The 72089-nt window shown below is 35.5% G+C and overlaps 4 protein-coding genes and 3 long non-coding RNA genes across 9 annotated transcripts in view; 4 read left to right on the forward strand and 3 right to left on the reverse strand.

Annotated features, from left to right (window-relative positions):
- Positions 1-19993: 19993 nt before the first annotated feature.
- On the reverse strand, positions 19994-21190 carry LOC113325349. Its single transcript, XM_026573545.1, has 2 exons — positions 20735-21190; positions 19994-20527 (listed from the first exon to the last, which is right to left on the reverse strand). The coding sequence occupies exons 1-2, from the start codon at positions 21188-21190 to the stop codon at positions 19994-19996; spliced, it is 990 nt and encodes a 329-aa protein (XP_026429330.1).
- A 2555-nt stretch (positions 21191-23745) lies between these two features.
- On the reverse strand, positions 23746-26153 carry LOC113325350 (cytochrome P450 71B9-like). The gene is made up of 3 exons (XM_026573546.1): positions 26135-26153; positions 24452-25401; positions 23746-24357 (listed from the first exon to the last, which is right to left on the reverse strand). The coding sequence occupies exons 1-3, from the start codon at positions 26151-26153 to the stop codon at positions 23746-23748; spliced, it is 1581 nt and encodes a 526-aa protein (XP_026429331.1).
- Positions 26154-49704: 23551 nt separating this feature from the next.
- Positions 49705-51364, forward strand: LOC113321481. Its single transcript, XR_003346683.1, has 3 exons — positions 49705-50197; positions 50426-50495; positions 51263-51364. It is a non-coding gene; the product is annotated as an uncharacterized LOC113321481 (long non-coding RNA).
- A 140-nt stretch (positions 51365-51504) lies between these two features.
- Positions 51505-52450, forward strand: LOC113325351. Its single transcript, XM_026573547.1, has 5 exons — positions 51505-51563; positions 51660-51701; positions 51783-52015; positions 52127-52336; positions 52427-52450. The coding sequence occupies exons 1-5, from the start codon at positions 51521-51523 to the stop codon at positions 52448-52450; spliced, it is 552 nt and encodes a 183-aa protein (XP_026429332.1). The 5' UTR covers positions 51505-51520.
- A 5917-nt stretch (positions 52451-58367) lies between these two features.
- Positions 58368-61583, reverse strand: LOC113320277. 2 transcript variants are annotated; one of them, XR_003346010.1, is made up of 10 exons: positions 61192-61583; positions 60530-60719; positions 60335-60433; positions 60148-60246; positions 60009-60058; positions 59530-59933; positions 59297-59390; positions 59041-59185; positions 58814-58879; positions 58368-58721 (listed from the first exon to the last, which is right to left on the reverse strand). It is a non-coding gene; the product is annotated as an uncharacterized LOC113320277 (long non-coding RNA). The 2 variants fall into 2 exon arrangements; XR_003346009.1 differs by having other exon boundaries at positions 60530-60907.
- Positions 61584-68772: 7189 nt separating this feature from the next.
- On the forward strand, positions 68773-71566 carry LOC113320691. 2 transcript variants are annotated; one of them, XR_003346243.1, is made up of 3 exons: positions 68773-70175; positions 70799-70852; positions 71378-71566. It is a non-coding gene; the product is annotated as an uncharacterized LOC113320691 (long non-coding RNA). The 2 variants fall into 2 exon arrangements; XR_003346242.1 differs by lacking the exon at positions 71378-71566 and having other exon boundaries at positions 68774-70175; positions 70799-71185.
- Positions 71567-71642: 76 nt separating this feature from the next.
- Positions 71643-72089, forward strand: part of LOC113320690 — a 1295-nt gene continuing 848 nt past the window's right edge. Inside the window, exons 1-2 of the mRNA XM_026568578.1 lie at positions 71643-71796; positions 71905-72089. The exon at positions 71905-72089 is cut by the window's right edge and continues 848 nt beyond it. Coding sequence (XP_026424363.1) covers positions 71973-72089 — 117 coding nt within the window. The 5' untranslated portion in view covers positions 71643-71796; positions 71905-71972. The remainder of the gene's footprint in view (positions 71797-71904) is intronic.

Here is a 72089-nt window from a genome sequence, read left to right on the forward strand (position 1 = left end):
AGGATAGGGGGAGGTCATCTTCATCGTTTTAAAAACTGAAATTGGCTGGCAGAGTTGGGGATTGATTTCGAAGGTGTTTTAGTGAGATTCAATCGCCAGAATTGATTGGGCTGGACGTGATTCAACTAAACAAGCCTGGTATAGTCAATTGTTTGGATCGAATTGGGCTAGAAACCGAGTTGGAGCTAAACAGGGAAAGTGTTTTTACACGGACCCTATTGAGATTATTTTTAGAAGTTCTAGAGAGACTAAAGACCTAAAACTCTTTCCAAAGATACATATCTATGTAAGGAAGAGTTTGAGACAATCGGGAAAGCTCAGAAACGCGTGGAACAATTTAGAGAAAATATTATTGCCGTAACTTCCAAGGAAGGAAAGAAGAGATTTCGATGAGTTTTTGGGGAGATTAAATCGCTCTGTTGACTATATATAAGTTGCTGGGAGTTCAAGGGAGAAGGTCGAGACTTTGGGGGACCGAGCTGAGGGCTTGGTGAAGCTGCAGAGGTGAAAATCAAGAGTTGCAGAGAAGACGTTTCTGCTGCTGAAGAACAACGTCGTAGAACACTTCGCAACTTAGCAAGAAACCGTTGCCTAATCTTTCAAATCCAATACCTTTGTAACAGCTTTGCAACAACTATTCCTGTTAGAATTTATTTGTAAGGGCAGCTTCCGTAACAGTGGATTCTGTAACAATTATATCTGTTACAGATTCACTTCTTCAATAAAAACACCTATTTGAGCCATGATTAAATATTTTGAGCGTGTTTTTGACATGAGGAGCTAAACCCCAACACTGGGATGATGGAGGAAGCCCTATTTCACAATCACTTGGTAACTATAATTGATTCTTTATGACTTTTGCACTTGTTTTAATCGATTTATGATTTTTCTTGATTAGTTGTGATTTTCTTTGATGTCGCATGCTGGGTTTTAGGAACTTTTGATGTGTCATGCTTGTGATTTACATCTAATGCTTTATAAAATCTACTTTTGGCAAAGAAAAGAGTCAACAAAAGAGCTAGAATTGTTATGAGTCATCATATGAACCAATTGAATGTGATTAGTGGTGAAATCCTAAGTCTCAGTACCTCTCGATATTCGTGACAACCTTGTGAATATATTTTTAGTATTTTTATTATTAATTCTTAAATCAAACCTTTACACAATCCGAGTTGAACGAACTTTACTACCACTTTCAAAACTACATCAATTTTTGGCGCCGCCGACGCGGATTTGTTTTAGGCTTTAGGTTTTAGATTTATTTTTATTTTTGTTCTTTTTTACTCCTTTGGTATTTTTTGATTCTTTTCAGATTTCGAGCGAAGCTACAAGGAAAGAAAAAAGTACTATAAAAGGAAAGCATCGCCAAAGAAGGAAAGAAGAGAGGAATCCGAAAGGAGTGAAGAAGAATATTTTGTATATAGTTATTTTGTTTTATTTTTAGAAATTGTAAATAGGGTTTTAGTTTTTGTAATTTTTTTTTATTTTTGGACACTTTTTGGACTTTATTTTTGGACTGGACATTATTTTTTAAAACCCTACGGAAGGGTTAAGATTAAATATAAACTGTTTGCAGGGAAGGACGAAAGTTACGATGCTGTCTTGGCCCCTCGGGTTCGTACACTGACATCGGAGTCGGTGGCCTGAGTCGACTTCAACGGTTCATCGCCCGTCTGGTACGGGAGGTAAGACTCTATCCACCCACGAATCCCCTGTCAGTGGGTTTTATTTTTTGTAACAACTCACACCCCTGCAATAGAATGTCGAACTGGTATTACAAGAGCCAATACAACGAATATCCGATTAAGTTTCAAAATGGACGTTACTACTTTGACCATAATGTGAATAGTGGTTGGGAACATCAGCCTTTTCAAGGTTATGACTCATACCTTGATGAGCCCAATTACTATCCACACACGCACCGGTCATACGAGCAAAATTCTTATATTTCTCCTTTAGAAGAGTCCCTCAGGAAATTAGAGGAGTCGACACGTAAGTTAGCTGAGATGAATAACTTAGTTTATGACGAAAGAGAACTTTCTATAGAGGAATCCTTCAAGTTGATAGCTGAGACGAACGAAAGAATTGCTCGAAATAATCTTAATTTCCAATACAGTGATTCCAATAGTACCCTTGAAGATGAGGATAGTTATTTGCATAATCAAGATGACGAGGATAAAATTGGTAACACTACTTGTTTAGATGAGGTTCAACCATTTTCATGTTATTATGATGATTATGATGTAGATAGTGTTGATGAAGAATTTGAAATATGTAGGCATAATGATCAGGAATTTGTTACTCCAAATGAACTTTATGATGATAGTGTTATTTCTGGTTCAGATCCCGATAATTTTAATGATTATTCACCTATTCAAAAGGACGAGGATTTGATTAGAGATACCACTTCTTTAGATGATGTAGTATTTCCTTTTGATTACGAAGTCGATAATGGTTTAGAGAAACGAGTTTATTCTGAGAATACCGTTTTAGAGTCTAGTGATTTAGAAACAATGGTCTTAGACGAAGAAAATGAACTCGTACAGCTATTAAATATGAGTGAGGATGCGTCACTTGAGTATAACCTAGAAGAAGAAATTGACTATTTTCAGGATTCCAACGATCTAGAAATTAAAGAAATTGTAGCTAGTCTATCTAGAGATACCCAAATCTCTAAGTTTGGGGGTGATTATCATTCTCCATGTGCCTTAACTCTTAGAAAGGTCCCTCACTTCGGACTTGACATATGTGCCTCAACCATTTTGCAAGATTATCTTCATACACGTTTTCCTGAACCTAGTGATGTCCATAAGGAAGTTCAGTTGTTAGAAACCCATCCTCTGGTTGATGAGGTTAGACCAGGCTATGATACCAAGATCGACTTTGTTTTCCCACCAAATATTTTTCAACCAATTGTGGGAACGTATAAATTTCCGGTGTGTCAATTATTTAGTTTTGAGACTAAACCTAATTACTTTAAGAGATTAGGGTTGATACATTTGCTTAAGATTGACCACCAGTTTCATCGTGGTCGATTGTGTGAGTCAAAACTGATTGATTTTATGGATCCTCAATTATTCAGGTTATTATTATGTGCTTTTAAATTTTTACTTGAGTTTCTTCAGACTCTAATACCTGAACCGGATCTTAGCTTTGAGGAATTCCAACCCACGAAAATATTTTATTTGGACCCTGTTATAGAACCTGAACCACAGCTAGATGTAGTTGTCTTAAACAGGAAACTAGACAAGGGTGTGCTTTATTTGTTTATTTTCTTGACAGGTTGCAGATTCCTTTTATTTGTGATAGCTCTATTTGGTTTGATGACCCACAAAAATTTCGGCTATTAATTTATGATTCTATGAGGTGACTAATCCTTTCTTAGTCTGGCTGAAGACTTTAAACTTAGCACTTCTTGGGAGGTAACCCAACATTCATGCGACACGGTAATATCTTTCCTTATCTCTTTTGCTTCAAATGGTAACAGTTTCTTCTTGTTCATGCTTTTAATTTCATCTTTAGAACATTGAGGACAATGTTAGATTTAAGTTTGGGGGTATGGGAGAGACTTTTTAGTTGCAGTATGAATAAATAAATTCCAGAGCTTAGAAATTTATGCCTATTGAGGATTGCACTAACTAACCTAAGTGGATGGAAGCATTTTGATCGTAGGAGTTGAGGAACCAATCTGATTAGATGGCAACATCTAAAGAGTCTATTCATAAAATCACAGAGCTCAGGTGTTAGAAATAACATGGTAGTTTCGCCATATCTCGTTGAGTCCTTTTCACTTCTGTTTTTATTTTTCTTTTTAAATATGTTTCTAAGTGATTTGGTGGGGCTCACGATTCAAGTTGTTACCAATGTTAGGGTGAATTAGAGTGATTGAGTTACCATGAAAAAAGAAAAAGAAAAAAAGAGACCAGACCAATTAGACCAAACGGATCAAAAAAAAATGAAAAAAGAAATGAAAAAAAGAAAGAAAGAAAGATGGAAAAAAATTCAGTGAATAAAGTCGACCACTGGTTCCCTTGTATATGCCAGATGTGTCGAATTAGAATTAGAATTATCGATCACTGGTTCCCTTGTATATGCCAGTGTGTTGATATTAGTCAGACTAGTATCTCAATCCATTAGGATAGGTTCATTTTGGCGGAGGCCTTCAGACAGATATGGGAAACGCCGTTCACTTAGTAAACATCAAAACCATCTATGTTTTTCTCTATATCCATCTTCTTGATCTATCCATGTGATTAGTTTTGACTCCAGATATTGATGTCCATAGTGCGACTATCTCAGTAGAGCTCTGTCACTTTATATGAATTTTAGTATGCTTGAGTGCAAACTCGTGTACAACAATTTGAATTTTGCATCAGGGTACTTCCTCCTGTAGTCAATAAGTATGCCAACCAAGGAGATTCTTTAGTGCCTTCCAAAGTTCTGTGTGGATAGCTAAGGTCTGGAGTACAGGTTTTGTGGGTATATCTCTTGTAAGCCCTCCCGTAACTCGGCCACTAGGGCCACCTAGGAGTTTAAAGGATTATTGCATACGCTAAATGCAATCGACGATGCCTGCGTCAGTGAGTTAGGATTTTTATTTTATTTAATTTACTCGAGGACGAGCAAATAATAAGTTTGGGGGTATTTGATAGACACATTTTTGTGTCTAATTTGTCTCGATTCTATATATTGATAGTGCTCATTTTTGTACTTATTTTGGTGTTTTATGTGTGTAGGTATTTTTGGCCAATAAACATTTTTGGAAAAAGCGGCTCGAAAAGTTGCGTGGGGCACCCCCGGAGGACACTTGCTATTCGGACCCCTCAAATGGATAAGGGGTGACTAATTACTAAGGGGCATCCATTTCCAGGAAACTGCTAAAGGGAGACCAGCACAGGATAGGGGGAGGTCATCTTCATCGTTTTAAAAACTGAAATTGGCGGGAAATTTTGTGCATGCAACTGGCAGAGTTGGGGATTGATTTCGAAGGTGTTTTAGTGAGATCCAATCGTCAGAATTGATTGGGCTGGACGTGATTCAACTAAACAAGCCTGGTATAGTCGTTTGTTTGGATCGAATTAGGATAGAAACCGAGTTGGAGCTAAACAAGGAAAGTGTTTTTACACGGACCCTATTGAGATTATTTTTAGAAGTTCTAGAGAGACTAAAGACCTAAAACTCTTTCCAAAGATACATATCTATGTAAGGAAGAGTTTGAGATAATCGGGAAAGCTCAGAAACGCGTGGAACAATTTAGAGAAAAGATTATTGTCGTAACTTCCAAGGAAGGAAAGAAGAGATTTTGATGAGTTTTTGGGGAGATTAAATCGCTTTGTTGGCTATATATAAGTTGCTGGGAGTTCAAGGGAGAAGGTCGAGACTTTGGGGGACCGAGTTGAGGGCTTGGTGACGCTGCAAAGGTGAAAATCAAGAGTTGCAGAGAAGACGTTTCTGCTGCTGAAGAACAACGTCGTAGAACACTTCGCAACTTACCAAGAAACCGTTACCTAATCTTTCAAATTCGATACCTTTGTAACAACTTTGCAACAACTATTCATGTTAGAATCTATTTGTAAGGTCAGCTTCCATAACAGTGGATTCTGTAACAATTATATCTGTTACAGATTCACTTCTTCAATAAAAACACCTATTTGAGCCTTGATTAAATATTTTGAGCGTGTTTTTGACATGAGGAGCTAAATCCCAACACTGGTATGATGGAGTAAGCCCTATTTTACAATCACTTGGTAACTATAATTGATTCTTTATGACTTTTGCACTTGTTTTAATCGATTTATGATTTTTCTTGATTAGTTGTGATTTTGTTTGATGTCGCATGCTGAGTTTTAGGAACTTTTGATGCGTCATGCTTGTGATTTACATCTAATGCTTTATAAAATCTACTTTTGGCAAAGAAAAGAGTCAACAAAAGAGCTAAAATTGTTATGAGTCATCATATGAACCAATTGAATGTGATTAATGGTGGAATCCTAAGTCTCAGTACCTCTCGATATTCGTGAAAACCTTGTGAATATATTTTTAGTATTTTTATTCTTAGTTCTTAAATCAAACCTTTACACAATCCGAGTTGAATGAACTTTACTACCACTTTCAACACTACATCAATCATCTTTATACGTTAGCTAACAAAATAATAACATAAACATAAAGTTATGTTAATCATTAACCTGCTCTAGCTAATATACCAAGAGGAACTTACTTAAAGATCTCTGAATGAATCCTTATAATAAAATGTCAATCAGCCAACATGGTATTGCTCAGGTGTTCTTAAGCTTTCTCAGTTTCGACAACCAAAGAAGCAATGACCTTTCCTAATATTGTTAGAATCTACAATAATTTATCAGCAAAGTACCAAGATAAAAAATCTAAATTGTAAGAATCTTAACCAAAACAGAAAACAACACTTCAATTATGTGTAGAACACGGTTAAATACCTGCTATTGGATCTGACGTGAATCGAACACGTAACCTTTTGATGTAGGGTCAGATGCGGCACCATTGCGCCTCAGAACCGTGATTTAAAAGACTTGTCTTAGTATGGGATAGAAGATAGATTTCCCTCCTGTGCTGGTCTTTTCAAATAATGGTAACTGAGAGAAGGGGAAATCAATCGACCATATATACTTTGTGCAGCAGTATTTGTACTGCAGCTCTATTCTTGTATTTGATTCATGAGATTATGTCCATGATTCTTTCTACCATCTGGAACCAATATATAAATTCATAATTAACAATCTTTATGAATAAGAATTCTACAAAGAAACCATATAACCACAAAAGGAACAAAGAAACTAAAGGAGGTCACCTCAAACCATTTTTTTCTCATCCATATGTGGAAACACCCATCCATGCACACTCTATTATCCCAGCACAAAGAAAAGAAAAAGATAACTTAAAGTGGCCAAAGTTACATTTCAAACTAATTAATCTCATTTATAACTTTTTCCGTGTTAAGTGACGATAATCAATATATCGTCAGAAATTAATTATTTTCCTAAGAGGTGGGTCTACAATTATGATGTTTGTTAGGTAAATCCGAACCATTTCTCACAATATATTTTACATCCATTCACGATTCAACTCGCTTTTTTATGCCATTATTAATAATTGTCATCCAACTATGTCGTTAACCTACAGAAAAGTTGGTGCCAATATCATGGTGTCAAGCTAACAAATTTCAACATCAAGTTATAGATTTCCTTTTTCTTCTCCTTAAAATTGTTTTACAGATAGAGATCAATGCTACCTTAGAAACCAAAATACTACATTAAAAATAATGTCACATCAAACAGAGAGGAATTACATAGAATTCAAAAGTAAAAACCGCATTGAGATTCCATACCCGGTAGAGTAATATTCCCACACTCACAATTATAGAAAGAGCGCGACATGCCAACATAGCAGAGACTAACTTTCCACAACCCATGTTCAATAACCGAAAACAAAGTGTTGATTCCACGGTTGAAATCCTAATCTGCAAGGCCTGAAGATGCAAGTAACTTAATAGGCTTAGACCTCCATTGCCTAAGGGAGTTTATCATCTCTGAAAAATAGCCAAATAATTCACTTTAGTACTGTTTAGTGTTTAGGGATGAAATAAAGTGAAATAGCCAAAGAATTTACTTTAGCACTGTTTATGGATGAAATAAAGTGAATAACCATTTAATGAAAATTATTGATGGGGGACATAGAAGCTGAATAATTACAATGATAAAATGAAATCAAAAGAAGGTAAATGCCAGTAACTTCAATGGTCATATGAACTGTAAAATTTAGAGGCATTAATCACTAAAGGGGAAAAGTATCTATATTTGATGTTTTACATTATAAAATATCTTCTCAACCTTTCCTTGCCATGCAATTGATTGTGGATGATAATGGAAAAAATCAAAAACAAAATTGGTTATTACCTAGTATTGTTGAGAAAGAATGCGACTGAAGCTAGTGATGTATTGTAATCTATATACGCCCCCATACCACATTGGATTAGTCAAACAACTGTTGTATAATAGTCCAATGCATGAATTTCACATACGAAATTGCATAGTTAAAAAACAACCCACACGCCATTTTTTATAAAATTGAAACACCCATAAACTTTTTATATGAGATGAAGAACGGTCACAGACTAATCAGCCTTAGAATACAAATTAATCCTGCTCCAAGCTAACACCGCATTAGACGGGAAAGAAGTTTGATAACGTGCAGACTAAAAAGAAGCATAAAACAATTATGTAACCCTGATATAGCCACTGCCAATACAAAGAACCACAGAAAACAACAATCAATACCTTTTAAATGCACCAACCCTATCCCTTTTAGCTTGTATCCAGCACCATTTTTCCACTCAATTTCTCTAAAAACTATTCCCTACACCTCACAAATCCTACCCAGCCTCTCATTCAACCACAAAAGTTAACACTGATATCCAATTTAATCTTTTCTAAAGATCAATAATATCTAAAGAATTGATAGGGAAAATGTTGACATGAATTTGTCTCAGTGTAAAAAAATTGAATCACCGAATTTCAAATTTTGTCACAGTTGATCATGCATTAGCTCAATTTCTTCTTAGAATAGTGTCAGTGGATCAAAGTAAGTAAAAAAAAAAAATTGATAGGGAAAATGTTGTCAGAGCCGGAGCCGGAGCCAAACCAAAAAGAAAAGAAAAAAATAAAAGAAAAAAAAGATAACCTTTAATTGAGATAGAGAATGATACCTTGAACTTGGTCACTGATACCAAAGCCTATGTGATTTCTGCTCTTGCTCGGTGATGGGGAGGGAGATAGGGTAGTTAATTGAATCAAAAACATATGGAATTACTTATACATAAGAACGTATCATCGACAGAACCGATTGAAAGGCTATTTCAATTCTTTGACAGAGTAGATGGGGAATGGGGCTTCAGATGAATGAGGGATCCAGGGGACTAATTAAGTAACCCTACCACGCCCACAGTTGCGAAAAGAGTTGAATCAAAGAGGTCGCTGATTTTAGATTACTGAAAAAATCAACAACAAATGATCAAAGTTCAAAACAGAGAAGCAAAAATCTAGGGTTTTGCATGAGGTAAACAAAAAATCACAAACTCAAATTAATATTAAAAACCTGCAAAAAAATCAATTAATATCACAAAATCTCTTATTGCTCAAATGAAAGATCCTCTTGAACCGAGACGGAGATTACAATTTTCTGGGGTTTGCACAATACAGGAGTATAGGTGGGGAGGAAGGATATTTAGCTATATATATATACTATTGACCCAATATGCCATGGGGAGCGTTATCGAACTTTCCTGGCCGTCCAAGTCAAACACAATCCGGACCATCCCAACCGCGGGATTACAATATTTGGTAGATCCTGTCCACCGATTGACTCTTTGATTAAGGAGTCAAAGTGCATGTATTTTTATAATAATGATTTGATGAAACATCATAGAATTTGATGAAACCAATTTTGAAATTGGGGTTTTTGTATCAATTTTTAAAAATTTGGGGTTTTTATATCAATTTCGTTTAAGATGGAGTTTTAATGGATCCCAAATTTGAATGGAATTTTTGTACCACAAGTTTGGACATCCTGGATTTTTATGACTAGTTTTGATATTAAAATTTAAATCATAGAAGATGATAACGTAGAAAACCTAGATTTGTAAAGGGAATACCGATATTATTCGGGGGTGGTACCAATTCATATAGGAAAAATAAATATTACCAGATCCTAGCCGTCAGATCGTTCAATTGGTATCATCCCCACTAATAGTGGTATCCCTTTATAAATCATGGGAAAAAAAAGAAAAGAAAAGCTTCCCATTTATACTTTACTTATCGGTTTGGATAGCACATCAGAAATAGCTTTTCGACTGCTAGAAGTCGGAAAGTCAGAAGTTTGTTTGGATATTGAATTTCAAAACAACTTTTAGAAGTCGAAAAGGCCGTTTTTTGTAAAGTAAAATTGTTTTGCTTCTGATTTCTGCTTCTGACTTCTGCAAACGCGTTATACGAGTACGAAACACAGGTGACTGGTACAACCACCCACCGACTTATCGTCGTCCCACAATGACATCTGCGAAGTGGTAATTTTGGTGGTTCCATCTTTTAACCGTTTAGATTTTTTCTAGCTCATTATATCTAAAATAAAAGTTATTAGATACTCCGTATTTTCTTCTTTTTTTTTTATTTTTTTATTTTTTTATTTTTTTTAAAAGAAATGTTATCACTTTTTCAATTAGGCCAACTTTTAAGCTAAAATGAAAAAAATGGTAGTATCTCGCTTTACCAGAATCGGAAATGTACTGTACAAATCAGGAAAAAAATGATATCTGACTCAAATAGCTCAGAATCTGAGCTAAATCAACTCTCAAGAAAACAAAAATAGTGATCTTAAGATGACTCAAGTCAAGGTCCCCTACCATCCAACAAATAATGTATAACACCGATTGCCTTTCGAATTGTCGAAATCTTACTAGTTTTTTTTAGTTTCTAAGAAAAAAGTCCTCTGCAGTCAAATGTTTAATCAAGATAACATCATTGAATAACTAGTATTGGATCAAATTCCGAGATTTAAATACCAAAACTAAATAACAAATAAATTTAAAAAATTATCATCTTTTTTATTTGGAACTACTACCATCCTTTCAAATACAAAAGATAGTTTTATTTTATGTATAAATACAAAACATAATCTTATTTTATTTATAAATTACACATAAAACAGCTTTATTTTTTGAAAACGAGGGGATTAGCAATTTTCTTCTTTTCCATGTTGTTGAAGAATAAAGAAATTCGTTGCCCCGTTGTTGAAGTGATGAAATTAAGCAAATAAAACCGTTATTTGGTGAACAGTTTAATCCGTTCCAATCATTCCTGGCATCCAACAATCAAACAGTTAAATATGCTTTTTTATCAGTCAAACAGTCAAATTTACGTATTTCGAAATATTTACGTTTATATCTTAAAATACAAAGTGGATTTCACGTGGATTGAATAAAACGATTATCTTTTGGGAACTGCTAGACTTTTTTTTTTTTTTTTTGGGAAAGGCTAGACTTACCGAATGGCCTCCCGAGTAAAACCCCGATTGCACATCAAACGGACAAACGGAAAGCCTTCTTAGCATTGAGATCTGCGCCGACAAAGTGGGCCCACTGCTTATCTCGGCTGGGATTCCAAGTCAGGATTGTACATCTATCACTTCGGTTTTTTTTTTCTATTTTTAATGATAACAGGATTGTAACTCTGTATAATATTTTAATTGAAGCAGTGTCCTTGTTTGAATTGGTTCCCCGTTACGAGTTCTACAACTCAACTCATGGTCTAGTTTCGTTCCGTTGAAGTTTTGGCTTCTAGTCTCACATTAGGATTCGGGGATCATCTATCCCACAATCTCTAAAAATAGATCTCTCTTTATTGTCTGCTAGTAGTATCTCTACATCAAATACGTATATGTCCATGCCAAACATACCGGAGGAACTCTACTCTGAGATACTCTTAAGGTTACCAGTAAAAGCATTACTTGTTTGCAATTGCGTCTGTAAGAATTGGCTTAAACTGATCAGCAACCCGAGCTTTATTGCTACGCACGTTAATCTTAGTACCCAGAGAAACAGCTTTAGTCTAACGTTTAAAAGTTACGAAGGGCGTAGATTCGAGTACGCAGTTCACTCCGTAGGTTACCAATCATCATCGTCAATGAATGAAAGTGATCAGGATGATCATGTCGACATTGTTTAAAGGTGGCTCAATCTTTTCATCAACTTTTGTTGACTTGTTGTGCTCTTGTAATGGTTTGTTCTGCTTAAACTTATGGACTAATATCAATAAAGGAAGGATTTGTTTCTGGAACCCAGCTACGTGAGAATACAAGAAATTACCACAACCACCAGCAAGGCAACATCTCTTAAATTTTTACCTATCGGCTTTGGGTTATGATTTTAATTTCAACATCTCTTACAATAGAATTGGACTAGTGGACTTATCAAATCCTAGTGTATACGTTAAGATCAAATTCGTGGAAGAAAATTCAAGATATCTCTTGTGGGATAATTGAGAGGCACTCTGGGGTGCTTGTCAACGGAGCTTGTCATTGGTAAGGTGAAAGAGTCGAAGGCGGTTCCAGATTTATAATCACTTTCAATATCAGCAACGATGGACACTATAATTTCAGGAAATTCTAAAACCACACATTTAATGAAATCTTAATAACTATTCAAGTAATCATCTTAAAATTCATATATTCATTCATGGAATCTTCAATATGGTTACAAGAGTTGAAATCAAGTCTAACTAGGATAACCAATAATCTTTCTCTCTTAAATTCCAAGTCTAAGCTCTTAAAAATATCTCTCTTTTTACACGGTCGCTCGGTCCCTTATATAGGGATTTTACATAGTGGATGACAGCTAACAATTCTCCTGTTTTCGGATCTCGCGTGCGTTGTTGACGCACGCTTATATTGACCCCTTTCTCACGTACTATACAATATCACACTTTACTCATGATTCTTCTGACGTCATCTGATGTATCATCTTAAATATATTGTATGCGATACCCTTCGGTCGTTTATCAAACCATTACTTCGCGCACATAATGGACGTGCGGTATTTAGTATCTACATTTTGCCTCTTCTCATGTCGTTTCTTTTGAAATGGAGCTATATGAGAAACTCCAATTTAAACTGCCGCACTCATTCATCTTTTCGTATTCTTTTCAGCTGACATATTCCCCTAATTTAAGCCTGAGAACTTACGCGTGTCTTTTCATCTACTCTTGAACTGACACGTCTTTTATAACCGCTTTTTTTATTCGTTCATTCTCAATCACCGCACTAATGGGTGAATATCTCGGGAATCGAGAGTAAATATCTTATTTACTCTTCTTCTTCTTCATACTTCTTTTTACTCTTGGTCTTTTGTTTATTCTCTGCAACTATTTTCTTCTGATGCTATTCCTCTGATTTCTTCTCGCACTTCCTCTGTTACTTCTCTTTCATCTTGATCTTGATCTTTTTGATCATCTCTGATCATGTTTTCATTACTCCTCATTCCCATACTAAAAAATGCCTGAAGCTGGTTGGAAGAACAAACATGCATTTGATAGATTGAAGAACGAGTTTGGTGTACGTGGTTTCTCGTTATCTGCCCCCGCTGGATCAAAATCTTCATCTAAACTTGGACCTGAATGGTTTTCTCTTGAGGAATGGAGTGAGCAAAAGATCATCATTTCAGTGGGACAACTCATTGCTGGTCTTCATATTCCCCTTTATGATCTCAAAATTCCCTTGTTTTATGAGATCCTTTCACATATAAGTTTTTCGCGTGGCATATTTCAATTTTTGTTGACTTTTTGTGCTCTTGTAATGGTTTGGTCTGCTTAAACTTACGGACTAATATCAATAAAGGAAGGATTTGTTTCTGGAACCCAGCTACGTGAGATTACAAGAAATTACCACAACCCCCATCAAGGCAACATCTCTTAGATTTTTACCTATCTGCTTTGGGTTATGATTTTAATTTTAACATCTCTTATAATAGAATTGGACTAGTGGACTTATCAAATCCTAGTGTATACGTTAAGAACAAATTCATTGAAGAAAATTCAAGATATCTCTTGTGGGATAATTGAGAGGCAATCTGGGGTGCTTGTCAATGGAGCCTGTCATTGGTTAGGTGAAAGAGTCGAAGGAGGTTCCATATTTATAATCACTTTCAATATCAGCAACGATAGACATTGTAGTTTCATGAAATCCTACAACCACACCTTTAATGAAATCTTAATAACTATTCAAGTAATCATCTTAAAATTCATATATTCATTCATGGAATCTTCAATATGGTTACAAGAGTTTAAATGAACTCGAACTTTGAGAACCAATAATCTTTCTCTCTCCTAAATTCCAAGTCTAAGCTCTTAAAAATATCTCTCTCTTTACACGGTCGCTCGGTCCCTTATATAGGGATTTTACATAGTGGATAACAGCTAACAAAGCCCCTGTTTTCGGATCTCGTATGCGTTGTTGACGCACGCTTATATTGACCCCTTTCGCACGTACTATACAATATCACACGATCATCACACTTTACTCGTGATTCTTCTGACGTCATCTGATGCATCATCTTAAATATACTGTACGCGATACCCTTCGGTCGTTTATCAAACCATTACTTCGCACACATAATAGACGTGCGGTATTTAGTATATACATTTTGCCGCTTCTCATGTCGTTTTATTGGAAAGGGAGCGATATGAGAAACTCCAATTTAAAATGCCGCACTCATTCATCTTTTCGTATTCTTTTCAGCTGACATATTCCCCTAATTTAAGCGTGAGAACTTACGCGTGTCTTTTCAGCTACTCTTGAACTGACACATCTTTTATAACCGCTTTTTATTATCCGTTCATTCTCAATCATTGCATTAATGGGTGAATATCTCGGGAATCAAGAATAAATATATTATTTACTCTTCTTCTTCTTCTTCTTCATACTTCTTTTTACTCTTGGTCTTTTATTTATTCTCTGCAACTATTTTCTTTTGTTGCTACTCATATGATTTCTTCTAGCACTTCCTCTGTTACTTCTTTCCCATCTTGATCTTGATCTTCTTGATCATCTTTTCATTATTCCTCATTCCCATACTAAAAAATGCCTGAAACTGGTTGGAAGAACAAACAGGCATTTGATAAATTGAAGAACGAGTTTGGTGCACGGGGTTTCTCGTTAACTGCCCCTGCTGGATCAAAACCTTCATCTAAACTTGGACCTGAATGGTTTTCTTTTGAGGAATGGATTGACCAAAAGATCATCATTTCGGTGGGACAACTTCTTACTGGTCTTCATATTCCCCATTATGATCCCAGAATTCCCTTGTTTTATGATATCCTTTCACATGCGAGTTTTTCGCGTGGCATATTTCAACTTAGCGGTGATTGTATTAGAATAGATCTTGAATATGTTCGTCATGCAGCAGGTTTAGAATCTCAGTACCTAGTGGAGAAGCGAAATCTTGATCATCGAGATGAGGAAATTAATCCTGCTGATTATACCCTAGAAATATTTTCAAGCATTACGAAGTTACCATCATGAAAAGTAGCGCCTCGAAAATGGGGTGTTCGCTTGTCAAGAAAAGATGGTATTGCTGAAGAGAAAAGAATCATGCGATATGTTGATTGGCATGATACTACAAATAATACCGCTCGTTGGTCGAACATAACTGGTAGGGATGAACATGGCTTAACTCTTCCCCTTCTTGAGGGACTTCCTGCTTATAATCCTTGGGTATTCATATGGCTCGAAGAAGAGAAAGTGGTATATTATCTTTAATTATCTTTATTTCCTTATTCTTTTCTTTTATCTTTTACCACTCTTACCTATTTTCCTCATTTCAGATGGCTGATCAGGCAAAAAAGGCCAAAACATCGTCTCGAGCGACACCTTCGCACAATAATGAAGTAAGAAATACCTTTTGTTTAATTTCAACAATATTGTTGCCTCTGTTTCTTATCTTTCATTATTCGCGTAGGGGGAGATTGTTAGATAGGTCCGTGGCTCTGGTGGAACTGTAAGTGTGAAAGGAAAAGGTGTGATTCGCGGTAAGAAGACTACTTCTAAATCCTCTTCCAGGAATTCTTCGAAAAAGAGGAAAACATCTTCTTCTTCCTCTTCGAGTTCTCGATCCAGAGAGGATGATGATGATAGTCTTCTTGGTGAAGATCCCTCCATTGAAATCTGCAATGGATCAGATATCTGGTATTTTTTCTGACTCCATGACAGCAGTTGGAGATGACTTATTAGCTCACAGATGTAAGACCCTTGAGAAGATAATCGATGCTCATACCTTGGATGATGATTCTCTTCGTGGGGCTGCCTCAGCTCTGAGCCCAAGTTTTCTATATTCTCTTGCTTCTATGGTAATTGCTTATACTTTCGCGCTTTCTTTAAAGTTGCATCATGTGCAAGTTTCTCACATTTAATAACCTCGCAGGTGGCCCACTCATCATATGCTGTCTCTTCAGACTATGAAAGGAGACTTCGCAGACTTGTAGTTAAAAACAATGAACTCAAGTCCCAAACCTCCATTCATGAGAATGATGTTGCTGATCTTCGCAAGAGAAACCATCAACTTGAATCTGATGTCTCTTCTTCTACAAACAAGATATATGATCTTCAAAGAAGGAATGATCAATTAGTTGGTGCATGGTCCTTTACTCCTTTTTCCAACTTGTTTATTCATGTCTTTTGCTCCTATTATAATTATTTATTCCTGCAGAGATTTACAACCTTACTGATGAGGCGACTTCTTTATTTCGCTCTCTCCCTTATCCTTTTGATGCTGATATTCTTCTAGAGTATCTTAATGCTTCTCTAAATAGCTTTGCTGATAAAAAGTTGAATACCTTTTCTATGGAGGAGCTTAAGGCGAAGTACCAATATCTTAATGTTAACCATAGGAGTGTGTTATCTAATAGTAACGATTTTAGACGTCGCTTTTTAGAAATTAAAGAGAAAAATAAAGCTTTTGCAAGACAGGATTTTCACTCTTACCGTTGAGAAGGATCAAATTTCTCTTAACGGTGTGAAAACTTTAAAGAAACTCCAAGAGACTATTTTTCAAGTTCAAGTGGAACGAGATCGAGCTTTAAAGGAGAGGGACGCACTTGTTGAACGAGGAAACATGATTTGTTCTCAACTTCTCATAGAAAGCGATGTCGAACTTGATTGGGCTGCTAGAGTCTTAGAAAATGCTAGGAATGACTTAGCCGTGAATGTTATCCTTGAGTCAGATCATTCCTCTTTTATTAAAGATATTATTTCCAATAAATAAGGTCGTTCATTATGCATTTCCATTTGTTATTTCTTGATCCATGTTTTGTAAGTGATATTAACCTTCTTACTTTTCCTTTGCAGTGGTTGAGAAAGAACTTCGCAGTCAAATTAAGGAATTGGAATCAAATATTGCCACTGATAAAAGTCTGGAGGCGAAGTTTATCACACGTGATTCTAAATATCGCAGGCTAAAGAAACAATTTGTTACAACTGTCTCAAATAATAGCAAAGATGCTATTCTCGTTCGTGATCCAGCAATTAAAAATATCTGTGCTGACAATATCATTCCTCTTTCAAAGTATAAGTTTACTGATATTCCTCCTAATGAAGAAACTTATGATATCTCTGAGAGTGAAAGAGAAGATGAAGAATATGAGGAAATTGATGAAGAAGATAATGAATCTGAAGCTGATGGTTTTGAGACTGATGAGATTAACAAAGATAACACAGGCAAGAAGTAATTTATTTTCTCTTGAAGATATTTTTTATCTTGTCACATTAACTTCTGAAAACTGCTTCTTTAATGTAATCTTTTTGAATATTTGGTACTCATTTTTGTATATTCTCCTTGTTATATACCTGTATAAAAACTTTATTTTCCAGCAAATGAGATTAACTTGGGATAACATCCTTTTATATATCGGATTATATATCTTATGCGTAATGACAAATAACTTATGCGTAAATCTATCATGTGGGTGCGAATAATACCCTTCTAAATGTTTGCATTCCCATACTTGCCTCAGGTATTCGACGGCATATGATTGAATGAAGCTAGTATGTAAGATTATTATAAATGTACATATTTTTCTTATGTCATAGTACGTCTTGTTATTATATAACAGATTATATACCTTTTCGTCCTCTTACAAATTTACCTTTGCCTCAGCTATGTTCTTCGTGTTTCCATGCGAAATTTTCTTTGTCCTATAACACTATATTCACAAGTTATATCCATCCTGTAAAACAATAATTATTAGCTTTTATATTATTTTTCTCATGAGGTCTTATTTATCCTTCCTAGTTAAAGGTCTTATTTTGCCTAGTATATAATATTGTTTCTGTGAAACGAAATCGCAGGACGCCCTTACGCTTTCACGCAGTGACCCATTGATCTCGCCTCATCATCTTCTTGTATTATTGCCTCTTCAGGGTTTATTGTTGCGCAAATATGACAAGTCTTAATACTCCCGTGTGTAAAAAGCCTCATAATATTTGTGTCTTTTGACACAATTCAAATCCTAATGGAGGGTGTCGTCCTTATATTCCCCCTGATTGCCCCTTCAAGGAGGCGTACCCCTACCGGGTTAAGGTGGGCTCCTCCCATCCAGTAATGCAACAATCAGTTGTTTTCGCGGCCTCTTTTCCCTCCACCGATATGGATTATGGTTACAAGACCACAACCTAAGTGTGGTTTCTTCGGACCGAGTGCATCATAGCCAAGACTTGTCAAGAGCGGCCAGGTACGCTCCAGACGCCCCAGGCACCCTTGACTCAACCGTGTACCTCGGCTCCTTGATCGAGTTTCTGCGCTCCTTAAGAGAGACCTTGTTGCCTTAATCTTTCGATATATGAGCCTCTCCTGGATGGGTTCTTATTTCACCCCAAATCTCCATGACTCAAGCTCCAGGGTCGGTGTAGCGTTCACTTGATCCATGCTAACTAGCATCCGAATTATGGCGCGTGTTAGGTCTTATTGTGCCTCTTGTTGTATGCTAACTAGGGTGCACGCCACAATCAGATAGCTAGGCTCCTTAATTGGAGTCTTTATTTCTGATGTCTTAATTGAAGTCTTATTTTTACCTTTTTCTCATATAATATCATTATAATGAAAAAGATATATTTCGATTGCATTCATATTCTTGATTAATACAATTCTGACATCATCTTTGTTTTCTTATTCGCTTGACTGATATCTTGAGATAACTAGTTTGCTTCTTTCACCTTCAATGCTTCTTTAAGTTTTCATATGCTATTGGATATACTGATTTGCATTTTCGCATGGACCATATTTCTTTAGGTACACTCGATTCCATAGTTTATCAGATGGATTCCCTTTCTCATCTATCAGCTCATACATCCCATTGTTAACAATTCTTTTGATCTTGTATGGGCCTTCCCACATGTTTTCCATATTTCCTTTACCAGTTTTTTGATATCTAAGTTTCTTCCTCAACACTAGATCTCATTCTTGGAATTCGCGCCTTTGCTCTTGTGCAATTGTTATTGCTTGTGCGGAATTATGTGTTATATCCTTCTCCTTAATTACAACATCTACCATCAACCTTTCATCATGTTGACTTTATTTTATCTGTTGTTTACAGTTTCTTCGCTTGCTTGAGCGCTCTTCACATTTGTCAATGTCAATCTCATGGCATGCTTTTCCTTCATTTGGATCTCGTCTTATTACTCCTACGCCTTGAGGAACAGGAAACTTGATCCATTGGTGGAAAGTTGAAGGCACCCCTAGAATACCGTGCAACCACGGTCTTCCAATCAAAGAATTGTAAGGTGATTCTACATCAACAACATGAAATACTATTTCAGATGATATGTTTTTTAAAGGAATCCGCATTGTTATCTCTCTCTTCGGTTTATTAGTTGTGCCGTTAAAACTGTATATCTTATAAGTAGGGGGAATAATATCTTCATCACGACCACCCATAGTTTTATATGTATGGTAAAATAAGATGTCCACCGAACTACCAGGGTCTATCAGTATTCTGTTAATAGCCCATGTATCTGCATCTTCCTGTTCATCTTCATCAGTTTTTGCTTTTGGATTGATTTCCAACTTTACCACTAAGGGACTTTTGTGCGGTTCTCCATCTCTAGGTACTTCTTCTGAGTTGAAGGAAATAAGTTGCTTCTGCCAATATTTTAAGGGCGATATCTTCGCAAGATTCAATATCTCTCTTCCATCACTATCCCTCGCGTAAACTGTGTTCAAGATATTTTCATGGAAGTTTTCTATGTTCTTGAACGAATGTATTATCGAATTACAGTATATATTCTTTTCCTTCGCACCTACCTCAATCAAATAGGTATTTCTTCCTGTCTCTGTACCTTGTGTACGACCTTCTGGAGGTGGTGGAGGTAAATTTTGCGGTTGTTGTACCAAGAAGTGATCTAACTTCCCTTGATCTATCATTCACAGTATGATTTTCTTTGTGTCCCTACAATTATTTGTTGTGTGACCATGAAAGCGATGATAAGCACATAATTCTCTACTTCTCCTCCCTTGTGGTGGCTCATTTTCCGCATTTGGTGGTGCCGGTGTTTCTTCCATAAAAATTATAGATTCCCATATTTTTTTTATTGTAGCATTTAGATGTGGCATCTTTGTAGGCTCCCAAACTACTTTGTGACCTCTTTGACCTTGATTAAAATACTTCTTTTGTCCTCCATATCCTTCTGGTGTGTTATCATGTCTTTGAATTTTATTATTTCCTCCACGATTATTGAAATATTTTTCTCTTTCCCACTCTTCTTTATCTCGACTACCCATTGCTACTAGTTTTTGTTGATATTCATTTATTGCCTTTTTGTGTCTTCCTTGAGATGTACTTGCGATTGTGTTCGTTATCTTAGGAAGTAAACTCGCTTTCCTTGCTTTTGTGTTTGTATTTGCCATAGGATAAGATTCCATTTCTTTCTGCTTTTCTTCAAGAACGATGTATTCTTCCTGATACTCGCGTAATTATGTCATTGATGTGGTTTCTTTAATTCTGAAAATTTGTGTGTATAGCAAATCTGTTGCGAAGAGTGCATTGATGAATGCTAATATGAGATTTCTTTCATCCGCTCGTCCAGCCATTTCACTGCACATAGTTCTCCATCTTGTGGTTAAACTTCGCAGGTCTTCATTTGTTCTTCTTCGCAAACCAAATACCTGCTCTATGCCTGGTCTTAATACATTGTTGCTGATGTATGCTCCTCGTAATATTGACTGTAAATGATTGAATGATCTGATTGTTCCAGTATGTAGACCGTCAAACCACTTCAAAGTTGCTCCTGACAAGCTTGCCGGAAAATATTCGCAAAGAACTGCATCATGATCTTCCCATTGCAATAAAGATCGCACATAGGCTTTTATGTGTTGTATCGCACAGGTTGTTTCATCAAAGATATTGGTAAATGCTGGTAAACTACATTTTGGCGGTATTCCGGCCAGCTGTATTTCCTCTGCAAATGGTGTTTTTCCAGCTTCTTCAATTGCCTCATCCAGCTGTCGCCTAGCACCCTCTCTTCTTGTTGTCATAATTTCTCTCATTTCCGCTAACTCTCTTAAGATTTGTTCATTCACTACCTGGTCATGTTGCATTGGCCTTTTTAATCTTGCTTGCATTACTCTGTTTTCATGTCTATTTTGATGAATAACTCCTGCATCTCCCTTTCTTCTTCAGCATCTCTCCGGCGTCTTTGTCTTTCTCTGTCATCCTCGTCAACTTGATCGTGTCGATCCCTTAACATCTCTTTTTCTTGATGCCTATCTCTTCTCTGTTCTTCCTCATCATCCACAATCTAGTTTGGAAGTGTGCGATTAAACTCGCGTCTTCGTACTCGATTGTCATGGTAGTTTTCGTGCACAACGTCTTGCAATTCTCGTTCTTCAATTTCTTGTCTTCTTCTCCTGCGCCTTTCTCGCTCATCATGTGCGTGATTTTGAATAACCACATACCTTTCAACCTCAGCTTAGCGTTCACATTAGTCTCTTAATGTTTGTCTACCTTGTAGTATCATTCTTCCTTGCTCTGTATCATTCTGTTCACCTTGATATCGCTCACCTTTTTGTTCATGCTTGTTATCTCTATTACCCTCTTGCACGCGATGATCTTCACCATGTAGCACATACCGATCATCTAAAGGAGGTTGATCTATGCGATATTCATCGCGTTGATCTTGCCGATCATCATTTTTTTGACTGTTTTCTGTAATATTATCCAAATGTATTTCTTGTCTGACATCTCTTCGACTAGATTGACTACGTCTTGATGTACTCCGACTTGATATTGACCTTGATCGAGTCATACTTCTCGATCTCTGCTCCTGTAATCTTATATTCTGTTCTCTTAACTCATTATTCTGACGTATCAAATTCGCACGCTCTTCATCCTGTCGCCTTCTTTCCGCAGCCAACCTCTGTCGAAGTTCTTCGATTGTCATATCTTTATAAGTTCCTTCTATGAGTCCTCCCTCTCTAGTCCTTTGTTCATCCTCTACTGTTGAATCTGTTTGGGAAGTATGAACACTCACTCTATCGTAGTCAATAACATTATCTTGCACAGGTTCTCGTTGAATCGGATGATGGACTTGTTGATCTTGATTATGTCTTTCTCCTATCCTGGATGACTCTGCAATTTCACTCCTTCTTCTTCAAGTGATTCTCCTGCTCCTTCTAATCGGTACCAGCTGTCCTGCTGCAGAATTTTGTCTTACCATTTTTGTTTTCTTGTTTCAATTAAAAGAAGAACTTCTCTGTAAAGAACTAAAAATTTGAACAATGAAAATGAAATTTCTGAGGCTATCCTTCTGAACTTTTAGGCTTAAACTTCGAAACTTTCACCACCATGGTATATCACTCCAAGCTGATTTCTTGCGCCAAAATGTAGTTGCGGGAAATCCTATAACCACACCCTTAATGAAATCTTAATAACTATTCAAGTAATCATCTTAAATTCATACATTCATTCATAGAATCTTCAATATGGTTACAAGAGTTGAAATGAACTCTAACTTGGAGAACAAATAATCTTTCTCTCTCCTAAATTCCAAGTCTAAGCTCTCAAAAAGATTTCTCTTTACACGGTCGCTCGGTCCTTTATATAGGGATTTTACATAGTGGATGACAGCTAACAAAGCCCCTATTTTCGGATCTCGCGTGCGTTGTTGACGCACACTTATATTGACCCCTTTCGCACGTACTATACAATATCACACGATCATCAAACTTTACTCGTGATTCTTCTGACGTCATCTGATGTGTCCTCTTAAATATACTGTACGCGACACCCTTCGGTCGTTTATCAAACCATTACTTCACACACATGATAGACGTGCGGTATTTAGTATCTACAGATACAATGATATACAACTACCTAAAGAAGCTGTTGAAGGATACTGCCTTTGTATAGGAGTGTTGGAAAGGTGCCTTTGTGCTGTTGTTCATGTTAATAAAGATGTGATACGTCCCCAGGTTGTAGTATGGGTAATGCAAGAGTATGGAGTTCAAGAATCTTGGACCAAACGTTATGTCATTAACCATGAGAGAATTCTGCGCAACTGCCGCTCTTTGAGGCTTATGCCGTATTTTAGGAACGGGGAGATTGTTTTTGCATTTCCTAGTTATGATAATTTAGTTATATACAACCCGAAGCATGAAACGGTTATAGAACCAAATATTCGTGGTTTGCCAAACATAATCAATGAACAAGAGAGTTACTTTGAAACCTTACTTTCACTAAACTCTGGTATGTATGTCGGGGGAAATGGACAAATAGAGTTCTCAATCGAAGCTGATGAGCAAGAAGAAGAAGAATCAATTATTGAAGATGATGAAGATGATTAAGCACTATTAAGTTATTTGTTGTTAATTTTAACAATCTCTGATTGTAATTGGAATTTTTAATAACTTAATGTTCATCTTAGCTGCTTTCCTGTGCTTAGAGATTCTCTGTCTTTAGTTGTTGCTTTGTGCTATTTGTTTTTCCTTGAGTTTTGTGCTCATCGTTAGTTGTACCTGCCTGCACACGGCTTATGTGCAATCTATTCTCTTTGATGGATCAAAAAAAAATTCATGTTCATAATTTTATGTATTCACATACGGAAACGATATTATTATTCATGCTGCTGAACATGGATTATTCATATGAACAAACAAAGACAAAGTTCTTTCAAGTTAAACTAAACTTTGACAGGTACAAGATGAAGAGGATATTTCATACGCTTAGCCATTCCAGATGTTTCTTCCATATTTACGTCTTCCTTGTTCATCCCGCTTGGTAATTCCCAATTAAAACAGTAGAGTAGATTGGCGAGAGTGAGTTCAACCATTACGAGTCCCATATGAATACCGGGACAACCTCTTCTTCCACCACCAAACGCTAAGAACTCGAAATTTTGCATTCCTCGAATATCCATAGAGTTATCAACGAACCTGTCTGGGTAAAATTCATTTGGATTTTCCCAATATGCCGGATTTCTACCGATAGACCATGCATTTATAACGACTCTTGTTTTCGCTTTGACATCATATCCATCGATGCTACTGTTCACCATACATTCTCTTGGAATCAACAATGGAGCGGGTGGGTGTAGTCTTAATGTTTCCTTGACCACCATTTTTAGATACTGGAAATGGTGAAGATCCTTCTCTTCTACTTTCTCTTTGTCTTTTCCTACATAATTTCTAACTTCTTCTTGTACTTTCTTCATAGCTTCAGGATTTCTTATCAATTCTGCCAGTGCCCAAGTCATGGTTATAGCAGATGTGTCTGCTCCCGCAATATATAAATTCTGAGAAGAAAATTTGAACAAATGATTAAGCAGTGACTTTGCAATTATAATCTGAATAATAACATATCTACATAATAGCTGTAATTATACTTACCATAATAATTGCTTTGATATGATCACTCATGAGACGACGACCGTTACTAAGACGATTATCCTTTTCAACGTTTAACAAAACATCAATGACATCTTCATAATCAGGTTTCGGTTTATTTGGATCAAGATGTGCATCTAAGACTTGCTGAAAAAACTTATCAAGACTACAAAAACATTTTTCTAGCCTCCCATGAAATCCAGTTAGCCTGTCCAAAATCCAACCTACCTTAGGGAACACGTCGGACGCAGAAAAACTCTGCAACACAATGCCTAGTTCATGAAATACTTTTCTAAGCTCGATAGGAAGATATTCATCAGTATCGTTAATACGATTCTGGTGAAAACTCTTGCCAAATGACACTCTACAAACAACTTGATCCATAAGACATAAAATTTTCTGATAAACATCAATAAGAGCAACAGGAGAAGCGGAAGAGGATCTTGATATGGAATCAACTAAAGCTGCGATTTCTTCCTCCCTAATTACACAGAAGGATTGCACTCTTTTCACACTAAATACCTCGTGAACACATATTTTTCGAACATCCCTCCAGTACTCCCCATAAGGTGCAAACCCGATATCTACGTAGTTATAAGAAAGACGTTTCACACTTGCCAACGGAGGTCTAGTACAAAAATCAGAATCACGTGTTTTCAAGACTTGTTTAGCAGCTTCAGCAGACGAAATTACGAGTGTCGGTACACTGCCGAGTTGTAAAAGCATTACCGGACCATATTTTTGAGATAGCTTATGAAGAACACGATGAGGCGGTTTCCCTAGTTGATGCAAGTTTCCAATGATTGGAAGCTTAGGTGGGCTAGGAGGAAAGTTGTGTCTGCTTCGATCAGATCTCAATATAGAGTAAACAAGTAGAAGAAATGAAACTAGAAGAAGTGAGGAAATAATCAGAGAAGTTGTGATGCCAAAAACCTCCATGTTTACACAAGTAACTGCTATCGGGTAGTGATCAGAGCTCGGTTCTTTTCTTTTTTTTGGTTAGAAGAGCTTGGTTTTTCCTTGCTTTGTTGGTTTGGGTCTATTGCCCTTTTATATTGGGGTTTATCAAAATGGGTACATGCAGTGTCTAATTAATGGAGAGACATTTGTCACGGAATTTCCAGATGTAGAAGTTTGGATATATACAACCGCCTTTTTGGTTAGAGTCGTTTAGTGTTTCTGTTTTCTTTTTCTTTGTTTTTTGTGTTTGTAGGCAATGTACTTGATGTTTAGTGTTTCTTTTTTCTTTTTATTTGTTTTTGTCTTTCTAGGCAATGTATTTGATATATTCAAAAAGCTTTCCGTGCGCTTCTTTGCTTCACATAGAGGGTTAACCTCACACGTGTAATAGAGTCTGCCAGAAACGAACACACAATTCTAAACAAAAACAGGGGATGTTGAACTGCTCGCGTTAGACATTGGGTACTTCATTGAAAATGCCAAAAAGTTACGGTTTCTTTTTTACACCAAAAAATAACCCCATTTATCTATTGTTTTCGTACTAGGACATGCATTCAGCCCAGCGTCCACCGCGGTCCCTACGTATTCACCATTTTCCAATCAAAGGCTTAGATTTGTGATATATAAGGGTGTAAAGATGTGGGGGGGAGAAAAGCGGTATATGGGTAATGGATTCGGCACTTGGGTCTGTAAACGAGTCTGATCATCAATTTTATGCCGTCAAACCTTTTTCTGTTTCAGCCATTCGAATTATGTTTGTGGGGGAAAATATCACAATGAAGTTGCATAATGAATAATTAAACACCAAATAGGTGCTAAATTTCATTAAAATCTAACAACCTACATGTTCAGAAATATAAAGCTTTGACCTTAAAGAGTGATGGAACCGTCACTTTTTATTGGTAGAAATAAATCTTTTCTGAAGCGGAAGCTTTGATTACTGTATTTCATAAAATTTTGATTGTAGCAATTATGTGGTAAAGGAAACACGCTCTCTTATGTTTAAAAATTGTTACACTTCTCTACATCCCATGCTTATTTGTACCCAATGTTTCCTCCGGTATATGGTTTAAATTATGTATGTTTACTTAGAAAATAAAAAGTATTGGACAAAAGAAATCGTCAATTTGGTTTTTCCATGGTAAACCACAAAGATTCCTAAATAAAGATATAAAAAACACGTGTTTGAAAACAAAATGCCGCCAATTTAATAACGGTAAGCTGCATTGACCCAAATATCAACGCACCCAATTATGCGCCCCTAAAATAAGCTTGTTGGACACTGGTTGATTGGTTAATTAATTCATACGTGTCTGTAACTGATCTGGTTTTCGTCGTCAATGATGAAAAAAAACAACCGTCAACTTATTTATGGTAAATCGCAAAAACCAAAATATTTACACACCCAATTACGCACATGTAAAATAATTTTTTGGGCGATAATTGGTTGATTGGTCAATTCATTTGTATTTCTTTAAAAGGACTGAAGCGCTTCATGCTGAACTGACATGTAAACTATTGAAGCAGCCAGAAGAGAAATTGATGGAACAGATGGATCCGATTTTTAGGCTCCGACGTGTAAATCCAAAATCTCTTTCAGTTCATAAATGGGATATGTCCCATTCGACCGCCTTTTTATGTCATTCAGTGACGATTTTGTTGTCGTCATCAATGATTAAAAAAACCATCAACTTATTTATGGTAAACCGCAAAGGTCGGAATACTTGTTGGACATTGGTTGATTGATTGGTTAATTCATACGTCTTTGTAACTGATTTGGTTGTCGTCATCGATGAGGAAAAAAAATCGTCAACTTATTTATGGTAAACGCAAAGACCAAAATATCTACACACCTAATTACACACACGTAAAATAAACTTTTTTGGCGTTGGTTGATTGGTTAGTTCACTTGTATTTCTTTAAAAATATTGAAGCGCTTCCTACTTAATTGACATGTAAACCATGGAAGCAGCCAGAACAGAAATTCATGGTACAGATGGATCCAACTAATTATTGAGATTTCTAAGCTTTGACGTCTAATTCAAAAACCCATTTCCATTCATAAATGGGATAGGTCCTATTTGAGCGCCTTTTTATATCATCCAGTAAATATTTTGTTGTCATCATCAATGATTAAAGAAAACCGTCAACTTATTTATGGTAAACTGCAAAGATCGGAATATCTATACACCTAATTGCGCACATATAAATAAAATAATTGGGCATTGATTGGTTGGTTAATTAATTTGTATTTCTTTAAAAGGACTGAAGCACTTCAAACTAAACTGACACGTAAAATATGGAAGCAGCCAGAAGAGAAATTGATGTAACAGATGGATCCAGCTGATTAATAAGATTTCTAGTCTCTGATGTGTAATTTGAAAACCCATTTCAGTTCCTAAATGGGATAGGTACTATTCGAGCGCCTTTTTGAGTTCGGATCTCCATACGGGTTTGAACTTGATCCAGAATTCGTGGTGTTACAAGTTGGTATCAGAGCTCTAGACTTTAGATCTTGAATGAGACCGTAAATAATTATTTTTTGTATGAATTGTTACGCATGATCGTTTGAACTAATTGTTATATTGCTTGTCTCGTCCTTTAAGTTGTATTTTGGATTTTGTGAAATTCATGCGAAATGTAGTTGTTTGATGGATTGAATTTTTCGTGTTATTTATTATATTATTTGTGTTGTGTGAAATTCTGAGATTATAAATATATTTTAAATTTCGGGACGAAATTTCTTTTAAGGGTGGTAGAATGTAATACCTGGTATTTTTATTTACTGTTTCCGGTCGTTATACCCGAATTAGTTAAACTTGTGGCTTAGGTTGTTATTTATTGGCCTTAGCCTAGCTAGGTGAGTTGATTGAACTAGAAAGTCTTCCAATTAGGGTGGAAATACAGTAGCTGATAAATAGTAAAATAAACATTTTGATTAATAGAAAATGAAAAGACAAATAATAAAATAAACCTCCATGCCTGTTGTCCCCTCTACTCCACCTTCACAAGAGGCTATGATAGCTTCTACAGAGATTGTGTTGAGCAGATTAAGGAGTTTCCTTAAGGGGACATCCTGTGGAAGTGACGGTTTTCGTGCACAACATCTTCTCGATGTTCTCAGTGGGCCGACAACTGTTATCTCAGATGAGTTACTCGCCTCCATCATGGAAGTGGTTAACTTATGGCTTTCAGGTTCTTGTCCGTCGGTTTTGAGGAAATATGTAGCCCGTGCTCCTCTCACCCCACTCATCAAACCTGGTGGTGGCTTGCGGTCTATAGAAGTTGGCATTATATGAAGGAGACTTTTCTCTAAATGTGTCACATCTTTTGTAGGCAAGGAAATGAACTCATATCTTATCTGGGTGATTTCCATTTTGGAGTGGTGGCTACATGCGGTGGAGAAGCAATTCTACATGATCCTAATCGCGTGCTGGAAGAGATAGGAGACCAAAATACACTATCCATGCTGCTGGTGGATTTCTCTAATGCGTTCAATCTCAAAGATAGAACAACCATGATCTTAGAGGTACGTAGGATATGTCCTTCGATATCTCGTTGGGTTGTTACGCTTCATCGGCACGACTATATTATATGGATCATGTACTTTCTTCAGCTCAGGGAGTGCAACAAGGTGATCCTTTAGGGCCACTTTTGTTCTCTCTTACTCTCCACCTGCTAGCTAGTCTTGAGTATTTCAGAAAGGTGTGATTTAGAACTGCAGGCATGGTATCTTGATGATGGTACAATGATTGGGGGCACTACGATGGTTGCTAGAGCACTGAAGATTATTCAAGAAGAACGCGCTCTAGACCCCTGGGCATCCATTGCAGGTATGTTTCCGTCTGATATTTGTAGGCCAGAGAAGGGAGTTAAGCTGCTAGGTGCTTCTGTTAGCCTTGATGCTCAATTCAACGCGGATCTGGTTGTAAAAAGAGTGCAAAAAACTATGGAGCTCATTGATGCAGTAGAAAAACTTGAAGATCCACAGTGTGAGCTTATTTTGTTTAGAAACTGTGCTGGAGTTTCTCGCTTATATTTTGCTTTACGCACTAGCTACTTTTCCAGACTGTACATATGTGGCTCAAGATCGTTTGACTCTCGTCTCTACAAGTTCCTACACCATGTAATCACAAGAGATGGTCCAGGTTTCGGACCCTTTCAAATGCGGTTTTCCACGCTGCCTGTAAGAACCCTCAAGCTCGTCAACGCTGTTTGACTGGTCTAGCGATGATCATGAGACGTCTTAGTCGAGAATAACTCGATTAGTTTAACTCGACTAGTTTAACACGAATATTCATTAATAGAAATTAATCTAACAACGATATAGATACGAAATCAGTAATGTTGAATAGATCTCGAAAAGTTACGCACAATAGACTAGTCGAACGTGTCAATCGGCTACCGTACGAAGAAGATATCATCAGATTAGTTTGAAGGGAAAATTAGTCATTTTGTGGTTTAGATGCCTTGGCAGCCCTTATCCAGAAAGTGGATGCCTTTGTGAAATTTTGTCGGCCTTATCCTCATACAGTGAAGATAACTCTCATATTTTCTTCTCTTTCATTCTTATTCTTCTTTCTTCTTCTCTCATCATCTTCTTCTTCTTCTGTTCTTCGCCTCTGGCGATTCTCTGAGATTTCTGAGGCTGTGAGGTCACGAGAATTAGACAAGTTATCGGAGACGGTGGCTGGAGGTGGTGATTAATATTTAACGGTTTCGGGAAAAGAAGGTGTTTATGCTGTTATAATCAGAAATTAAGGTTTTTAGATTAAGACTCAATTTTGTACGAAGTTGTTAAGTAATTGAGTTGTTATCAGTTAAATAAAGAGGGGGTTGTTTTTCGATTGAAGTGGCGAGATTGTTTTGAATTTGTATTGAGGAGTTAGGGTTTCATAAGATGAATCAAAAAGGATTGGAAGATGAAATTGAGGCTTTAGAAGATTAATTGGAGATGGGACTTGTAAATTGAGAACAAAGAAGACCATTTAGTATTCAGTTTCCGATTCACAGTGAAGAAAAGTTAATTAAGGTTTCATGTTCTTCCCCAATTTAAGAACTAGAGTTTGGGGAATTAAACTGGCAAGGAGGTGATGGTGTTGAAGCAATTGAACTAAGGTAATTGTTTCCACTGTAAATTTGGTAAGAGTATTTCTTGTTGTTTTGGTTTTGATTTCGATTATAACATTGATATGGTGATGAATGAGGACTATTGAGTTATGTTTATGTTGTTAGAGATTGAGCTCAGGTGGTATGACTCAATAGATGTATAGTCACATGAGTCAGTGTTGTTGATCGGTAGTAGTAGTGTTATGGGAGAAGTTTAGGATGCAGTGAGTGATATAATTGAAGCTTAGATTTATGGAGTATGAGCTACAAGTAATTAGAATTGTAACTCGTGCTGATTTGATGTAAAAAATCTGGGTTTGCAGTTGGAGTTATTTTTGTTGTGTTGAAGTACAAGGGAATGTACATATGTTAGATGGTGTATATAAATCCCAGCAGACAAACGATTTTTGGAAATCCCAGCAGAAATTCTCGATCGAGAACTTCCGTTAGTTCGCGGACTTGGCAAGCCAATTCCACAATCCTACCGATTTCTCTTGATCAACAAAGTTCGAAAACTTCGGTTCAAGGAATACATGGTTATATGATCTAAACTCTCATTTCAATCATTGAAACATTCTTAGAGGGCGATATTCAGTCGTGAAGAACAACAAACCTTTCTCGTCAGAGCAATTTACAAAGTGATTGAAACTTTCACGACTTTCGTCACTAGGTGTAGATAAACCTGATTAAAGCGAAACGCTTTACCAACACATGATTTCGAGTAAAAGATAAGCAATGAATACTCAGCTCGAAATATCAAGTGTATATGATCTAGTCTATATAGCATACGACTTTTGTCTCATAAGAAGTAGGAGAAGAATAGATAGACTTTCGAGTGATGGATAAGTTCAAGTCTTCACATACCTTTTTGTTGATGAAGTTCCACGGTTCGTTGGTGTAGATCTTCGTCGTTGTCGTTGAATCACCATGAAGTCCTTGATCTCAACTACACTTTTCTTATCCTAGTCTGAGACTTATCTAATAGGCTATAAATCAAGACTTTATAGTTTTGATCACTAACATTGACAAACATTCTTGCTATGCTCTATCAATCTCCCCCTTTGTCAATTTTAATGACAAAACTATTAATACATATAGAATACAAAAAAGATAAAATTTAGTGGCTCCTATTCCATAGTCCATTTTCAACATTCCTTGAAATCTTCGTCCTTCCAAGTACTCCAATGATCCCAAAGGTTGTAAGTTTAGTATCACGGTTGTTGAAGATCCGTAACTATAACAATGAGAGAAATCGAGATTCTCGATCATTATTATACAATGTCATAGTATTATTATGAACATCAAATTCCAAATGCATCACGACTTTAACAATAATACTATGGTGATATGTATCACTCCCCCTTAGTCAATAATCCATCTCGATCATGGAAACCACTCCCCCTTACAAAATGATCCGAAAACCATATGTATTTGTTGTGTGACCTACAATATTTCTCCCCTTTTTTGTCAATAAAATTGGCAAGGGTACAAGAATGGGTTCATAATGAAATTTCCACAAGAGACATTTCATGATCAAAAGAAAGACAACATATCATCTTAATTTAGATGCAATCTTATATCCAAAGCTAACAGCATTCATCAAGGAGTTTTAAGACGCAAGATAACCCCTTTAAAATTCCACATCCGCACTCCCCGCAAGATATTACCATTAAGCACAAGTTCAAAAGAAATCTCCACCATTTGATGTCATTCCCAAAGGAACAACAAGAGTGACCTTAATTTCGAAAGAAAAGAAGGATTTTTATTTGGGCACTAAAAACCATGTGACTGATTTTTGATATCCAAAACTCAACCAAAATACTCACAAGAAAACCCATGAATATTCTAATTGGAATACGCAATTAAATCAAAACCACAAAAGTGATCAATTTAATTGAAAGTGCTCAGCATAAGTAAACTCACGGAGCAACATGCTACAACTAAGTTAATCATATGGAGGTGACTAACTTAACCGTTCAAGTACTCAACATAAGGAAAACCTTACGGAATACATGACTACATTAACCAATAGAACATGATAGTGTAGCCGTTCATATACTCAACGCGAGATATTGTGGAATATATGAAAACACAACTAGATTAATTACGAGAGTCTATAATTAATCTAATCGAAAATCAAACAACCAAACTAATCACCGAAGTAATCAATTTAATTGTTTTGGGCCCAACATAAAAGAGATTATGGAACCCAAACTAAGATTATCATGGAACATGACCATCTTAACCGTACATGTACTCAACACAAGAAGGAAAACTTATGTATTACAAACTACATAACCAAGGATGATTAATTTAGTTCATAATGCTCAACATATAGCATCTTACGAAACAACCAACAAATCCAAGGTTAATCGACTTAGTTTTAAGGTGCTCAACATAAGACACACAATGGAGCCTTCACGGTAAAACATAGCAAGATGGATCAATGAAGATCAATACCGTGGTTAACATACAAGGATCTATTCTATCTTTGCATCATTATATGCATAACAACATAATAGACTTTATCCTTGTCACACAAAAGATTTCATCCTATTTTCCATCAAATAAATGATTGCATAGGCATAACTTTTGTAATTGTCAAAAGTCTATTTCGTCCTTTCGTCAATACAAATACCAATTTAATTGAACGACTTTAATTTTGACAACGTATGGGACTTTCAAGTTCACGGACGCAAACAATACATATCCCACAAACAATTGCAATATCACAAAATCATAAAGATTAATACTGCAATAAAAATCTTTGCCCTTAGAAGGTAGAATCAATATTTTTCGCACGGAGTGGTTACCAAAAGCGTATAAAAAGATTTCCTTAACAAAGAAGAACATACAAAGTCATTGACGACTATGCACCATAGTTCACATGAGATGATTGTGAACACTCAAGAGTATATAGCAATGTGAACTACTATCCATTCTCGAAATTCCTTCTTTGTGATTCACCAACATCACTCTTGCAACAGCCACAAAATATCTTAGAATAGGATTTCTCCAAGAATCCCAGTACCCAAGTCCAAGAGAATAGAAGAAGTGCAACGAAACTGAGCAAACACTAAAAAATAAGAGACAGGACAAAGACCAATATTAACTCATGCAAATTCAACAATTCTCATCTTCATTTTGAAGGGAATTCAATAAGGAAGATAATGCAAAAACAATGAGGTAAATCCGAGTTCGGACGAAGAAGTTACGGCCAAAACAAGTTTACCGAATATCGACGTCAAGTATGCATACGGGTTTGCGAACTTAAACCCCTGGATTTTGATTTTGAATGTTGTTACGCATACTTGGTATGTGTACCATGTAGTCCAAACATCCCGCACTATTATTTTCAAACCTAAAAATTTAAGAACCTTAAACACATATCAAGTTAGGTAGAAATGAACGATAAGCAAGATTATTATAAGTATTCTAAGGAAATAAAAGTACAAATCTTGCTCAAGTTTATAGACATACCTTTTTAGATGAATCCAACCGAATTCTACCGCCTTACCGAACATAATCTGTGTGCCCCAATTCTTGTGCTTCCCTCGCCGTATACAAAGCAGGGCATTCCTTGGTGAGGATGCACTTCCAACACAATCAAGTTGCGTTGGGGTGAAAAAAGTCTTGCTCACCACAAGTGACTTTTGGATTATCATGAAGAAGATCGCTTTTAGAACCTTTCACATCCAAATCCATCTTCCCAAAGAACTCTTTAAGTTCCAGCATCATGGATACTGCTTTCTCCATAGTCATGGAACTTTCTGGGAGATCATTCCTTTTCACACTCAAAACATCATTGAATTTCTTTGGTATCCACTTTTCAGTGCGTTTAGGAGCGACCGAAACCTTCTTCCCATTACTCTCTTCAAGATTTTCCGGAAGAGAATTGGATTGACTATTCTTTTTCAAGTTAGTATTTCTCCAATTGGGATCATCAGATCTTGTCTTCGTATTTACGAAGTTATCCTTTTGATAACCATTACGATTGTGAAAAGGCTTCGTATGACGTTTATAGGAAAATCTAGAATTATCACAGCACTGATTCCTTTGCCTCATGGTTGGACGTTTACAACCCGTAATGTCAATAGTGTTAGCCTTAACATATGATCCCGGTTTAATAACTTCTTTTGACACCCAAACAAGAATATATGAAGTTTTTCATTCCTTATACGAAAATGACATCTCCTTTCCAGGTGACCATTGTTTCCACAATAATGAAAAATATAAGGAACGTTCTTATCCGGATTCATGTGTGCTGGTTTTGGAGGTTGATATACTTTGCTCTTTTGAACCTTAACTTCCGGTGAAGGTATTTCACTTTTTCATCAGTGGAAACCTTTTGTTGAGAAGAATCACTAGCCTTGACAAATTTTACCTCTTTGTTAATACTTGGAGCATCTATTCCCTTATAGCCCAATCCTCGTGTATCACGATGATTTTTACTTCTCCTAGCATAGTGGTTAATTTTCTTGAACTAGTATTAAACTTTTTCAAGTCATCTTCCAACATCTTGATTTTATCAAGAGAAGCAGCTAAATCAGCCTCAAGGCGTTTTTCTCGAGCGAGATAAGCGCTTTCTCTTTCATCAAAACTTGTTTCTTGAGAGTTAAACCTTTCTTCAGATTTGGAAAGTTTCTCTTCCAACAAAAAGTACTTTTGATAAAGATTATCACATTCAAGTGACTTCATACGTAGGTTTTCCTCAGAATCCTTGAGGATCGATTCGCAAGAACGATTCGAAAAATAAACACCTGCGTAACATCTTCTCAATTTCTTGTTTTCTCGACAGAGAGGAGTTAGAAGAGATGAGACATGAGAAGTTGTAATCTTCTTCATCTTCCACGAATCCAAAAACTTAACATACTCTAAGACTTCCTCATCAACATCTCTATAAATACCTGAATCACCTTCATCAGAAAAGTTCATCCAACTGTTCTTCTAGGAGAGTTTCCCAATCAACAGTTTTTACATCAAGAGAATGTTTAGATATTGACTTAGATGTGACAGTTCTCTCAGGTGAATCCAAGATTTTAGAATCATCTGGTAATTTCTGAACTGGTACATTATTAGAGATAGACTCGTCCATAATCAGATCGCTACAAACACAGACTTGAAAGGTATTTAATGTGTTTGCCTGCTCTGATACCAATTGAAAAAGAGGGGGTCTAAAAACACTACCCAATATTTCGCTTAGCAATCTGTATGGACTAACTCCGAAATACTTTGCTAGAGAATCAATTAGACAGTCAGACTCAATCTAGATAAAAACTATCTCAATGAGTTATTATTTCAATCTGTCGATTTGATCTTTACTCAAGCAAATAGAAATCTGCGAGTCTTTATCAAAGAGAGATAACTTGGACGGTAACAAAGCCCAATGTCCAAGGATCAATCAATATCAATCAACAACCAAAGGTTGGATTTCCAATTGATGATCACGAACGCACAACATGTATTATTTCTATTATATAAAATATAATGCGGAAAAGAAATAACACATACACCAGAAGTTTTGTTAACGAGGAAACCGCAAATACAGAAAAACCCCGGGACCTAGTCCAGATTGAATACACACTGTACTAAGCCGTTACAGACACTAGCCTACTGCAAACTAACTTCGGACTGATTTATAGTTGAACCCCTACCAATCTCCCACTGATACAACGTACAGTTGTACTCCTACGCCTCTGATCCCAACAGGACACTGTGTACTTGATTCCCTTAGCTGATCTCACCCACAACTAAGAGTTTCTGCAACCCAAAATCACAGACTTGATAATAAACGAATCTGTCTCACACAGAAAAGTCTATCAAAAAGGATAAATCTGTCTCCCACAGATAAACCCTAGGTTTTGTTCCGTCTTTAGATATAAAATCAAGGTAACATGAACCAATTGATAATCCAGACTTATATTCCCGAAGAACATCTTAGATTAATCAATCACCTCTCTACAAACCTTCCTGACTACATAGGCGGTTTATCGAGGAATCACAAACAGTGAGACGAAGATGTTTGTTACTTCTTTATCTTGCCTATCGGAGAACTCTCACGATCTCAAGCCAATCAATCGATTGTACTCGTACGATAGAAGATGCAAGATCAAATCACACAACTACGGTAAAATTAGTATCGGTCTGGCTTCACAATCCCAATGAAGTCTTTAGTCGTTAACCTGATTTTAGAAAAGAAAATCAACGGTTAATGGAGATCGACTCTAGCGAGCGCACTAGTATCACACAGACGTGTGGGGATTAAGTTTTGCTCTAGGTAGATGTCTCCTATATATAGACTTTCAAATCAGGGTTTTGCCTTAGGTACAAAGAAAACTCTATCCATCGTTAGATGAAAATCTGATTTAGATTCAAGCCAATATATCTCAACCGTTAGATCGAAAGACATAGCTAGTCACACACACTTGGGTACACATTTACTGGGTTTATGAAAACATGCTGATAGACACATTTTTGTGTCTAAATTGATCTCAATACTATATATTGTTGGCACTCGATTTCGTATTTATTTACAGTGTTTTTTGTGTTTGTAGGTATTTTTGGGGAATAAACATTTTTGGAAGAATTGGCTTAAAAGTGTTAAAGGCATCCTCATTTCAGATAAGAGAACCAATCTTTTTAAAGTCACCCAACAAATGGATAGAGGCACCCTCTCCTTCTTCATTTTGAATCAAATTCACGGAATTTATGGGATATTTTAAAGATTCGAGGCAAAGATATCTTCTTGCCTATTATACATAAAGTTTCCATATCTTGAAGGTAAAAGAGATAATATATTTATGAGTTGGTTTTTATTGAAAAGGAGAAAGAAAATCTGGGGTTTTATTTAAAAAAAATAAATAAACCCTAAGATTTTATTCTAGCAAATAAAGAAGATTTGTGATAACGGAGAAAGAAATTATTCATGAGATATCTTTCATTAAAGAGAAGATCTGATGTAGTTATGGAAGAAGATTTTGAAAAGATGTTTGAGTAATGGGTTATTGTGTATAAATAGGGTGCTAGTAAGACCAAATAGATGGACCGAGAGAGGGGAGTTTTGGGAGAGCAAAATCATTGTTTTATTCTTCTCATTACATTTCATCATCTTGTAAACACTTTTTCAGCCATGAATAAATATTTTAAGTGTGTTTTCGACGTGATGAGCTAAACCCTTACACTGGGACAACGGAGGAAGACGAATTTCATACATGGGTAAAATTATTTAATTCTTTTTAAGACTTTTGCATTAATTTTAATTGAAATATTATTTGAATTAATTGGTTGTCATTTAATTTGATGAGGTATGCTTAGCTTAAATGTTTTGATACATCATGCTTAGGATTTACAACTAATCTTTTGAGACTCTACCTTGGAAAATCCAGATTCCATGTTAATTTTATTCATTGAGCTTTAATTGTTGAGAATAAATAAATTGAACCCTATGTTATGAATTCGACGAAATCCTAGTCCCAGTAACACTCTTCATCCTGTGACAATATTTTGTGTATATTTTTTCTTTTCTTTTAGTTTATTAATTCTTAAAATCAATTCATCAAGTCCGAGTGAACGACAACTCTATTTACCACTATATAAAATTCGATCAATTTTAGGCGCCGGCGACGCGGATTTGTTTATAGATTTGTTTTTAGGTTTTATTTTATTTGTTCTTTTTTATGCGTTTTGGTATTTTTGTTTGCTTTCATATTTGGAGCTAAGTTTAAGAAAAAGAGAAAGTGCTGAAAAGAAAGGCAAATTCCAAAAAGGAAAGAAAAGAGAAATCTAAAAGGAGTGAAGAAGAAGATTTTGTAAATAATTTTATTTTATTTTTTTAGAAACTGTAATTAGGGTTATATTTTTGTAATATTTTTTTTGGACCTTTTTTTTTCCTTTTGGACTTTATTTTTAGACATTGGACTTTATTCTATTTTTAAAAAACCCTACGGAAGGGTAGTTTTAAATAAACTGTTTGCATAGAAGGACGACGATTACGATATCGCCTCGGCCCCTCGGGTTCGTACATGACATAAGAGTCGTGGCCCGAGTCAACTTCAACGGTTCATCCCCCATCTGGAACGGGAGGTAAGAATTCTAAACACCCGTGAATCCTCTGTCAGCGGGTTTACTGGATGATTTTGTATGCATATATGTTGAGGACCTGAAATCGGATTTAATTTTATAGTAAAGGGCAAGGCCTGGCCAAATCAAGATAAGGACTCGGATTTCATCACTGTTTCCTTCTTGCGCGCCTTAAGAACACGTAAGCTACGCGAACCCAAGCTTAAAATACTGACTAGAACGAGACCGATAGACTAACGAGATTAATAGGAAAGTCATTCGAAAAATATTGGTTACTCTTTTAAGCATACTTCGAAGTTCATGATGGTTTATGCGAGTTGAATGCGTGACTACGCCGCCTTGTAATATCGGTGAGGCCTTGGGTATCAAAGATCCACCGAGCTTCCCTCGCCTCTATTCAACTTACTTTGAATCGGATTGATTCCATAGGGGTTTGCTTAAATTGTAACGAATTCCCTTTCGAAGGATTAGAAGCTGGTCTAGAAACAATTTAAGTGGAGCCTTCATGCTTTTTGTTTGCTAGATAAAATAGGCTTGTTGTGGTCGAGTCATCCTTCTTTGTGTTTGTTTAGAATTCCCTTGCAGTTAGGATGTCGAACTGGTATTATAATAACCAATACAATGAGTATCCGACTGAGCAGCGTGGACATTATCCTTTTTATGACCATAGTGTGAATAGTGACTGGGAACGCGAAACTTTTGAAGGTTATGGTCCATACCATTGTGAGCCCAATTACTATCCACATACCCACAGGTCATACGAGCAAAATTATGATAATTCCTCTTTACTAGAGTCAACACGTAAGTTAGCTGAGTCGACACGTAAGTTAGCATAAATAAATAACTTAGTCATGGACGAAAGAAATGCAACATGTGAACCTTCTTTCCTAGATAAAATCAGGAAGTCATGTGAGTCGACTCAGAAAATTTTGTTAGAGGCCCAGAAAAAAACTGCTCGAAATAATCTTAATTTCCAATATAGTATTTCCGGTAGTACCCTTGAACATGAAGATAGATATTCACATAATAAAGATGACGAGGTTATAATTGGTAACACTACTTTTTTAGATAAGGTTCAACCATTTTCATGTTATTATAATGATGATTATGATGAGGATAGTGTTGATGAAGAATCAGACACATATAGGCATAGTGATCAGGAATTTGTTACTCCAATTGAGTTTTATAACGATAATATTATTTCTAGTTCAAATCCAAATAATTTTAATAATTATTCACCTATTCAAAAGGACGAGGATTTGACTAGAGATACCCATGTTTTAGACGATGTAGTATTTCCTTTTGATTACGATGCTAATAATGGTTTAGAGGAACGAGTTTATTTTGAGAATATTGTTTTAGAGTCTAGCGATTTAGAAACATTATTCTTAGACAAATAAAATGAACTCGTAGAGATGAGTGAGGATGAACCAGACTTAGAAAAATCAATTGACCATTTTCAGGAATATAATGACCTTAAAATTAGGGAAGTTGTGACTAGTCTTTCTACAGACACTGAAAACTCTAAGTTTGGGGGTGATTATCATTATCCATATGCTTTAACTCTTATAAAGGTCCCTCGCTTGGGACTTGATATTTGTGCCTTAACCATTGTGCCAGATTACCTTCATGCTAGCTCTCCCGAACCTAATAATGTCCAGGAAGAAGTTCAGTTGCTAGAAACACATCCTCTGGTTGATGTGGTTAGCCCAGGCTATGATACCAAAATTGACTTTGTTTTCCCACCAAAAACTTTCCTTCCAATTGTGGGAACATATAAGTTTCAGATGTGTCAATTACTAAGTTTTGAGACTAAACCCAATTACTTTAGGATATTAGGGTCGACACATTTTCTTAAGAATGACCATTATTATGGTCAACAGTGTGAGTCAAATATGATTGACTTAGAGGATCCCCAATTATTCAGGTTATTATTATGTGCTTCTAAGTTCTTAGTTGAGTATTTTCAGACTCTACAACCTGATCTTCAGGATCCTGCCTTTGAGGAACTCCAACCTATGAAAATATTTTATCTAGACCAATTTATAGAACCTGAACCACAACTAGATGTAGTTGTCTTAAACAGGAAACTAGACAAGGGTGTGCTTTATTTGATAATTTTCTTGGCATGTTGCAGATTCCTTTTACTTGTGATAGCCCTATTTGGTTTTGGTGATCCGCAGTTATTCCGGCTATTACTCTATGATTCCATAAGGAGACTAATCCTTTCTTAGTCTGGATGAAGACTTTAAACTTAGCACTTTGTGGGAGGTAACCCAATATTCTTGTGACACAGTAATATCTTTCCTTATCTCTTTCGCTTCAGGTGGTAATAGTTTCTCCTTGTTCATGTTTTTAATTTTATGTTTAGAACATTGAGGACAATGTTAGATTTAAGTTTGGGGGTATGGGAGAAACTTTTTAGTTGCAATAAATAAACTTCAGAGCCTAGAAATCTATGCTTATTAAGGTTGGGACTAACCAATCTAAGTGGATGGGAACATCTTGGTTGTAGGAGTCGAGGAACCAATCTGATTAGATGGAAACATCTAAAGAGTCTATTCATAAAAGCACATAGCTCAGGTGTTAGAATTAAAAAGAAACATGGTAGTTTCGCCATATCTCGTTGAACCCTTTTCACCTTCTGTTTTTGTTTTCTTATAAGTGATTGGGTGAAATAGAGTGATTGAGATACAAAAAAAAATGAAAAAAAAAATGAAAAAGGAAAAAAAAATTGAGACCAGACCATCAGACCAACCGGAATAAATTCAATAAAGTCGACCACTGGTGCCCTTGTATATTCCAGTTATGTTGACCTAGAGTTAGGATTATCACCCGCTGGTTCCCTTGTATATGCCAGCTGTGTTGATATTAGTCAGACCGGTATCTCAGTCCATTAGGATAGGTTCACCTTAGTCTACATCAAAACCATCTATGTTTTTCTCTACATCCATCTTCTTAATCTTTCCATGTGATTGGTTGACTCCGGTTATGATGTACAGAAACTATCTGAGTAGAGCTCCGTGACTTATACAAATTTTAGTATGCTTGAGTGCAAACTCGTGTACAACAATTGGAATTTCGCATCAGGGTACTTCCTCCTGTAGTCAATGAGAGTATGCCAACCAAGGAGATTCTTTAGTGCCTTCCAAGGTTCTGCGTAGATATATAGGGTCTGGAGTAAAGGTTTTGTGGGTACACCTCTGGTAAACCCTCTAGAGACAACACTTCGCCGGTAGGGTCACCTAGCGGTTTAACGTCTTGCTGCACGTGCTAAGTGTAGTCATTTTATTTTTCTATATTAGATTTGCTCGAGGAATAGCAAATAATAAGAATGGGGGTATTTGATAAACACATTTTTGTGTCTAAATTGATCTCAATACTATATATTGTTGGCACTCGATTTCGTATTTATTTACAGTGTTTTTAGTGTTTGTAGGTATTTTTGGGGAATAAACATTTTTGGAAGAATTGGCTTAAAAGTGTTAAAGGCATCCTCATTTTAGATAAGAGAACCAATCTTTTTAAAGGCACCCAACGAATGGATAGAGGCACCCTCTCCTTCTTCATTTTGAAACAAATTCACGGAATTTATGGGATATTTTAAAGATTCGAGGCAAAGATATCTTCTTGCCTATTATACATAAAGTTTCCATATCTTGAAGGTAAAAGAGATAATATATTTATGAGTTGGTTTTTATTGAAAAGGAGAAAGAAAATCTGGGGTTTTATTTAAAAAATAAAAAAAGATAATATCCCTAGGATTTTATTCTAGCAAATAAAGAAGATTTGTGATAACGGAGAAAGAAATTATTTATGAGATATCTTTCATCAAAGAGAAGATCTGATGGAGTTATGGAAGAAGATTTTGAAAAGATGTTTGAGTAACGGGTTATTATGTATAAATAGGGTGCTAGTAGGACCAAGCAGATGGATCGAGAGAGGGGAGTTTTGGGAGAGCAAAATCATTGTTTTATTCTTCTCATTACATTTCATCATCTTGTAAACACTTTTTCAGCCATGAATAAATATTTTAAGTGTGTTTTTGACGTGATGAACTAAACCCCAACACTGGGACGATGTAGGAAGACGAATTTCATACATGGGTAAAATTATTTAATTCTTTTTAAGACTTTTGCATTAATTTTAATAGAAATATTATTTGAATTAATTGGTTGTCATTTAATTTGATGAGGTATGCTTAGCTTAAATGTTTTGATACATCATGCTTAGGATGTACAACTAATATTTTGAGAATCTACCTTGGCAAAACCAGAGTCCATGTTAATTTTATTCATTGAGCTTTAATTGTTGAGAATAAATAAATTGAACCTTATGTTATGAATTCGACGAAATCCTAGTCCCAGTAATACTCTTCATCCTGTGACAATATTTTGTGTATATTTTTTTCTTTTCTTTTAGTTTATTAATTATTAAAATCCATTCATCAAGTCTGAATGAACGACAACTCTATTTATCACTATATAAAATTCGATCACATGCCCAAACGAGTACACGTATGTTGGTTCAACATGATAACCCAAATGGTCAACCATATGAGCGTCTCATATTAATCATGTTCTTTTTCACCATAACTAGTTCAATTAACTCAAATGAACTAGTTAAGAGTTGTTCAATTGCTATAAGATCTTATGTAACTACACAAGACACAATTGAAACAAAGATGATTCGATTCGATTAGAATCGGCTCATGAACATTATAGCCACGGTTTGCATAAAACATTCCTTAATAATCTATGTTTCATGCTCAGAGCACATCTTTAGATCATAACCTCTTAAGCTCACAAACAAGTTCGCGGACTTAAGTTAATCGGTTGACTTTTCCAAACTTAGCAGAAATTCTTGGGTCAAGAACTTCCGCCAGTTCGCGGACTGGCTTCGCGGACTGAGTTCGCGGACTTAACACACAAACGAGTTTTGGAAATCCCAGCAGAAATTATCGGTCGAGAACTTCCGTCAGTTCGCGGACTTGGCAAGCCAATTCCACAATCCTATTGATTTCTCTTGATCAACAAAGTTCGAAAACTTCGGTTCAAGGAATACATGGTTATATGATCTAAACTCTCATTTCAATCATTGAAACATTCTGAGAGGGTGATATTCAGTCGTGAAAAACAACAGACCTTTCTCGTCAGAGCAATTTACAAAGTGATTGAAACTTTCATGACTTTCGTCACTAGGTGAAGATAAACCTGATCAAAGCAAAACGCTTTACCAACACATGATTTCGAGTAAAAGATAAGCAATGAATACTCAACTCGAAATATCAAGTGTATATGATCTAGTCTATATAGCATACGATTTTTATCTCATAAGAAGTAGGAGAAGAATAAATAGACTTGCGAGTGATAGATAAGTTCAAGTCTTCACATACCTTTCTGTTGATGAAGTTCCACGGTTCCTTGGTGTAGATTTTCGTCGTTGTCGTTGAATCACCATGAAATCCTTCAACTCAACTACACTTTTCCTATCCTAGTCTGAGACTTAGCTAATAGGCTAAAAATCAAGACTTTATAGTTTTGATCACTAACATTGACAAACATGCTTGATATAGCAATGCATGCGAGGTTGACCGAGCTATGCTCTAACAACATGAGTTTGTGTTGTTGATCATTAGTATTAGTGCTATGGGAGAAGTTTAGGATGCAGTGAGTGATATAATTGAAGCTTAGATTTATGGAGTATGACCTACAAGTAATTAGAATTGTAACTAGTGTTGATTTGATGTAAAGAATCTGGGCTTGCAGTTGGAGTTATTTTGGTTGTGTTGAAGTACAGGGGAATGGACATATGTTAGATGCTGTATGTAATCGGAACCGCAGGTGGTACTGTTTTGTTGTGCAGTATTTGAATTTATGTAATACAGGTTGTGGTTGTAATGGAACTGAGTTTGAATGAGGTTGTGAGAGTATGAAATTGAGTTGTCCAACTGAAGTTACAGGTGATTGATCTGTTGGATTAATTGTGGTAGATATGGTGTTATGAGTTTTTGGTTCTGAAATGGAGGTACAAGTGATTGGTTTGTTCATGTTGAGTATGAAGTAAAAGAACTAGTGCAGATTAATGAAACTGGTGAAGAGGGTTGGCAGATGTAGACTGAGTTTTGTGTGCTTGAGTTATAGATGAGGATGATATGCTGAGGTGTAAAAGTTGATGGTTATGATTTTTAGTTGGATAATGACTATTGTGAAAATCTTGGAACTGCAATTGCAGGTAGGCTCATTCGTGAATAGAAATAACCTTGTGAAGTTATTTGGTAGAATTGAACTTATAATAGAATTTTGATATTGTGTTGAATGTTGTTGTTGTACCATTATGCTGCATTTGAAGTTTGGCCCGTGCAAAGGCATTGGCCTTGAGCCTTTTTGTCAGTCTAATGTCTGATTGATTCACCCTTATTGACTCAGTTAATCTGACTGAGTTGGTTATGTGACCAGGTTTTGACTCAATTTAACTCAGTAGACCTCATTTGACCAGAATAGTTGGACCTGGAATCATTGACCGTTGACTTGACTAGACATTGACTCTGTTGACCTGACCTTATATGTTGATTGTTAGTTGACCTGTGACCGTCAGTTTTCCCGTTAGTTGACTCAGATGGACTGGACTTTAGTTAATGGGCTTGCTTAGTGAACTTGGACTTATAACCAATTTTCTTAATGAACATGAATTGGACCCTTATGGTCCGAATTAACTTTTGATCCCTTATACAAAGTTGTAAAGATTCATAAGACTTAGTGATGGACTATAGTATCAACCTAATTGAATTAGTAAACCTTAGCTATTGTAGCGCCCCATAAGCTAGCAGCTGACTAATCCAAGAGATTAACTAAATAAAGAGGCCCTAAGAATCTAAATCATTTACTTAAACATTCAATTTAGAAAACTACTACAAAAACTTAACCCAAAACTCACCCCACTAAAAAATATATATACAAGTACTCCTCTCAAGTGATACATATACAATAGTCATTTGGTTTGTGAATACAATATAACAACATAATAAACATAACAGAAGACTCAACGCGACAAAGCTTCCGCTGCGCAACTCTGACCTATCTCTGAAACTGAAAGTGGGAAAGGGTGAGCACATCATCCCTAAAAGGGGTGCCCCGTAGGAATAACAACTAGCTTTCAAGTAAATATTAATATGATTTGATGACAATGCATGTTTTATCGACAGTCGTTAATACACGGAAAGACAGTAAAACACAAAGTAGAAACTTATTCAAAGACATCCGTAAATAACAGTAAACATCCATGTATGAGATGTGTGTTGCCGCACATAAGGGAAGAATAATATTCGTGCTAACCACACTCATTAGGTAATATTGCGGTGAATCGCCATATCCATAATATACTGATATATAAAGGAAGAATAATATTTGTGTATAACCACACTCATTAGGTAATATTGCGGTGTATCTCCCTAGCCAAAGAATATTGATATTGTGTCGGCACACATCTCATACCACACAGAGCATACAAAGATATGCATGAATTTCACAACACCAAGATTGATTTGTAAAACAACAATGAATACAAGAAAGTTCGTTATCGATTCCCACCTATTTTGATGACAAGCCACGCCTACCTCGATATCCACGATCCACCGGTTCATCCTTGAGTCGATCGTTGTTAATATAGACTAAACTGTTAACCACACAAGAAGTCTAAGAAACTAGCCAAAATGGCTCATACAAGAATCATACCAGTCTAACTAATGGTTTTAAGTCCATTTATGACTCTACAACCTTTCATTCTCTATCTTCAGCAAATCTAAGGTTTACTAATTGTATTAGGTTGGTTCTATAGTCTATTAGCTAAGCCAAATGAATATCTACAACTTTGTAGAAGAAGGAACCAAAGTCTAAATTAGACCATAAGAGGTCCAAAACATCTAACTAAGAAAACTGACCTAAGCCCAAGTCCACCAAGTCAACTAACAGTCACTAACGGTCAAGGGTCAACTAACAGTCACCGTCCAGGTCAAGTCAAGGTCCTGGTCAAATGGTCAAGGAACTAACTCACTCAAGGTTCACTGAGTCAAGTCTGGCCAGGTCTAGTCATTGAGTTAACTCAGTCAGTAACACCAAGTCATCTAAACTGACTGGGATGACTAACAGGTCTAACTATTGATGCATAACAGACTTTCACTTCTTCTTCATAACTAGACTGAGACTACACACCTATTGACAGAACTTCACAAGCTAAAGTACAATTCAATTATTCTTAAATAAAATTCATAAGTTTAATTACAATTATAAACTATACCTACCTGCAATTGCAGTAGTTGCAAGCTTCCAAGCTTTTACGAGAGACTTTCAACTTCATACAATCATCTAATCCAACATTCCAATACTTCAGTTACATAACATCTCTTCAACAAAAATCATTATGAATTTAGTTATTACCAACAGTTCATTTCTCTAGCTTATTTAACTAAACCCCAATTCAAACAACACCATCAACTGACACAATAAAGCTAATCCCATTCTTCCACTGACATAACTCGAACTCCTCTTCTTTACAACCATTTATTGTTGTAACAACCAACTTCATCGCCACCAGTTCAATAATCACAACTTCATTCTATATTGATCTCAATCCCAGATTCAAATCCACACCACCACTAGGATTTCAACTCCATTTCAAACCACACTACACATCCATTCACTACAAGAAAACATGGCATTAGCGACGAAATTCCTAGCGACATGTCAGTTTTCGTCGTTGTATATAATAAATAGCGACCTATAAAAATGTGGTCGCCAAATGATAGTTTTAATGACATGTTGTGAAAATTGTAGCTAAAATCGTTGGTAAATCATATAATTAGCGACCTTGTTTGATGTCGTAGCTGAATCATATAAACAACGACATAAATAAATTATATCGCCAAAATTGCATTTTAGCGACAATATTGATGGTCGTTAAAAACTAAATTTTAATGACATAATCCAATTTGGTCGCTAAATGACTTGATTCTAGGATAAGTTAGTTTTAAGTAATAAATATATTTGTGGAAAATCATAAAAGCGGAAACAGAGATTATCCGAATAGAGTGAGAATGAATGAGTTGGGTTCGTGTTCTTTTTTAGCCGGAGAAACCCCTTTGTGTCCATATACTCATTAATATTAGGAGGGTTTATTTTGTAGAAACCGAAATATAATTGGAAGGATAGTTTTCTTATTCAGATGAAAGCGAAGATGGTTAGTAGCCTTATAAGCTAAAAAATAGGCAGAAAAACTAACCACATTTACAAGTGATAGTGTGGTATCTAGAAGAATTAGTCAACAATACAAACTTCCATTATAAATCATTTATGTTTTAGGATTTTCCAGTCATAAGCTTTTTCCTAATCCTACCAGGTGTAATAGACGCGTTCTCGTTGACTGCCTATTTATATAAAATAATCCCACAGTGGCACGGTTCTTCAGTTGGATGTGAATCTTGTTATTTACCTTTCTTTAATTGGAATCTCGAGGAAAATACCACGTTCTAGATAAAAACGTGTCACGACCTCTAGTGATGATTATCTAACATTTCCCACAAAATGATATTCTCCCCCTGAATATTGGTTCTCCCCAAAACCAACCATGTCCACTACTAAAACCCACTAAGGGTTTAAACACCTTATCTTCCACTAACTGGTATTCTCCTTTCTCCATAGATATTATAAGTATTATTGTTCAACAAATTCTGCCTAATAATTTGTACAATCAAAAACAAATTATTATAAGTATTATTGTAAGTATTATTGTTCAAAAAATTCTTCAAGTTTGAGATTCAGACGTTAACTATATATACTTCTTTGATCAGTATAACTATTCTGGTTATATGCCCTTACTTGCTTTTTGTTGATACTTTAACAGGCCTTGCTAGTGACTACTGGAAACCAAATATGGATAAGAGTTGGATTCGAATAAAAGACAGAACTTCCAACGAATATGTAAAAGGTATCAAGTCTTTTATGGCAGTACCAAAGAATCACACTGATGTGGAGCAGAGAACACTTTGTCCATGTCGCAGTTGTCTGAATAAAAACCCAAAGCGTAAGCTAGATACAATTGAACGACACTTGAGGGCTAACGGGTTTTCCCCTAGTTATCAAGTGTGGGTGCATCATGGTGAAAAGCTAAACCTTAATGATTTCTCACCACATTCAAACAGGGAAGATGAAGCTACCTCTAGTATGCATCACAGTGAAGAGGCCGAACCAGATGAAACGTTTGAGATGATAGATAGCTTGAGTAGACCAATACCTGTTGATAATGGATCTTCAGGATTTCCCTTGGAAAGAGCTAAAGCTAGTGATCATCCAAAAGTAACTGAGTCAATTTTGGGATTGTTAGAAGAAGCAAGGAGAGAATTACACCCAGGTTGCAGCAACATGTCATCCTTATATTTTTTGGTTAAGTTGATGCATATTAAGGTGCTCAATCATATGAGCATTAAAGCTTTTAATATGGTGCTTAAATTACTAAATGAAGCTTTTCCTAGTGCAAGTATACCAGCAACATTTTATGATGCTAAAAAGGTTTTAAAGCACTTGGGGTTGGGGTATGAAACGATTGATGTATGTAAATATGATTGTGCTTTATTTTGGAAGGAGCATAGTAAAAGAGATGATTGCCCTATTTGCAGCGAGCCTAGATATATCTTTCATCAAAGTAAGGGTAAAAAAGTTGCACAGAAGGTTTTGCGTTACTTTCCCTTGAAGCCTAGATTACAAAGATTGTTTATGTCAAAACACACGGCATCTTCAATGCAATGGCATAAGGATAGACACAAGGATAAGCGCGTCGAAACAGAAGACATACTAGGTTGACCGATACCAGTAACAATTTGATTTTTAAATAAAAATAAATTGCTTGAAAAACGTATAAACACCCTACATTGATGACACCTGTTAGCAAAAAGAAACCAAAACATGACACGTATAGTTGTTGGTGGTCAGTAGACCAACACGTATTTTTGTTGTTATTGTTTTTTTCTTCCTTACTTTACGAGACAGAGCTAAGACTAAGAAGCTCAGACAACTAAAACAACACGATTGCACCTCCTTAAGTTAGATTAGGGAAAATAGATGTCCTCCAATTTTTCTTAGTTTCAGTCTCTTTTCAGATCCTTTCTTGCCGAAATTGATTGAATCGAAGAAATCTCTCTTTTTATCATATTCCTTGTATAAGATTTGTGGATTTGGAAAAGTTTTAATATTAGTTGCAGTGTTACAAATCCTAGATTCGGAGGAAATTGGACTTTTGGGTGATGGCAGATTTGATGGTTATTGATGTGTTACGGATTGAGCAGGGTCTGATGGTGAAGAAAAAATTGAAAAGAAAGATGGTTTCTTTAGAAAACGTTAGTGTACAAGATAGGGAAAGTAATATTAATGGGTTAAGGGAAGAAATTGAGAGTTTGTATAGGTATATTAAGAAGGGATTATTGGTAGAAAATTTTGAATTTTGATAAGAGCGATGTTTGTGGGGGATTATGAGAAATTGAAGAATACAAATGGGATTGGTAATGTTTTTACACTATACGTTCCAGGGAGACAGTGGTATGAATTGACTCAGGTAAATCGTTAACTTGGAATATGTTTGAGCAGGTCTTAAGATACTATTTTTATGGTTTATGTCAATTAAGATGTGGATTTTTAATTTAATTATGCCTGGGTTTTTATTTCTCATTGAGGTTTAGTGTAATATGATTTTCCTAGCGTCTCAAAATCAAAATCTTTTGGTTCCAAAATACTCTAAAAGGATGGGATAAAGAATCACTGATACCCAATTTCAAATGTGCAGGTGTCTTAGGAGCATAGGCAACCGTGAAACAAATTCAATTGATAATAATTCAATTGACAATACTCTGCAAGTAAGCTTTTTATTATCTTGTATGTCTGAATATGTTACATTTTGTTTAGGTTACATATGATGTATTTTAGGGTCAGCTGGATAACAATTAAGTCTTTTTCCTTGTTTTAAGGTAGTGGGAGTCTACCATGGCTGAAATTTTCAATAAAAAGTGGAAACCGAATCCCTCCAATTCTTCAATTTTTTTTTCAATTCCCGCCTGTATTTCAATTTTTTTTGTATTCCTAATACATCTGTCCACTCCTCCTGTTCTCATAACTCCCCCTCATTGTATCTTCCCCTCATTTATCTATAACCACCTAGAATTTCTGCTTCCATTGGAGAGGGAATAAAATATAGAAGTAAGTGCTAATACTAACCATTTTTTTATTTATATTTTTCCTTTTTGTGATTAAATCTTCACTCAAGGTTTGATTTTTTCCACTGTGATCTCATTTTGTATCCTAATCATTTTCAACCTGAAGGAATGATTATGATTTTTTTTGTTTAACAATAATACCAGTTTGTTTTGTTATTTATACAAACAAGTTCATGTTTTTATGATCCTTTTGTAAGGTTTGAATTTTTTTTTACTTTCAAAATTAGAACAAGTTTAGGGTTTGTTTCGTTTTCTAACTCTATGTCTATGATAGAAATCTGTGTAGGGTTGTGTTTTCAAAAAGTGTCACCCTCGTTAAAGAGAGATCAACTGTAGTTTGATTACAAAATGGGTTTATTCCTCTGGACCTATGAGTTACTGTTAATAATGGTTTTGTTAAATAATATCAGGTTACATATGGCGCTTAGGAACCGACCTCGGAATGTTTCTACAAGAAGCTCTTCAGGAACCTTGACTACAACTGGAAACTCGGCTACAACAGGAAATTTGGCTGCAGCTAACACTAGCGTCGGTATGAACATTATCAAATAATTGACATATATGATTATAGCATATTAGTTGTGCTTTTTTTTTTTAATATTGTTCGTTAATAACTATTTACATATTTTTTTGTAGAGCACACAAGTGGTGGACATCCATCTTCACCCATGGATTGTTCAACTGTTTATTCAACTCACCTTGAAGGTGAAGGTGAGATTTATTTGTAGAAGAGTTAATTTTACATGTTACAGTTGAATGTTATCCACACAAGAACTTACTGATGAATATTATCCTGTAATTTTATAGGAAGTGATGCTAATGTCGATCCTTTAACCACAGATACTGATGGTACATAATTTTTTACTAAGTACTTGTATTTATTAAATAGGTTACTCAATGAATATTATACATGCATCTATTTTTTTCTAGGATCGATGAGGCATCGTGGACCTACAAGAGGTTTGGAGATTGACGAACATGTGGGTCGTTATGGGAGAATACCCATAATCATCGAAGAAGAAGATGAAAAACCCACTGATGAAAACGCGCAGAAACTTTCTAGTGAATGTGGATGTATAGTGCGCCAATTTGCTCCTTTACAAGTTCAGAAATGGAGCAAGATTCCAGTGAACGACAGAAAAGCTTTGTTTCCCTACCTGTTAGTGAGTTATATTCGCATTCTATGAAGATTTTAACTTATTTTTCATTTTCTTCTTGGATGCATAGAAAGAAATATAGTGATTTATTTCTTACTTGTTTTTTATGTCATGTAGAACAAATTTGACATTGAAATCTCTGCGCCACATATCTGTAAGTTCCTGAATCACAATATGGGAAGAAGGTATGCAGACTACAGACATGATCTTCACCTACAGTACCGAAAATCAAAATCACTAGCCAAAGCACAAGCAGAGTTCCCTAACCTCTCGGAAGAAGATTGGAATTATCTGTGTACTCAGCTTTTCAACACACCAGAATTTCAGGTATGATAGCTTTGATTAATTCCTTCAGTGTATCAAGATATAGTTGCTATATTTTTTTGAATTTATTTGTACTGTTAATTGTTATTCCAGAGTCCAGACGAACTGGTTTTGTAATTAGTAGTTCTAACTAAAAACTGAGCATATTCTCTTTGGTAAGGCATAGTTGTGTTCTTTGGTTTGACATTTTTCTTTTTAAATCTTCTAATTTGCAAAAATTATCTGCTCAGAATGCTCAAAGTCGGGCTTGTCTTCAGTTCCTCCATCGGGGAGGATCTCGATCGTTTATTAGTCGTGGTACTAAGCCGGTATGCAGTTTTGTATACTTTTGCATTTTGTATCAGTTGAACCTTGAGGTTTTAATGCATGAAGTAGTGTAATAGCTGGGTGTAAAGGTGTGGCATTATTCTATATTTCATTTGAGCATGTAGTTCTGTATTTATTGAGAACTTGAAGCCTTGCTAGTTGTTGCCGTTGAATGATCTGATGTGATTTTATTTGAATTGGATTAGAAAAAGACCCCAGCTAAACCACCACAACAACTGCAAGAGCCGTCACAAGAAGAATTGCAAGAACCATCACAAGAACAACCAGAAGAACCACCAAAAAATAATCCAATCAAGTTATTCCATGACAAACACTGGAGTGAGAAGAAAGGGTGGATTAATGAAGTGGCAGAATCGAAATACGTAAGTATCTACACTGAAGATCGATGAATTTGCGATTGAATATAATTTGAAACTGATGCATAATTATCTTGTACACCCAGGAATGACTTATTATTTTAACTCATGTAGGATGAAATGATGGCTCTCCTAGAGGAACAGGCTAACAAAAAAGAATCTGAGCGACTAACCAAGGCATAAATATGTGAACAAGTACTTGGATCCAGATCAGGATATGTCAAAGGACTAGGTTACGGACCAAAGCCTAACAACTCTTCCTCCTCTGCGGAATTATTGAGGCGCGAAAATGAAGAATTGCTCGCAAGGCTCAAGGAAAAGGACATAATGATTGAAACACTTCAAGATCAGAAGGAACGCTTGGAGAAATTAGAGCAGAACAGCAGTTTCTGGTCAAGATTGGAGGTATTGTTGCGTGCAAAAGGCATCGAAATACCCAGTAATGAGTAATGTCAGGTTATAGGTTGTTTTTCCGTTGCTTGTGTGAATCTCGTCTCCCTGTCAGGTTATAGGTTGTTTTTCCGTTGCTTGTGTGAATCTCGTCTCCCTTTTTTCAAACCTTTGATGTAGGTAATAGAGAACTCCGTTAAGTTGGAGCTTTTCTTTCTATGTTTATGTAAACAGTTGCTCTAGTTAATATGTTAAATGAATCTCCGTTATAATTAAGTTTCTTTCAAATGTCTTAATTTATTTGAATTAAATCAATGCAAGACGATCCTTTGATACTTCTTTGTCGCCAAAAATCGTAGTTGGTGATAACAATAATGGTCGCTGAAATGAAAACATCCTACAACAACTTTTTGTTTTGTCGCCAAATTGTTATATTTTCCGACCATTTTTTGTTATATCGCCAGATTGTTACATGCTCCGACCATTTTAAATAGGTCGCTGATCTTTTTGGCTGCAAAAATCAGATGTCGCTAAAATGAAATGCTTCCCGACGAGATATATATCTCTCGCTGGTAGTTTGTTTTTAGATGCAACATTTTTCGTCGCGACAAGATCTTAGTTACCGACAAAATAAATTTGGTAGCAAATTCTTCATATTCTGCGATAAAATTCATGGTCGCCGAAAGTTTCGTATCTGCGACCACTTTTTTCCAAGTCGGTAAAACTATTTTTCAGCTACCAAATAGTATTTTTGTCGCTGAGAAATATCTAGCGACGAAATTGGGGTTTTAGTCGCTGTTTACATTCTGTGACCTACTATTAGCGACTTTCGGGTCGACGAAAAAAATTGGTCGGGAAAAATGATTAGCGACGAAATCAAGGTATTCTGCGACGAGGTGATTCGTCGCTGATGGCCAATTTTCTTGTAGTGATTACCACCATACTCACATCTCCACTTTTACTTCACCTGCAAAACCAAAACTCCAGTTCCAAGTCCACACATACACCCTGGCCATCTCATAACAACTACAATTTCATACAAAGGCACACCATCATCTCAAGTCTCGACCTACATCTCAATTCAACATCCACCAACACACAACTCCACCAACACCAGACTACCAATTACATCACAATTTGTATGCAAATAAATACACAACTCCTCCCTTGTAACACAACCTCAATACCAGAACTGTATCTCTATCTCTTATCACTTGTACTCATCCACATACTTCTAGTAAACAAATTAACATTCATCTAACTCTTCTCTTGTTCTTTAACACAAATACAACGAATATACAACTCAAGCACATATCCAACAAATCCATTTCAGTTCTTAATCCATAAAGAAGCTTGTAAACTCAATAAGGAACTTGAAATGATTAATACTACTAAAGACAATTACCTCAATTCAGATTTACTTAAACCGTGACTTTGAACAGTTAAATCTGATTCTTCTTTGCTTTCACTTGGTTCAGCAATTCATCTCAAAACATTAACAACCCATCATTCTTGTTCAATTAACACCCAGTAAGCATCAGCAACGATATTAATTTATCGAAACCCTAATTATCTTTTCCTTTCAATTCAGCTTCAGAACAGCTTCACTTCATCAATTAAATACCAACCCTTTCCTCAACCATCCAAACCCAATCTTTAATTCTTCTCATACATCTTTAATTTGTACTCTAATTCAATTCTTTGAGAAACCCTAACTTGGTTCTCTGATTCATCTTCAAACCGATCTTAGAACTCCAATTAAACATCCACCCATGCTTCCTCATCCAATAGTAGCTCTATATATAATCTTCTTAATCTTCAGAACATTAAACCAATCTATAAACCCTAACTTCGATTACAACAACTCAATATTCTCCTTCATCCCATGCTTATTAGCAGACCACAACATCATCACCATCTTCTACTTAATAATATTCCCAATCTTCTGTCGAACAAAGAACTTACACTCGATTTCTCTCAAACTCGCAGAGAAGAATATCAGAAGAAGAAAGAAAGAGAAGAAGAAAGAATACTGAAAAAGAAAGAAACAAGAAGAGGAATGAAGATAAAAAGAAAGAGAAACGAGAGTTATCTTCTCGATCCGGTCTAGATAAGACCAAATCAATTTAATGGAGAACCCGTTGAATTAATAAGGGAAGTCCCAGTCGGTGTAATGTCAAAAAGACTATTTTTTCCTTCCCACTAATCCGATGATTACTTCTTCGTTTGGTATCCGATTGACACGTTCGAGTAGTCCATTGCGCATAACTTCTCAAGATCTATCTAGCGGTACTAGTTTCATAACTAAATCGTTGTTAGATTAGTTTTTATTAATTCACGTTCGTCTTAAACTAATCGAGTTATTAGCGGCTAAAACGCCTCTTGACTAGTCTAATAGCTTTGATGAACTTCAGGGTCTTTACAGCTATGCTAAAGATAAAGAATGAAAATGTATAACCATAAATGGGCTAAGAACCATTAGATAGACTTGTTTGATTCTTGTGTGTGCCTTTTGGCTAGTTTCTTAGAGTTCTTGTGTGATTAACAGTTAGTCCTTATTAACAAATATCGATCCAAAGGATGAACCAGCGGGTCGTGGATCTCGAGGTAGGCGTGGCTTGTCATCAAAAGAGGTGGGAATACATTTTAATCTTTTGAAACCATTGTTGTTCCTTTTGTAAAAGTTTATGTTTAACAAACTCATGCATTGTCCATTTGTGCATTCCATGCATTGTTCATTTGTGCATTATGATTGTTCTGTTGATTCTTTGAATCTTTCCAAGATTTGGAAAGGACTTGTATGTTTGTTGTCATCAAGAACTGTTATGGGAAATGAGAATTTCCACATGTGGTATATAGGATGAGCTCCTTCACATTTATACCTATTATAAGTTTATTTGGTGTGGAATTGACATCAATATTACTATTCGGTGTGGAAGTGGCATCAATATTATACATTGTTTGACGAAGAAGTTTGTCCATATACATATTTTTGCATTCCAGTGACTTAGTCACTTTGATGTTTGGGAAAACATGTATTGTTTTCCGAATTTTGCTCATGATTTCTTTAAAATTAAATGTTATTCCTGCTGGGCACCCCTTTTAGGGATGATGTGCTCACCCATTCCCACTTTCAGTTTCAGAGACAGATCAGAGTTGCGCAGCGGAAGCTTTGTGGCGTTGAGTCTTCTGCTATGTTTATTACGATGTAATTCTATTTGCAAACCAAATGACTATTGTATATGTACCATTTGAGAGGAATTCTTGTTTATATATTTCTGAGCGGAGCTAGTTTTTGGTTTAAGTTTTGTAGCATATTTATTAATTGAATGTTTAAGTAAATGATTAGATTCTTAGTGCCTTTTTTATCTCTTTGATTAGACAGCTGCTAGCTTAGAGGGTGCTACAATGTTCGTATCAGAGCTCACTATTAAATCTTACATGTGAACCCATAGGAATAGCCAGTGCCAGTTAGTGAATTAGATTAATTTAGAACTGGGTTGGGTTTGTGAGATAAATCTTAATCACTAAAAGCTATCAATAATTAAAAGAATTATTTGATTGATTGATTTGATTGTTTGGTTGTTTGTATTTGTATTGAAGTAAAAATTGTAGGGTACACCAATAACTTTAGCTAATAAGGATTTGAGAATAATTAATCTAAAAAGGTAAGAACATGTAGACAATCTAATACTATAAAAATAGCAAGATTAGTAATATCGATAAATCTTGAAGGTCACATAAGGACTTATATAGTACCTTAACTTATACGAAGATTCAACAATTTGTAGTCACATAAATGTTAATAATATATTTTGGGACTTAGTAATATTTGTAAGAGTAGCTAGAAATCATCAACGTTAATAATAAAAATATTATGATAGTAATAATAGTATCTGAATGCTTAGTGTAATATTAGAATTAAAGGAAAATAAAATATATATATATATTAATATGATACTTTACATTAATAGCAAAACCTAAAGACTATTAAGATATACTATAATTTATGTAGACTCAAATTTAATTCATATTAAATTATCAACGTCAATCTTTAACAAGATATAGTATTTGGATTTGAAGTGAATAAATAAAAATTTGTTATGTCAATCCTTATGTAAATGTAAAATTATATTTAGAAGATTAAGGCTTAGTGTACCAACCGGGCTACCAACTTAAGAATAACGAGAATAATAACACAATTGATAAAAATATTTGAGTAATTAAAATAGTAGGAAATTTATAATAGATAATATTTGGAAATTTTATATATGGTATTACAGTAAGGTTAAATTTATCAAATATTATAAATTGGCGTAAAATCGAATTGGGATTACTATTATTGGTAAAAGAAATAAATAAATAGATTCAGAGGACTAAGTAAACTATTTATATATTTTACGAAGTAAACTTATCAGACTTACACCAATTATGATAGAAGTTTAGAGACTAATTAATCTTAATAAATTAATACTTAGTTAATCCAGCACTAAGGAATAGTGAAGGTTGTGTTTTCTCTGTTCGTAGGAAGGCATTGTAGGGACTGGCCAACCTTGACAGTGCAACTACATTCAGAGATGACCGATCGTAGAAGTTTGGTATAAATCTTTAGGAAACCGATAGATATAATTTCACTTAGAAATATTTGTAGGATCCTTCCTTCACTAGTGGAAAATGGAAGTTAAACCACTGCCAGAACAAGAGGGTATTTCGTAAAAAAACGACTGTGTTCCTCAGCTCTAATTTAGAAGTGTTTTTTTCCAAAACGACTGTGTCTCACACAAGTAAATTTTTTTCATAAAACCACTGGTTTTAATAGTAATATCAATAACACTGATAGACACAGTTGTTTATATCTATTTTATTTATAAAAAAAAGATTTGATTTAGCTAAATCTAAAGTTGATTCGGCAGAATCTAAAGCTACAGCCAACAACACAGTATATAAATTCATAATTATAAATGAGATCAAAATTATGATGATATGAATTTATTCCCCTCGTTTTGCAATCTTCATTACAACTGAAATCACCCCTATTTCAAATCTGAAAACTTCAACATTAACAGTACTCAACTTCAATTCCTTTCACCTACTTAAGCAAAAAAACTTAAAAACACCCTCATACAATTTAGTAAACTTTTACTTGCACCACTTCATCATTTGCGTCTTCATTTGCTGATTAACAACGAAATTCAAATTTTTGGGTCATCCAATTAGGAGAGGTGGTGACAAGATGTGAATCATACACCATACCTGCACGTTATAAGTACATCCATAAGATCATCCTCCTCCTAGGAGTAGAGATTACTATCAACCTGCAAGGAAAATTTCAATCTTCCAAATGATTCTTATGTAATGAAAAACTCAATTAGATGAGTTTACTCAAGACAAAAGTACGTTGATTTACCTTGATAGGTCCAGTTCTTTTGTCGTGTTCATGTTTCACTTTGCCTCTTCTTAGAATTTCTACCACCTGAAATTATTAGGAAGGTTATCAATACAAGTTCATTTACGCCTAAACTTTGTTTATTGTAAATAAGCAGTTCCATAGAATCTTACGAAAATCCAAAGTATTCAAATTAAGTTATTTGAGCAATATGGGTAAACACTAATGTATTATCAATTTATCCCTACCTGCAATATAAGCACTGTCTTGTTACGAATCAGCAAAGATGATTACATTTTGTAAACACGCGTGTATTCATTCACATACAAGACCACCAGAGGGAATAAAGTCCCAACTTCTTACTCCCCATCCTTTACTTGTCGTATGGAAAACCTATCAAGATAGATATAAAGCCATAAACAAATATACAAATGCTATCAGCAAAATAAACAGATGGGTTCTTATTGATACAAATGCTATCAGCAAAATAAACAAATATGCAACCTCTAATCGGTACTTTATCCCACGCTCTGATGATTTTTTTGCACAACCATCACCACAACCACATTCATATACAATTGACTTTGGTACAAAAAGTCTGCAAAATTGAAGGTAAGACTCTTTTAGGGAATAAATAAACATAAGATGAAACTAAGCAGCACCACACAAAAAAATGCATATGATATGATGATGGTTCATATGGCACACTCAATCAAAAAATCACATACGGTGCATACCTTCCCCCGTCTCTGCTAACATATGGAAAATCAACTCCATTTAATTTTGCACAACCACAAATTCTTGTATTATTGCAAGTCCCTTCGCATCACAGGGTGCTTCACATTAGTATTTGAATCATTCATGCATTTCCAACAACTCATCTACTACGTCTAAACTTTGATTATCTTTTTATACAAAAAGAGAAGTTTATCTGAAAATGTATATGATGAGGATCAATTAAATATGGTGGAAATATTTTGAACTTTCCTTGGGTGCAAGAGGAGGATCAATTAAATTGGTGGCCGTAATGAGAATGGCTATCCGGTAGGTCATGGGCATCAGGTCCAAGAACACCTCGCGATGCTTACACCTCTCGCCTATCGAAGTTCTATTCTTCTTGTCCTCCACTTGGCACACAAACCTACAACAATTATATGCGTAGGTCAGATAAATGCTTTTGAAAATGGAAAAAGAACTTGGCCCGCCGACTACTTACCTATGTAATTCTGCGATCCTGTTAGGAACATGCCCTTTACAATACTTGACCTATTAAAGTAAAATTTAAACAATTGAATGAGAAAAATGAATCCAAGCAAATCTCAACAAACCTTTTATACGCTAATCAAACACCATACCTTTTTAGTTGTCAATGGAGGCTGGTCTTAGAGTCGTTTTAGGTGAATCTAAAAAACAGTAAATTTGGTAGTGCCTTTCTCTGCCCAATACTTAATCACCTGCAAATCAAGTAAAATCAAAATGATACACAAATAAAGAATTACTAAGTTGCTTTATAGTGAGTGATCGAATTATAAATATACCGACCTTGTACAACCCGTCGAAGGTGTAAAATCTTCCAGGTTTCCCATCTTCTGATATATGCCCCCGAATGAGTCTCGCAAAGACATCTTGGTTATAGTTGTTCTGCATATGGGAAGACGATCAATGTGAAAAACTAGAAGGAAAAAGATTAAAAATTTACAAAAAAAAAAAAAATTCAAGATTACTTAAGCTATGCACCTTTAGCGCCAAGTTCCCACGCGACATCATGCACTTGGTCATTGGTTTGTCGACATATACCTTTAAAATCATTTCCACCTTGACCAATATAAAATACAACATCTCTGTTATCCAGATTATCTTCATACTTTCCAGATAAAACAATCGATACTGCAAGCGGAAAAATATAATTTTTGTACTTCCCCTCAACCTGACAGAGATATGATAATTCATTAACAATGGAAAATTTCATCTTTACACCATTACCAAATGGAAAATTCTAACATGCTATTCATATAGAACTGGTACAGGACATCATGCAAAATAGGGTGTATGAGATTGTAGAGGGATTGTCACATTGATTTGCTACCATAGAAGAATTTTGCGTATTTCCATCCCCTGGTAAAACATTATCAAGAAAACGTAATTCTTAGAAGGCTGAGACCATCAAATCCTGAAGTAAGAATAATAGTGGCATCTAAATAATAACACACTTAGGATAATACAGGGATTACATGAGAACACGAGGGAATTTCGGGAAGAAAAAAAAACAATGAATATGCCTACCACCAAATCACAAAATCAATCAAAATTTGCAAATACAAAAAAAAAAAATTATGACCTAGTCCTGCTCATATTACAAAATCTAAAAAAATTAGGGGTTTTTATTTCGTGTTTCTTACCTTGCCATTAAATGTGAAACTGAGAATTACCCAATACAAAGAAATCCGCGAATAATTCCCAGTGAAAGAACTGTTTTAAACCAAATATCTTCATCACTGATTTCTTTTGTATTCTTATTCAATATACTACTGATGATGAAATAAAAGGAGGTTTAATTTCTTCTTTGGTTATAAAACAAAATAGAATGGTTGATTTGAACAGATCGAAGAAATTGAAGAAAGAATAAAATGTTACAGATCGGAGAAATAGATGCAAAGCTAGAGATCGAAGCATAGTTCTGGGAGAATCAATTCAGTTTGTGGGACAACCTAGGGTTTTGTGGTAGAACGAATTACAATGAAACAGCGGATTCAGGGTTAGGGTTTTAGTGGAAAAGATGAAGAAGATGAAAGAGAAAGCGCATCTAGGATGGATTGAAAAGAGTGTGAGAGAGATAAGGTTTTAGGATAAATCTGACGCTGTGAAATCATTTTTTCCCACAGTAGTTCTTCAAAATCAGTATATTTACAAAAATACCCCCTAAAAGAACTACTGTTTTTGAGACAAGTTTTCCTTTTCCATTTTTTTTCCCAAAAAAACTCTTGCGGCTCACAACTTATGTAGTTACGTCAGCCTTACAACAGTGGTTTTCGTAAAACCGGGAAAGTGGTTAAAAATCCATTTTCCACTAGTGCTTGAAGATAGATATAATATAAAATAGAAATTAGCGTAAGGAACTTATAGACTAAAATTTATAGTTTTCCATTATAGAGATTAGTGTAAGATACTTAGACTTTCCTATTTGAAAGAACTTAAATCGGCATATTTGAACCTAGAGCCAAAAATTTTAGTTGTAGAAAGGATTATAGGTTTCTGCTTTGTTTCTTGTTGTTTTGCTCTTAAACGAGAGATAGTAATATTTATATAAGGTGGGGAGTTTTTGAAGACCAGAAGGATGGTTTGATTTTCGAGGACGAAAATGAATAAGGTGGGGAGAATGTAAGGACCCTCAAGCTCGTCAACATTGTTTTACTGGTCTAGCGATGATCATGAGACGTCTTAGTCGAGAATAACTCGATTAGTTTAACACAAACATTAATTAATAAAAATTAATCTAACAACGATCTAGATTCGGAATCAGTACCGTTGAATAGATCTCGAAAAGTTACGCATAATAGACTAGTCGAACGTGCCAATCGGATACCGCACGAAGAAAATATCATCAGATTAGTTTGAAGGGAAAATTCTTCATTTTGTGGTTTAACTTCCTTGGCAGCCCTTATCCAAAACGTGGCCTTTGTAAAATTTGGTCGGCCTTATCCTCATAGCGGGAAGATAACTCTCATATTTTCTTCTCTTTCATTCCTATTCTTCTTTATTCTTCTCTCATCATCTTCTTCTTTTGTTCTTCGCCTCCGGCGATTCTCTGAGATTTCTAAGGCTGTGAGGTAAAGAGAATTAGACAAGTTATCAGAGACGGTGGCTGGAGGTGGTGATTGCTGTTATAATCAGAAATTAAGGTTTTTAGATTAAGACTCAATTTTATACGAAGTTGTTAAGTAATTGAGTTGTTATCGGTTAAATAAAGAGGGGGTTGTTGTTCGATTGAAGTGGTGACGTTGTTCTGATGTTGTATTCAGGAGTTAGGGTTTCATAAAATGAACCAAAGAAGGATTGGAAGATGAAATTGAGGCTTTAGAAGATTAATTGGAGATGTGTCTTGTAAATTGAGAACAAAGAGACCATTTAGTATTCAGTTTCCGACTCACAGTGAAGAAAAGGTGAGTTAAGGTTTCATGTTCTTCCCCAATTTAAGAACTAGAGTTTGGGGAATTCAACTGGCAGGGAGGTGATGGTGTTGAAGCAAGTGAACTGAGGTAATTGTTTCCTCTGTAAATTTAGTAAAAGTTTTTCTTGTTGTTGTGGTTTTGATTTTGATTATAACATTGATATGGTGATGAATGAGGATTATTGAGTTATGTTGATGTTGTTAGAGATTGATCTCAGGTGGTATGGCTCAACAGATGTACAGTGACATGAGTCAGTGTTGTTGATATGCAGTAGTAGTGCTATGGGAGAAGTTTAGGATGCAGTGAGTAATATAATTGAAACTTAGATTTATGGAGTATGAGATACAAGTAACTAGAATTATAAATAGTGCTGATTTGATGTAAAGAATCTGGGTTTGCAGTTGGAGTTATTTTTGTTGTGTTGAAGTACAAGGGAATGGATATATGTTAGATGGTGTATGTAATCGGAACCGCAGGTGGTATTGTTTTGTTGTGCAGTATTTGAATCTGTGGAATGAAGGTTGTGGTTGTAATGGAACTGAGTTTGAATAAGGTTGTGAGAGTTTGTAATTGACTTGTCCAACTGAAGTTGCAGGTGATTGATATGTTGGATGAATTGTAGTAGATATGGTGTTATGAGTTGTTGGTGCTGAAATGGAGGTACAAGTGATTGGTTTGTTCATGTTGAGTATGAATTAAAAGAACTATTGCAGATGTAATGAAACTGGTGGAGAGGGTTGTAACTGTGTTGAACTGAATTGCAGATGTAAGCTGAGTTTTGTGTGCTTGAGTTATAGATGAGGATTATATGCTGAGATGTAAAAGTTGATGGATATGGTGTTTAGTTAGATTGTGACTGTTGTGAAAAGCTTGGAACTGCAGTTGCAGATAGGCTCATTCGTGAATAGAAATAACCTTGTGAAGTTATTTGGTAGAATTGAACTTGAAATAAAATTTTGAAATTGTGTTGAATATTGTTGTTGTACCATTATGGTGCATTAGTGATAGGCGCATTTATGTGTCTATTTTGTGCTCAATGTTTCGTATTGTTAGTACTCGTTTTCGTCCTTATTATGGTGTTTTGTGTGTTTGTAGGTATTTTTGGAAATAAATATTGTTGGAAAATGCGGCTCGAAAAGTTGGTCGAGGCACCCCAAGGGGACATTTACTATGCGGACCCCAAGATTGGATAAGGGGCACCTCAGTTGGGCACCTACTATTTGCACCCTCGGTTTGGTTAGGGGGACACCCTTCTTCCACTTGGTTTTGGCGGGAAAGTGCAGGTTTGAATTTTGTTCGCCTGGGGAATTTGTTGTTTCGAAATTTGAGGAGCTGTGGCGAGATTCAATCACTCCAATCGACTCATTCCAGCCTGTTACACTCACACAGGACTGGTAAGTCCTTCAGATTCGAAAAACGTGGGTTGAATACGTGGATTTTTTTACACAACAGGGAGTACGTGTGCAGATGAGATAATCACGGGATTACAGCGTGATTTTACGTGTGCTGCTCGTGTTTGGATCGAGCTTGGCCGCTGCAGAAGCGTGTAGGAGTTAAATAAGGAATATTCAGCACTCACCGACAGCGTGAGAAGAGAAGAAAAGGAAGAAAATATTCCCGAGAAGAAAATATTACGGTCGATTGATGGGAGAATTTTCTGCAGTTATTATGTGATATTTCAATGTTGTTGGGTTATAAATAGAGGATGGGATAGCAGTGAGACGATACGGAGAGTTTGGGAGATTACAGAGCATCACAGAGTCGAAAAATCAAGTTGCAGGAAAATTCTTTTCTGCTGCTGCATATCTGAAGAACACGAAGAACAGACCATCCAAGACAATCGTTTTCCAGCAGTGAGAACGACACAGAGGCGGGGGTCGTAGAGCTACAGTGTCTGTGACAGTTATCATTTATCGTTCTCTGTAACAGTTCGGTTTGTAACAAATATAAGTGTGACAAACCCGGTTTTTAATAGTTTTTCTTCATTTCATCATTTGTACACCTCCTTTGAGCAATAAAGATGAATTTTGAGCGTGTTTCCAACATGATGATGAGCTAATTCTCACGTGATCAAGGCAATGAGGAAGCTATTTACGCATGAATAATTGGTAATTATTTATTTTCTCTAATTTATAATTTATAATTCACTCAATCACTGCCTTTGCAGAGTTTTTAATTGTTTACATAATTTTCTCCATTAGTTGTGATTCAATTAGATAGGTTATACTTTTTTTAGATAATCTATGCTTAGGGGATACATTTAATATTTGAGAATTTGCCTGATTATATGTGAATTAAGAAATAAGGGACTTAAAAGATAATTAGAGTTTTGCAATATTTATCATAATTTATTCATGTGTAATAGTGGAATCAGTGTCTTGGTTATTCCTAATATCTTGAAATCAAATTTTGATCTAAGTTTTCTTTACTTTTAAGTTTTATTAAGTCTAGAATCTTTTGCTTTCACAAGCCTCAACTATTACTACAACTACTTTGAGATAACATCAATTAGAAGTTTTTCATGTGCAAAGGCATTGACCTTGAGCCTTTCTGTCAGTCAAATGTCTGACTGATTCACCCTTCTTGACTCACTTAATCTAATTGAGTTGGTTATGTGACCAGGTGTTGACCCGATTTAACTCAGTAGACCTCGTTTGACCAGAATAGTTGGACCCGGACTCTATTGACCGTTGATTTGACTAGACCTTGACTCTGTTGACCTGACCTTAGATGTTGATTGTTAGTTGACCTGTGACCGTCAGTTTGACCGTTGGTTGACTCAGATGGACCGGACTTTAGTTAATGGGATTGCTTAGTGAACTTGGACTTATAACCAATTTTCTTAATGAACATAAATTGGACCCTTATGGTCCGAATTAGCCTTTGATCCCTTATACAAAGTTGTAGACATTCATAAGACTTAGCTATGGACTAAGGGATCAACCTAATTGAATTAGTAAACCTTAGATATGCTAAAGATAGAGAATGAAAATGTATAACCATAAATGGGCTTAGAACCATTAGATAGGCTTGTTTGATTGTTGTGTGAGCCTTTTGGCTAGTTTCTTAGAGTTCTTATGTGATTAACAGTTATTCCTTGTTAACAATGATCGATTCAAAGGATGAACCAGCGGATCATGGATCTCGAGGTAGGCGTGGCTTGTCATCAAAAGAGGTGGGAATATATTTTACTCTTTTGAAACCGTTGTTGTTCCTTTTTATAAAAGTTTATGTTTAACAAACTCATGCATTTTCCGTTTGTGCATTCCATGCATTGTCAGTTTGCATTATGATTGTTCTGTTGATTCTTTGAATCTTTCCACGATTTGGAAAGGACTTGTATGTTTGTTGTCATCAAGAACTGTTATGGGAAATGAGAATTTCCACATGTGGTATATAAGATGCGCTCCTTCACATTTATACCTATTATAAGTTTATTCGGTGTGGAATTGGCATCAATATTACTATTCGGTGTGGAAGTGGAAGTGGCATCAATATTATACATTGTTTGAAGAAGGATTTTGTCCATATACATATTTGTGCGTTCCAGTGACTTAGTCACTTTGATGTTTGCGAAAACATGTATTGTTTTCCGAATTTTTCTCATGATTTCTTTAAAGGTAAATGTTATTCCTGCTGGGAACCCCTTTTAGGGATGATGTGCTCACCCATTCCCACTTTCAGTTTCAGAGACAGATCAGAGTTGCAAAGCGGAAGCTTTGTGGCGTTGAGTTTTCTGCTATGTTTATTATGCTATATATTCTAGTTGTAAACCAAATGACTATTGTATATGTATCATTTGAGATGAATTCTTGTTTATATATTTCTGAGCGGGGCTAGTTTTTGGGTTAAGTTTTGTAGCAGATTTATTAATTGAATGTTTAAGTAAATAATTAGATTCTTAGTGCCTCTTTATCTCTTTGATTAGACAGCTGCTAGCTTAGGGGCGCTACAGTGTTGGTATCAGAGCTCACTATTAAATATTACATGGGAAACAATAAGAATAGCCAGTGCCAGTTAGTGAATTAGATTAATTTAGAACTGGGTTGGGTTTGTGAGATAAATCTTAATCACTAAAAGATATCAATAATTAAAAGAATTATTTGATTGATTGATTTGGTTGTTTGGTTGTTTGTATTTGTATTGAAGTAAAAATTGTACGGTACACCAATAACTTTAGCTAATAAGGATTTGAAAATAATTAATCTAAAAAGGTATGAACACGTAGACAATCTAATACTATAAAAATATCGAGATTAGTAATATTGATAAATCTTGAAGGTCACATAAGGACTTATATAGTACCTTAACTTAGAAGATTCAACAATTTGTAGTCACATAAATGTTAATAATATATTTTGGGACTTAGTAATATTTGTAAGAGTAGTTAGAAATCATCAACGTTAGTAATAAAAATATTATGATAGTAATAATAGTATCTGAATGCTTAGTGTAATATTAGAATTAAAAGAAAATAAATTTATATATATTAATATGATACTTTACATTAATAGCAAAACTTAAAGACTATTAAGATATACTATAATTTATGTAGACTCGATTTTAAATCATATTAAATTACCAACGTCAATCTTTAACAAGACATAGTATTTGGATTCGAAGTGAATAAATAAAAATTTGTTATATCAATCCTTCTGTAAATGTAAAATTATATTTAGAAGATTAAGGCTTAGTGTACCAACCGGGATACCAACTTAAGAATAACGAGAATAATAACACAATTGATAAAAATATTCGAGTAATTAAATTAGTAGGAAATTTAACAGATAATATTTGGAAATTTTATATATGGTATTACAATAAGGTTAAATTTATCAAATATTATAAATTGGTGTAAAATCGAATTGGGATTATTATTATTGGTAAAAGAAATAAATAAATAGATTCAGAGGACTAAGTAAACTATTTATATATTTTACGAAGTAAACTTATCAGACTTACACCAATTACGATAAAAGTTTAGAGACTAATTAATCTTAATAAATTAATACTTAGTTAATCCAGCACTGAGGAATAGTGAAGGTTGTGTTTTCTCTGTTCGTAGGAAGGCATTGTTGGGACTGGCCAACCTTGACATGGCAACTGCATTCAGAGATGACCGATCATAGAAGTTTGGTATTATATTTTAGGAAACCGATAGATATAATTTCACTTAGAAAGATTTGTTGGATCCTTCCTTGAAGTTAGATATTTTATAAAATAGAAATTAGCGTAAGGAACTTAAAAACTAAAATTTATAGTTTTCCATTACAGAGATTAGTGTAAGAGACTTAGACTTCCTTATTTAAAAGAACTTAAATCGGCATATTTGAACCTAGAGCCACAAATTTTAGTTGTAGAAAGGCTTATAGGTTTGTGCTTTGTTTCTTGTTGTTTTGTGCTTAAACGAGAGATAGTATTATTCATATAAGGTGGGGAGTTTTTGAAGACCAGAAGGATGGTTTGATTTTCGAGGACGGAAATGAATAAGGTGGGGAGAATGTAAGGACCGTCAAGCTCGTCAACGTTGTTTGACTGGTCTAGCGATGATCATGAGACGTCTTAGTCGAGAATTACTCGATTAGTTTAACATGAGCATTAATTAATAAAATTTAATATAACAACAATCTAGATATGGAATCAGTACTGTTGAATATATCTAGAAAAATTACGCATAATGAACTAGTCGAACGTGTCAATCGAATACCAGACGAAGAAGATATCGTGAGATTAGTTTGAAGGGACAATTAGTCATTTTGTGGTTTACCTGGAAACCCTTATCCAGAACGTGGGTTCCTTTGTAAAATTTGTTCGGCCTTATCCTCATACCGTGAAGATAATTCTCATATTTTCTTCTCTTTCATTCTTATTCTTCTTTCTTATTCTCTCATCATCTTCTTCTTCTGTTCTTCGCCTCTAGCGATTCTATGAGATTTCTGAGGCTGTGAGGTCACGAGAATTAGACAAGTTATCAGAGACGGGTGCTGGAGGTGGTGATTGATGTTTACTGGTTTCGAGAAAAGAAGGTGTTGATGCTGTTATAATCAGAAATTAAGGTTTTTAGATTAAGACTCAATTTTATACGAAGTTGTTAAGTAATTGAGTTTTTATCGGTTAAATAAAGAGGGGGTTGTTGTTCGATTGAACTGGTGAGATTGTTTTGAAGTTGTATTGAGGAGTTAGGGTTTCCTAAGATGAACCAAAGAAGGATTGGAAGATGAAATTGAGGCTTTAGAAGATTAATTGGAGATGTGTCTTGTAAATTGAGAACAACGAGACCATTTAGTATTCAATTTCCGATTCACAGTGAAGAAAAGGTGAATTAAGGTTTCATGTTCTTCCCCAATTTAAGAACTAGAGTTTAGGGAATTGAACTGGCAGGGAGGTGATGGTGTTGAAGCAAGTGAATTGAGGTAATTGTTTCCTGTGTAAATTTGGTAAAAATATTTCTTGTTGTTGTGGTTTTGATTTTGATTATAACATTGATATGGTGATGAATGAGGATTATTGAGTTATGTTGATGTTGTTAGAGATTGAGCTCAGGTGGTATGGCTCAACAGATGTATAGTGACATGAGTCAGTGTTGTTGATCGATAGTAGTAGTGCTACGGGAGAAGTTTAGGATGTAGTGAGTGATATTATTGAAGCTTAGATTTATGGAGTATGAGATACAAGTAATTAGAATTGTAACTTGTGCTGATTTGATGTAAAGAACCTGGGTTTGCAGTTGGAGTTATTTTTGTTGTGTTCAAGTACAAGGGAATGGACATATGTTAGATGGTGTATGTAATCGGAACCGTAGGTGGTATTGTTTTGTTGTGCAGTATTTGAATTTATGGAATGCAGGTTGTGGTTGTAATGGAACTGAGTTTGAATGAGGTTGTGAGAGTTTGTAATTGAGTTGTCCAACTGCAGTTGCAGGTGATTGATCTGTTGGATGAATTGTGGTAGATATGGTGTTATGAGTTGTTGGTTCTGAAATGGAGGTACAAGTGATTGGTTTGTTCATGTTGAGCATGAAGTAAAAGAACTAATGCAGATGTAATGAAACTGGTGGAGAGGGTTGTAACTGTGTTGAACTGAATTGCAGATGTAGACTGAGTTTTGTGTGTTTGAGTTATAGATGAGGATGATATGCTGAGATGTAAAACTAGATGGCGATGGTGTTTAGTTGGATAGTGACTGTTGTGAATAGCTTGGAACTGCAATTGCAGGTAGGCTCATTTGTGAGTAGAAATAACCTTGTGAAGTTATTTGGTAGAATTGAACTTGTAATAGAATTTTTGAAATTGTGCTGAATGTTGTTGTTGTACCATTATGGTGCATTAGAAGTTTGGCCTGTGCAAAGGCATTGGCCTTGAGCCTTTCTGTCAGTCCAATGTCTGACTGATTCACCCTTCTTGACTCAGTTAATCTGACTGAGTTGGTTATGTGACCAGGTGTTGACCCGATTTAACTCAGTAGACCTTGTTTGACCAGAATAGTTGGACCTGGACTCATATGGACCGGACTTTAGTTATTGGGCTTGCTTAGTGAACTTTGACTTATAACCAATTTCTTAATGAACATGAATCGGACCCTTATGGTCCGAATTAGCCTTTGATCCCTAATACAAAGTTGTAGAGATTCTTAAGACTTAGCTATGGACTATAGTATCAACCTAATTGAATTAGTAAACCTTAGCTATGCTAAAGATAGAGAATGAAAATGTATAACCATAAATGGGCTTGGAACCATTAGATAGACTTGTTTGATTATTGTGTGAGCCTTTTGGCTAGTTTCTTAGAGTTCTTATGTGATTAACAGTTAGTCCTTATTAACAACGATTGATTCAAAGGATGAACCAGCGGGTCATGGATCTCGAGGTAGGCCTGGCTTGTCATCAAAAGAGGTGGGAATACATTTTACTCTTTTTAAACCATTGTTGTTCCTTTTATAAAATTTTATGTTTAACAAACTCATGCATTGTCCGTTTGTGCATTCCCTGCATTGTCAGTTTGCATTATGATTGTTCTGTTGATTCTTTCAATCTTTCCATGATTTGGAAAGGACTTGTATGTTTGTTGTCATCAAGAACTGTTATGGGAAATGAGAATTTCCACACGTGGTATATAGGATGCGTTCCTTCACATTTGTTCCTATTATAAGTTTATTCGGTGTGGAATTGGCATCAATATTACTATTCGGTGTGGAATGGCATCAATATTATACATTGTTTGACGAAGTAGTTTGTCCATATACATATTTGTGCATTCCAGTGACTACATATTTGTGCATTCCAGTCACTTAGTCACTTTGATGTTTGGGAAAACATGTATTGTTTTCCGAATTTTGCTCATGATTTCTTTAAAGTTAAATGTTATTCCTTCTGGGCACCCCTTTTTGGGATGATGTGCTCACCCGTTCCCACATTCAGTTTCAGAGATAGATCAGAGTTGCGTAGCGGAAGCTCTGTGGCGTTGAGTCTTCTGCGATGTTTATTATACTGTATATTCTATTTGCTAACCAAATGACTATTGTATATGTATCATTTGCGAGAAATTCTTGTTTATATATTTATGAGCGGGGCTAGTTTTTGGGTTAAGTTTTGTAGCAGATTTTATTAATTGAATGTTTAAGTAAATGATTAGATTCTTAGTGCCTCTTTATCTCTTTGATTGGACAGCTGCTAGCTTAAGGGGCGCTACACTGCCCCTCAGTCTTGGTGGTTTAGGTGTTTATTCGATGCAAGATACAATATACTACTGTTATTTATCGTCGTGCTTGCAAACACTAGAATTGCGGTATGTTATTTAGAGACACACGGCGTCAGTGGTTTTAGCTCCCATATTGAGGGTATTACAGCTTCTTTCAACTCTATGTGTAGTCATGTTTCTCCTATATGCATTGATAGCACTGCCACCCATTCTATGTCAACTCTGGAAACTGTTTATTTTGATGCAGTAAAGAAGAACTTGACTTCCAATTTTAAGTTGTGTGAACGTGATTCATTCCTATGGCAGAGTAACCAAATGAAGCATGCCCTGGATTTCTTACTGGTTATCCATGTCCCTGGTTTAAATAAGCAAATTGGTTCGAGGCAGTTTAGTGCTATACTATGTGATAGACTCGGTATCCCCTTGTTTGAA

The sequence above is a fragment of the Papaver somniferum genome, chromosome 11, assembly GCF_003573695.1.
Source record: "Papaver somniferum cultivar HN1 chromosome 11, ASM357369v1, whole genome shotgun sequence".
NCBI classification, from domain to species: Eukaryota; Viridiplantae; Streptophyta; class Magnoliopsida; order Ranunculales; family Papaveraceae; genus Papaver; species Papaver somniferum.

What these genes read in the sequence shown, in the direction of transcription:
- LOC113325349 (XM_026573545.1), bottom strand. Translation starts at nt 21,190, where the DNA reads ATGCAAGCAAGATTAAAAAGGCCAATGCAACATGACCAGGTAGTGAAT. An exon ending in TAAGACCAGGCATAGAGCAG is followed by an intron (nt 20,528 to 20,734) that starts GTATTTGGTTTG and finishes CGCGAGTATCAG; the next exon opens with GAAGAATACATCGTTCTTGA.
- LOC113325350 (XM_026573546.1), bottom strand. An exon ending in ATATCAAAGCAATTATTATG is followed by an intron (nt 24,358 to 24,451) that starts GTAAGTATAATT and finishes TTTTCTTCTCAG; the next exon opens with AATTTATATATTGCGGGAGC.
- LOC113325351 (XM_026573547.1), top strand. Translation starts at nt 51,521, where the DNA reads ATGGATTGTTCAACTGTTTATTCAACTCACCTTGAAGGTGAAG. An exon ending in TTTAACCACAGATACTGATG is followed by an intron (nt 51,702 to 51,782) that starts GTACATAATTTT and finishes ATTTTTTTCTAG; the next exon opens with GATCGATGAGGCATCGTGGA. An exon ending in CTTTGTTTCCCTACCTGTTA is followed by an intron (nt 52,016 to 52,126) that starts GTGAGTTATATT and finishes TATGTCATGTAG; the next exon opens with AACAAATTTGACATTGAAAT.